General features: G+C 59.7%; 2 protein-coding genes across 5 annotated transcripts in view; both read right to left on the bottom strand.

Annotated features, from left to right (window-relative positions):
* Nucleotides 1–1,081: 1,081 nt before the first annotated feature.
* Nucleotides 1,082–24,109, bottom strand: LDLRAP1 (low density lipoprotein receptor adaptor protein 1). The gene is made up of 9 exons (XM_002715969.5): nt 23,924–24,109; nt 14,197–14,339; nt 13,462–13,574; nt 11,728–11,842; nt 7,362–7,434; nt 6,982–7,065; nt 5,702–5,832; nt 4,260–4,294; nt 1,082–2,597 (listed from the first exon to the last, which is right to left on the bottom strand). Exons 1-9 carry the CDS (start codon nt 24,009–24,011, stop codon nt 2,453–2,455), a joined length of 927 nt encoding a protein of 308 aa, XP_002716015.2. The 5' UTR covers nt 24,012–24,109; the 3' UTR covers nt 1,082–2,452.
* Nucleotides 24,110–57,861: 33,752 nt separating this feature from the next.
* MACO1 (macoilin 1) overlaps nt 57,862–68,978 on the bottom strand; it is a 77,546-nt gene continuing 66,429 nt past the window's right edge. For all 4 annotated transcript variants that reach the window (XM_070079065.1, XM_051856658.2, XM_070079064.1 and 1 more), the window contains 3 exons: nt 67,066–67,186; nt 64,499–64,673; nt 57,862–58,331 (listed from right to left, as the gene is read on the bottom strand). In XM_070079065.1, the coding sequence (XP_069935166.1) occupies nt 58,129–58,331; nt 64,499–64,673; nt 67,066–67,186 (499 nt within the window). In that variant the 3' untranslated portion in view covers nt 57,862–58,128. The remainder of the gene's footprint in view (nt 58,332–64,498; nt 64,674–67,065; nt 67,187–68,978) is intronic.

Raw genomic sequence — 68,978 nt, forward strand, 5'->3', positions numbered from 1 at the left:
CTCTCCAGGCTGTTACAGGAAAGCCCCGGAGAGAACGAACTGGGACGGAATCTCCTGGTGGGAGGCGAGACCCCGATGTGTGTCCTATGTCCGTGAAGCTGAAGGTCGTGAGGAGGTCATGACACAGCGGAAAGGCGGCTCTGTGCTGGGGACCCGGACACCCAGATTCAAACGGAAAGCTGCACTTGCCGGGTGCCTTTGCAGACCAGTGGGGAATTTCTTAGCCCTTCCGTTACCTGCTCCGGATTCAGAGAGACGTCCCAATGGCTGACGTCAGGGGGCGCTGCCTGGGCTCCGGACACTAAATACGGCTTGGAAAGGGAGAGGGGTGTTCCGAGGAGACCCCCACAGCCTGGGGACTCCCTGGCTGGTGGCAGCGGCAGCGGAGGGGAGCTGGAGAGAGCAGCCTGACCCCAGCCAGGGCTCCTGGGAGGCAGGGACAGCAGCTCAGGGCACCAGACTGGGACTTGAAGCGGGTCTGCCTTCCCCCATGAGCCTTGGTGCCCTGGGGAGGCCAGGGAGCTCGCCTGATCCAGGCTCGACACCGCCCGGCGCACAGGCAGGGCTCAGCCAACACCGCTGTCACCGGCTGTGCTTGGTCCGGGCGAGAGGCCTTTGAACCGCCCGAGTGGGGAAACCGCTACACCCTGCTCGCGGTGAGGAAACTGAGGCCCAAAGAAAGATGCGACCGATCCAGTGGCAGAACCACAGCTGGGCTTCGGGCCTCCCCCATCACACTGCGGCCACAAGGCAGGGGTCCATGTTCTGCACAAGGTCAGCAGGATAAACGTCATGGATCGACTCCGGGACGCGATGGAAACTGTCCACCCGGGGCCCCCAGACCTCGGCTTTCCGAGGCTTCTTCAGGGAGGCTGACAGCCGGCTGGCTGACGCGGCCAGGAATGACCTCATCCCACACACAGCCACCCGCAGGGCGGGCCTGCTGGGCCTCGGAGCAGGTGCCGCGTCAGAGCTCGCGGCCCCGCCAGGCCTGGGTCACTGCAGCTCCTGTGTCAGCCAAGGGCGGGAGCCACGGGATGCTGGCCTCCCTCCCACCTGCCCGTCCCCGTCACAGACCGCCTGCGCTTCCAAAGAACATTTATTATTTGGTTTTGTCCTCGTTAGGACTTCCTTTATAGCATGACAAAGTAAAGCCGGAGATGCGCCCGCAGACACGGGGCGGAAGGTCGCCGCATTTCTCAGGCCCCGGGGCCCCCTCGGGCCCAGGACGGCCTGGGTCCCACTGAGCCCTGCTGCCTTCCGGCACACGCAGAGCCGGATCCCGGGAAGGCCACGTGGGAGCCGGGTCTGAGAAGCTGGGGCGCGCCCAGAAGTCGGCCCTGCCCCCGCCCCCCCCCCCCCCCCAGTGCGTTCTGATTCACGGCCTCTAAATAGACACAGTGTTTCCCTGGGGCTGCTGGCACCTGCTCCCACCAGCCAGGCCGCTGGGAGGCGCCCCACGCACGGCTGCGGTCAGAGGGGAGGCCCGGTGGAGGGGTTCCGCGGCCACGGCGCTGGGACAGGGCACAGCCAGGCGCCTCTGGGGGCCGGTTTTGTCCTGCTCTCTGAAGCAGACCCCCCAGCGCTGCAGTCGGCAGCGAGACCGCTTGCGGGGCGCCGAGGCTCCTGCCAGTTCCGAGTGGAAAGGCACCAGATGGTGTGTTATGAAACACGTTTTGGTCAGAAAATAGCTGGGGTTTTTTGGTTCCTCGGAGGACAACAAAGCTAAGGGTGGGGGGAAGGCGGCGGAGGCGGGAAGAGCAGCGCTGGCATCGGCTCTTGGCTCTCCCCCCGACCTCTTCCACGCACACAGCCTCGGCTTCCTCATCTGTGAAATGGGCAGGAAGTCTCTGCATGAGGCTGGGTGTTGGGCTTCACAGCTGCCCCAGGGAGGGACACGGAGACACAGAGGCCACGGCAGTGAGGAGCCCCTTCTCCTGGAGCTGGGCAGGAAGAAGGCAGCCTGGGGCTGTGCGGGCTTTAAAGTGCTGGGCTTTGGTTAGGGGCTGCCCCTCTGTCTCTGAGGGAGGCGAGCGGGGGCCTCAGTCCTCAGTGGAGGCGGTGGGGGCGGGGGGTGGTCCCCCTGGGCCCAGAGGATGATGGGAATCCAACCGCCATGGAAATCCGCGTCTTCACAGAGAGAGAGGGGATGAGAAATGCTTTGGTCGCCGTCCTGAGCTCCTGAACCGGAGCGGCCTGGGCAGGCAGAGGGTGCAGGAGGCCGGTCCGGGCCCCACCCAAGGCCAGCAGCGGCTGCGAGTCACTGAATAAATATTCAAGGCATCTCTCAGTTCTTAGAGAAAGAGCAGGTTAAAAAAAAAAAAAAACAACCTGCTCTTTCCCCGATTTGGCTGGCTGCAGCTTTGATCTGCAGGCTGTGGGAGCCGCCGGCCGGAGCCGGCTCCCCTGCCGCGGGAGGCTTTGGTCCGTCACGTGGTAGGGCCTCGGGCCCTCAGAAGCTGAAGAGGTCTTCCTGCTCGGGGCCACTGCTCTCAGGCTTGTCCCAGTCGACAGGTGACAGGCACTGGGCGTAGTGGATGTCCTGCGCTGTCAGGCCCGTGTCCAGCAGCTGAGGGTTGGTGCGCGACTGGGCCAGCCTGGAAGGCAGAGCCGTGTGAGCCAGGAGCCTGGGCGGCGGGCTGGCCCGGCCACCAGCGGGCATGCGTGGGAAAGCGGCAGGACACAGGGCCGCGGGACTAAGTCCCAGATGCCAAGGGACAGAGAGACTCCCCGAGGGTCCGACGACGCCCATGAGTGGCCAGTGCACCCTCACTGTGCCAGGACTGCATCAGGGAAGGCCCGGGAAAGAGCAGAGGCCTGGGCTGGCAGAGCGCGGGAGGGCAGGCCGCGACCACATACAGCACTGTGCTTTTTAAAGCACAAATCTGAGGGGCGGGCGCTTGGGGCAGGGGTTAAGTCACTGCTTGGGATGCCTGCATCCCGTATCTGAGTGCCTGGCCTTTAAGTCCTGGCCACTCTGCTTCAGATCCAGCTTCCTGCTGATGTGCAGGTGGGAGGGAGGCAGCAGGTGACGGCTCAGGTAGTTGGGTTCCTGCTACCCACATGGGAGACCCACGTAGAGCTCCAGGCTCGTGGCTTTGGTCCGGCCCAGCACCGGCTGTTGTGGGCATTTGGGCAGTGAACCACCAGATAAAAGAGCTCTCTGCCTTTCAAATAAAAAAAAAAAAAAAGAAAGAAAATACATTTTTTAAATTACAAAATGAATCTTAAAAGGGACACACATGTGCAAAAGGAGATCCCATGCCCACGCCCTGGAGGCTGTCGGTCATCGGAAGGGCCGGGGCTGCCGGGTTCCGAGTCTGAGCAGCCAGAGGGCCAGCGCCCGGCACCGCACACGCACAGCGTTGGCTGACCTGAGCCCACGGTCTGGGTGGCGTCAGCGCCTGCTGAATGCTTTGCTGGGTTTTGAGATCGCTAATAAAGGGCACATGGTACATGAATAATCCGGAAAAAACAAACACCAAGGTTTTCTCCAAACCAGGAGGTTGTGGTCAGCCAGGAAGGCAGGGGAGGCGGGAGAAGGTTATCTGTGCCTCCATCGAGGGGTCCCGAGCTAGACCAAGGGGTTTCCACCAGGCTTAGGGGTGGGGGTGGGGGCAGGCAGAGGAGGGAGGGAGAAGGCAAAGGGCAAAGCACCTAGCTCTGCTCCCCCAGAAGGTCCACAATCATTGGTTCCAACCCCAAGCAAAGTCCTGAATGAGAGGGCAGAGGTTGCAGGGGGCGGCGGGGGGTGGGGGGGGCACTGCCGAGGGCCCCAAGGGGAAAAGGGAGACCAGCTGCCCAGGACGCTGGGCTTCCACCCTGAGCTGCCTGGGCCTCTCCTTGGTGGCAGGCAGCCATGGCCACAGGGAGGGGCACGGGACAATGGGGAAATGTCACCAGCCTCCTTCCGGGGCCTCAGGAAGCACCGCCTGCCCCTGCTCATCCCCTGCAGGGCGCAAAGCCTGCAAAAAAGCCAAGGTTCAAGGGCGACACCAAGTGTGGGAAGAGGGGAGCTCAGCTCATCGCGGCAGGGCAGCCACCAGGGTCGTCTTGGCTCAACCGCAGGAGCCTTCTAGAAGCTGGGCCTACCCACCCTTCCCCAGGAGGCAGCTGAGCGGAGGGCCCCAGTGGTGCCAGGCGCTGGAGGATTCGAGCGGCTCAAGTTCTCAGCCGCAGCAAAGGGTCCCAGGAAGAAAGGGCCCCAGCGTGCGGAGGCCAGGGCCCCCGGGCAGCGCGAGGGACCCAGCGGACGTTACCTTGAGAACGCTTCGTCCAGGCCATCGTCCAGTTCCTTGGGGGGAACAAAGCCACAGGTGAGGATTCCGGAGAGGGGAGGTGGCGCTCAGAGCAGGGCCTGCCCCAGCCCCAGCACAAGGAGGCGCTTGGAGGGAACCTGCCCGGCTGTTGCCGCCAGCAGCTGAGCCCGAGGGGCAGCCAGAGCTGGTGGGCCCCGGGTTTCAATCCCCAGCTCTGCCACTGGCTGCCTGCCCCAGGGCCGGGGGCCCGGCCCGGCTCCTCTTGGAGACAGCGTTCCCATGGGGAGCATGAAGGGGTCTTTCAGACTCCAAAAGCAGGCGGCTGCGGGAGGCGGCTCGCCTGCTCTCCCCGACGCTCACGAGGGAGGGGTCCCGGGATACAGCACGGCACAAAGCTCACGGCCAGGAGGAAGAGCGGGGAGGGCGGGCAAGGGGCTCCTCCACAGTTGTTCAGCGGCCACAGGGTCCCAGCGGATGGGACTGTACAGCCTCGGTCCCCCCAGAGACAGGACGAGCCGCCGTGGGAGCTCGCATCCGGGGCTGACCACCGCCCTGCGGCTAGGGGAGACTTGAAAGCTCCAGGATCTGTGTGAAGCACTGTTTTTGTACCACAGTCTGAAGTAACAACCAAGTGAAAAATTAAAATTAGAAAGCAGGGGCCAGCACTGCAGCACAGCAGTTAATGTGAAAGCCACCTCTGCCTGTAGCACTGGTACCCGACGTGGGCGCCAGTTCCTGTCCCGGCTGCTCCACTTCTGATCCAGCTCCCTGCTAATGCACCCGGGAAAGCAGCGGAAGGTGGCCCAGGTGCTTGGCCCCTGAACCCACGTGGGAGACCCAGATAGAGTTTCAGGCTCCTGGCTTTGGCTTGGATCAGATCTGACCATTGTGGCCATTTGGAGAACAAACCAGCGGATGGAAGATCTCTCTCTCCCTCTGCAACTATGCCTTTCAAGTAAATAAACAAATTTTAAAAACAGAACAGAACCAAACCATTCAGGTTCCTCCAAGAGACTGTGCACAGAGGTCACTGCCCTCCCTGAGAACAGGAAAAAGCTGAGGCCGAGGGGTCAGGGCTCGGCCTGAGTCACAGTGAGTGCCGGGAGCCCATGTCCTGGCTCCTCGCTCAGTTGGCTGGGGGGGAGGGGTGCCAGGCGCAAACTCCACCGCACCAGGAACAAGGGAGCCTTTGGCTGGGCCCGGGGTGGCCCAGAGGCCGGGCATTGTGAGGAGACAGCTGTGCTGGGAGCCAGGGCTGCCGGGGACGCAGCCTCGGGCTCAACGGGGACATTGTTCGCCCTCCTCCCTGGGCCTGGGTGCTGCTAGGCTGGGGCCGGTGGTCACAGCACCAGGGACTGGACCTGAGCAGCCTTAGGCTTGTCCAGGAATCCGACCCAGGCCCCCAGGACCCTGTGGGGGTCCCCAGCCATACGGCCACTCACCCAGACAACATTGCTGCTGCCCAAGGCTTGGGACCGTGGTGCCTCATCCATATTAGTGGTGTTGGCGCTGACCGTGGACAGTGGGGCCTTGGCCATCTCTTCCAAGTCCAGCAGGTTCCCGGTGGCGACCTCTACGACAGGGTCCGGTTTAGGGTGTCAGCTGGCAAGGAGCCTCTTTTCTTCAGCCCATCCCCCACTGTGTCCTGGAGCCCCCTGGGCTGTCCTGGTCCTGACTCCCCACTGAGACGTGGCCTTCCCAGGCCCAGCACCCACAGCCCACAGTGATCTCACCCTGGCCCCTTCCCAGCCAGCACCTGGACTGTGGGCCCAGAACCTGTCCCCCCATGTGTTTAAACGGAAGCTCTTCTGTTCACAACAACTTTTAAGTTTGTCAAGACAGGGGTCGGTGTGTTGGGGCCCAGGGGGAACCGCCACCTGTAGCGCCAGCATCCCATACCGGAGCACCAGTTAGAGCCTGGCTGCTCTGCTTCCAATCCAGTTCCCTGCTGGTGCACTTGGAGAGGCAGTGGAGGACGGCCCAAGTGCTTGGGACCCCGTCATCCACCCTGGGCGACCTGGACGGAGTTCTAGGCTCCTGGCTTCAACCCTGGTTGTTACAGACATTTGGGGAGTGGCCAGCAGATAGAATACCTCTGTCTCTCCCTCTGTCATTCTGCCTTTCAAAAAAAAAAAAAAATCTTAAAAAGGTTTATCAAGCAAGCACACCAGTAAGATGTGGCGTGTGGTGATGGACGCAGACACACTGGCTCCCCGTAACCGTGGGCTGCGCATCCGCGGATTCAGCCAGCCTCGGTCAGAGATGCTGGGGGCGCCCCTGCACCTGCACTGGGGCCATGCTGGCTTTCGTCCCCGTCCTCGTTCCCTGACACCGCAGTATCACGTGTCAGAAGCCACTAGAGACGTTGCAGTGCGGAGGGGGCATGGGCGGGCTCGGCGCGCACACCACACACACTGCCCACACCACCCATCCATACCAGGGCCTGAGCCTTCTCCGGGCCGCCAGTCTGCGGGGGTCCTGGAGCCGACCCCCCAGGGACGCTGGGGGCGGCCATATTTATCTGTTTGCACAGGGCGGCAGCTGGAAGAACACACACCCAAATGAGGACTTTCCGCCCGTGTCCATGTTTTCTAATTTATCTACAGTGAATGTATATTATTTACCTGACAACAAAACAAAAACAAAAACCCCAAGTGTGCCCTGGGCTCTCTCCTGGTCCTGCAGCTGAGCCAGAGCCCGCCCGCCCCAACCCTGGACTCACGGTTCTTCAGCGACGGGGCGCTGTCACGGCGGGTCCCCACGGCGTCCCCGCCCTCCTGGCTGGCTTTCTCCCTCTTCTCTTTCTCTGTGGGACCAACGCACAGCACGTGGGAGCCTCGGGCCCCGGCACTCTGTCCCCAGCACTCACTGTCAGAGGCCAGCATCAGCACCCGGCCAGGCAGAAGCCATGAGCCTCCCCAGCCTGGGCTGGGCCACAGCTGCCGCCGCTCTCCAGCGGGGGACACACACTCGGGGGAAGGGCCGAGGGCAGACTCTCGCGCCAGGCCGGGCCGGGCACAGTGCTGGGAGCCAGACCAGGCCTGACTTGGGGCCTCTACCTGTCCCCGACCCCACCCCGCCCAGTCCCTGGGAAACACTCACCTTCCTTGGACACCTGCCAAAACTCGAAGGCGACTCTGAAGGCCTGGGCGACGGTGAGGGTGACAGCCTGCGCCTGCCGACAGGAAGAGGGGCGGGGAGGGGCACGTCTGAACTCCCGCACAGCTGCTCCCGCGGGTTCCACCCCAGGCAGGGCCCCGAGCACCAACGCCACCCCCTGGCGGAGGCAGCAGGGACCCCACCCCACCACCGCTAGGCCGAAGTTCCCTTCACCTCCATCTACCCTCCATCAGATGAACGGGGAGGCTTGCTTCCTCCAAGAAGCCCTCCCTGACTACCTGAGGACTTCATTCACTACCTTAGCCCGTGGAGTTGGAAAACAAAAGAGCCAGGGCTGCAAGGTCAGACCCTGGCCTGGACCGTGCAGGATCAGAGGGGCCGACACTGGGTCTCAGCAAGCGCGAAGGCGGCTTATCAACTTCCCCACGGGAGCCAGGTGTCGGCGAGTGGAGTGTCGGCCCCCAAAACCATCCAGCGCCCCGACCCACCTGCTGGGAGGGGCCACGGCCTGGAGAACCCCCTATCCACCCCTTTATTCCCTGTCACCAGCACTGGGCTCTTCCGGCCCTACCCACCTCCCTCTGGCTTGCAGGTCCGTGTGCTCCCTAAAACCAACATGCCATCTGCATGCTCCAGCACCCCAGGAGCAGGCGCTGGCCAAGGGCAGACCTGTGGGAGCCTCGCTCCGGCCAGGCCCTGTCCCGGCTCGCTCTCACCTCAGCGCTGTCTGTCTCCCCGATCCCAGGGCAGGATGAGCCAGCACCGCTGCCGGGCGCGGGAGCCCTGGAGCTTCCTCCTGAAAGCCCAGCCCAGGGAAGACAGCGCCCAATCCTTCCAAGGGAGCCGGCCCAGGCCCACCCAGGCCCACCTAGGCCCACCCAGGCCCACCCAGGCCCGGCCGGCAGCCCTCCCTCCCCCACTCAACTTAGCTTAATTGAGAAATGAGTCTGTGGCCACTGCCCTGAAAATTCTTTTTCTAAAAAATTTAAGATCCCTAAACAAGCTGACTGATCTGTGCCAATTAAACTTCACGAAGTATAAAATCTCATTTGAATGTCTCCGTCATTTACATTTTTGATGGAAGTACGGGCGCTTTATGGCAAAACTTAAATATGGTAATTAAGTACGAAGCTCTTCACAGCTGTTTACAATTTGAGCTGTCACGTCTGAATCAAGTTTAATAGACCCAGTTACCATTGAGAATCGTCCATGAACTAAAAATACGGGCTAATTACCAGCCCAAGTCAGGCCCTCCGCACCCAGGCGCGGGCTGGTCACTGACGTGGCCAGGACATGGAAACACCCGTACCCCCGCCTACAGGAAACCTGGGGACCCAGGCGCCCACTGTGTTTGCATAAATCCGCCACATCATTTGCATACATCCCCTCCCCTTTGCCCTGGTGTCCCGAGCTGTAAGTTAAACCAAAGATGATCCCAGAGGCTGATACGTGCAGGTGGCCGCAAGCCCAGGCCTGGGAGGGGCTGGGCCTGCTTCCTGGTGTGGCCTCAGGAGACTGGCACTACGGCTGGACCTCTCTCCAAAGCCTGATTAGAAACCGCCCTGTGTCTGGAGTGGGGCTGACCCCGAGTTCCTCCCCTCCACCCCGCATGGCCCTTCCCATGACTGCACACGCCCCCCATCCCCTGCCTCGGCCGAGTCCTCGGGTCTCAGTGCCCAGAACAGGGCTCGGCCCAGGACAGGCGGCCCCACCTCTGGGAGGCCGCTGCTGGCAGGTGGCCGTAGGACCCGAGGCACCCATTTCACCTTACAGGAAACTGCTAGCAAACCTGAGAATCTCGGCTTCCAAATAGGGCCAGCCTGCACTGGGCCAAGGCCCGTGCCACGCCAAGGCCTGTGCCGAGCCAAGGCCTTGGGTGCCGGGCAAAAGATGAGCCATCCCCTGCAGAGAGCAGCACAGAGAAAACCTGGAATCCTACTGCCCGGAAGGAACCGGCGCCCGCTCAGCGCGGCCCTCCTGGCCTTGCCTGCACTCAAGCCTGTCTAAAGGTCTCTGGCCCAGGCCGGGCCTCCCTCTGAACCGCTGAGCCATCTCCTTTCTCTTCCTCCCAGACCCCCAACCCACCCCAGAGGAAGACACTGCCCCCAGAAATGCCCCTCACAGCCAGGGCTCACACTTGGCAGTGCCAGGGCACATGAGCTGGCTGGCCCCACCCCCGCCCTGTGCTCACTCGGGTCTGTAGGGAGGAAGAGACGAACAATGGGGACCTGATGAGCTTGTATTTTAAGTCTGTATGGCCTCCTTAGAGCCACTGTTCGGGGACAAGGCTGTCACGGGAGGAGCCCCTGCGGCTCAGGACCCTGGGGAGTGGCCGGGGACACCATGTCTGCAGGAAACAAGGCAGGAAAAAGAAACCAACATCTTCGGGCAAGCCCGGTGGTCTCTGCCCTCCCGCAGACCAGAAGCGGCCCCCAGGGGAGCAGGCTCTCACCCCAGGTCACACAGCGCATTCAGGCCCTGGCCCGGCCCCACCCGTGACACCTGTGGCAGGGTCGCCACATCCTAACCCGTGCAACCTGTGCAAAGCTGAGCTGACACCTGCACAGCAGGGCTCTCTGCCTTGGTAAGGGAAGGACCTCAGGCAGGGATCATCTTGCCTTACCCTGGGAAGCTAATGTCACCACAGGGAGATGGGGGGGGGGGCGGAGTCCAGAGACAAAGGCTAAGCGAGGGGCCTTGGGGGAGGGGCCGAGGTGGCAGGGAGATGTGGAAAGGAGGAATGAGTCTCCCCAGAGCTTCCGGAAGAAACAGACCCAGGGACCTTGTGACCTGCGTGTGCTGCTGTAGGCCATCCAGTCTGTGGTCATTTCCGGCAGCACCCAGAGAATCCCACGCCAATGGCCGAGTGTGCCCCACAGGCAGAGCTATGAGCAGCAGCTAGCAGAGGCCAGCAGCCCCTGTGCAGGGCACCGTCTCAGAGCTCAGGGGCCTGAGAAGTGAAAGCTTCAGGGGCCGGCGCTGTGGCGTAGTGGGTAAAGATACTGACTGCAGTGCCGGCATCCCACATGGGCGTTGGTTCTAGTCTGGCTGCTCCACTTCCAATCCAGCTCCCTGCTATGGCCTGGGAAAGCAGTGGAAGATGCCCCGAGTCCTTGGGCCCCTGCACCCATGTGGGAGATAGGGAAGAAACTCCTGGCTTTGGATAAGCTCAGCTTTGTCCGTTGTGGCCATCTTGGAGAGTGAACCAGCAGATGGAAGACCTCTCTCTCTCTCTCTCTGCCTTTCTGAAACTCTTTCAAATAAATAAATAAATCTTAAAAGAAAAAAGAAATGACAGCTTCAACAGTGAAGGGGACCCGCTCTGGCTCCTGTGCCCAAGTTCAAGTCAGATGTCCAGGGACCAGCAAGGTCCTCCCACCAGTGATGCAGATCACGGGGTCACTAGAAATCGGATAAAGAGCTCTGGGCCCCTCAGGCATGAAGGGTGGGGAGGAAATGAGGGTGTAAGGCCCACTCAGCCCCACCAGCTGCGTCCCCATTGCCACACTGGGCGCCTGGGAGGCTTATTTCCTCCTAAAAATAATACACTCAACACAGACTGCAACAGCGCTGACCCTGCAGCCTCACCGTGTGGATTAAATGAGATAATACCTGGGGCCGGCGCTGTGGCGCAGCGGGTTAACGCCCAGGCCTAAAGCGCCAGCATCCCATAGGGGCATTGATTCTAGTCCCGGCTGCTCCACTTCTGATCCAGCTCTCTGCTGTGGCCTGGGAAAGCAGTAGAAGATGGCCCAAGTCCTTGGGCCCCTGCACCCACATGGGAGACCTGGAAGAAGCTCCTGGCTCCTGGCTTCGGACTGGTGCAGCTCTGGCCATTGTGGCCATCTGGGGAGTGAACCATCAGATGGAAGATTCTCTCTCTCTCTCTCTCTCTCTGTATAACTCTGATTTTCAAATAAATAAATAAATCTTTTTTAAAAAATGAGGTAATACCTGAGAGCCAGGGGCTGTGAAGGGCTGGGAGCAGGTACCCCAAAGGCCACCTCCCTCCCTGCTCTGGCCCAGCAGGCCTGGCCTCCGGCGGGGGCTCTTGTCTGGGCCCATGCTGGCGACCCCCAGATAACAGCCCACACTACAACGAGGACAGCCTGGGGCCAGTCACCACCCACTGCCCATCCTGACCGTGGCCCTAACTCTGTTCTCAGCATCTACCTGGGGTTCCTGGAGATGGCACCTTTTTAAAAAGGGACTGCCACCTTTGGGTTCCGCCTCTCCCAGTGGACGGGCCCTGCAGACCAGGCTTCCAGGACAAGGCCAGAGCCCAGCCCCAGCCCAGCCCCAGCCCAGCCCCGCCCCAGCCCCGCCCCAGCCCCGCCCTCACACTGACCATTTTGCGCTTGGTGCAGAGGAAGGCGTGGCACTCGAGGTTCTCGCTGTGCTGGCTCTGGACGATGTAGGCAAACACCTTGTCGTGCACCTTGTCGGCCGTGCAGTAGGAGATCCTGGAAGGGAAGCGGGAGGGATGACGCTGGCCCGGCCCCTGGGATGCGCTGTGCCCCAGAGGCTGCCACGCCCCCTCCACCAGGGCGGGCCTCCGGAGAGCCAGCCTTGGTCTCTAGACCAGAATCCCAGGCCGCCTCCTGGGGAGGGACCCAGACCAGGTGGGAGGGACGTGGTGGGAGTGGTTAGACCGGAGGAAGGACAGTGCTCCTCTTCCCCTCCCCCCACACTGGGCTGTATCCCCAAACAGCTGAGCCCTGGGCACCCAGCAGGCAGCGTGCCATGGGTTTTCTAGATATCGCCTCTTTCTAATTCTGCCCTCTGGGATGGGTTCCATAATCATCCCCACTGAAATGGAGGCTAAAGATCTAGGAACACAGAGCCGGTGACGGAGCTGGGGCCTGAGCTCCCCTGTGGGACTCGAGGCTACAGGCCCAGCCAGGCTGCCCCGGGAGGGTCTGTGCCTACTGGCCGCACACAGGACCCCACCCTGTGCTCCCGTGCCCTTCGCCTGGCCGCCCCTGCCCAGGGGTCAGAGGAGACCCGGGCCGTCTCTGCCAGGGTGCCTGGGATTGTTAGCGAGTCCCCCTGGAGGCGTGGAGGAGCTGGGAGTCAGGGTGGGAACGTGTGGGTCAGGGGACACAACAGCCCCTCTACATGGAACACGCTGCCCACCCAATCTCTGTGCACAGCCTGGGCACCCTGAGCCCTCGGGACACCGGTCCCCTCTGCATGCCGCCTCAACCACCCTGGCGGCTCAGAGGCGAGACAGGAGCTGGGCAGGCCCGGCCCCTCTCCCATCACAGGAACCAGCCCCACTTAACCCGGGGCTGGGCAGAGGGAGGAGCGCCAGGTCCAGCCTCCTGCCTAACTACTCCTGGGTCCTTGGCACCAATCAACCAGATCTTGCTACTCTTCAAGGCCCAGAAAAGCGGCAGCACTCCCAGCGAGTGGGAACCACTCTTCTCTACCTCCCTTCACCCCCTCCTTGACCGGAAGCTCCTTGTGGGCAGGGGCTGGGCCACACTTCTCATCCGAGAGAGCTCGTGCCTGGGAATGCTGGCAAGAGGCAGGCGTGCAGGGTCAGGAGGGGAAGAGGAAGACATGAGCTGGACCCCCCCGAGCACTGTGGGTGCCCAGCTCAGCCACCTCCTCACCACACCACCTCAGGCCATCCTCAGCCTCAGCATCTCCACAGGCACAGTGGACCTGGGTTCTCCCTTCCAGTTCTGAAACCCCACAACCAGCCAGGCGGGAGGAGGTGGGGGGCAGCCTGAGGCCCCACCGACTGGGGCCAGGGAGCCACTGTCGAGACAGGGCATCTATCCCCGGCCCAGGCTCCGCCTGAGGCCTCCCCGGGAAGGCAGCCAGCCAGAAGTCCAGGGCTGAGCTGCCGCGTTCACGGCGGAAGGCAGGCCATGACTCGGCAGCCCCCTGCTGCGAGCCTGACTCAGCAGCCTCTGCGGGGCAGGCGGGGTGTGCAGGCCTGGCTCGAGCCTCAGCCACCTGCCACTCCCGGCGACTGCAGGGTGACCGAGAGCTACGGACCCAGCGCCTCCCGCCGCCCCATCCAGCAGCTGCGGGAACTGAAGCGGCGTGGTCCCTAGGGTTGGGGGCGTACCTGTAAATGGACACGTTCTCGATGAGCTGGTCGGTGAGGTTGTCGGTCAGGATGATGCCCCGAGGCGACACCTTGAGGGTCACTTTCTGCAGCTTCTTCCCGCTGGCCTTGGCCTTGGGGCAGACAGGGGTCAGAGGCGCCTCCCCTGGGGCCCACCCTGGTGGCCACACCCAGCCCTCCTGGGTCTCAGCACAGGAGGCCAGCAGGAAGACCACCCTCTGTGCCGAGCAGTGCCCACCGCCTGCGAGCACTGCACCTTGAGCAAGGCAGGCAGCAGGAAATGGACTCAGAGGCTCAGGGACTTGCCTGGGGACACACGCTGGAGGGGGCCCAGACTCAGGGCTGAGAGGGCTGTGAACCCACAGGACTCTGCTCCACCCATGCCTCACCCAGGGCCAGGCAGAGGGCAATCTGGTCTCTCGGAGCTGGAGGGGGGGTTACGTAATCTCTCAGGCCACTGGGAAAATAACTGAGTGACAGCAACCCCCCCCCCCCCACCTGTCACCAGGGCTTAGGCAGGGAGCCTGTGCCGGGGGAGGGGAGGCTGGAAGGGAACGGGGCCATAGTGGCTGGAGTGGATGATGCTGGCCCCTCCCCCCCAAGACTGGACCCACGGGGACTGGAGGGCAGGACCAGGCTCAGACATGCTTCATGAGTCACAAGCTGGGGACGAGGGCTCTGGGCAGCAGCTGGCCGGGGCTCGTGGCTCCCATCCCACCCGACCTGGGGGCTCACCGTGGCCACGATCCTCTTCACGGCGGCGGCCGACAGCTCCTCGCCCTTGGGCTGCTCCACCAGCGTCATGCCCAGGTACTTGAGGCTGAACAGCATGCCTTCCAGCAGCGTCTCCCGGGTGTCCGTCCAGTTCTCGGGCAGCTCTGGGCGGGATGCAACAGGACAGGCGCTCAGCCCTGCTGGGCATGCCCCCCCCCCCCAGCCCAGCTCTCGCCAGCCCTTCTAGGAGAACCCAGCAAGGGGCGCCAGGGTCCTCTCGCCCACCATAACTATGACTTTTAATAAAGGCGTAACATTTTCCAGAACATTCCACGTGCCTTGGTAGGAAATTTCCCATACAATCTTCCCATCCACCCTCACAGGGACCCGGGAGGCACTTTTAACCAACCCCCACCCCATCCCAGCCGACGGATGCTGGGGCCCAGGAGGCCCAAGTTCACAGCCCAAATCGGTGCCACGTGCCCCAGTTCTGAACTTCAACACTGACCCTGGTCACGGGCAAACCTTGATGAACCTGGAGTGTGATCTGGGAGGTGGGCATTCGCCCTGTTTCTCAGGCTGAGAGAGGAGGTTCTAAGACCAGGGCCACACAGGTCACCTGGGCGGCTGTCACGGCCCCAGCTCCATTGCCTCAGGCCATCTGCACGGGGGGGGGGGGGGGGGGGGGCTCTTTCCAGTGGCACCACCCACGTGATACAAATCCCAGCTGTGCTCCCGGCCCCTGTGAGAGGGACCACACCCACCCATGGGCCTTGGCTGTGGCACACGGCGGACTACTTGGCAGCTGGGGGTGGTCTTTGAACCCTTTGCTGCTGCCAGAGTCAGGCAGGCTGGGAGAGCAGGAGTCAGCCCCGCCCTGCCCCACCCACGGCGGCAGGGGTGTGAGGGACACAGTCCCCACGGGGGTCCAGACGGCCCACAGCACCCGTCACTCAGCCAGGAGCAAGGAGGCAGCACGGAAGGACGCTCCCTGGGCCCCTAGTGGCCCCATCCCCAGGAAGAATGGATGCCCACGCTGCTGCCTCCTCCTGGGGCTTCGTCCCTGGCTCTGATGGACAAGCCACAGGAACAGGGCTCAGGGCCTTGGGCTTCCTGCACTGTCAGGAGGGAAACCTGGACTCAGGGGTACCATGCCCAGTCGGAGCCCCTGCAGCTTCTCCCAGCTCCTGTCCCAGAGCCCTAGGCCTCTGGGGGGCTCTGCCTCCCTCCACCACGGCCAGGGGCAGCCTGCACAACCCAACACACACACGCACGTCTCTGGATTTGACTGTCCCTCTCTGAGCCCACTTCCGCAAGTGAAGTGAGAGCGTGCATGAGGAGGAGGGGTCAGACAGAAACTGCCAGCTGCACCCGCCCCCTCCCCACCCGCTCAGAGCTGCGTGCGCCGCCGGACGGCTGGGCCTCAGAACCTGGCTTGCAGCTGCTGCTCAGGATTGCTGAGTGGGGGGCCAAGGACAACCCCGCCCCTCCTCCGGCCCCCGCCCGAGGCCTCTTCCGGACACGAGATGACCCCAGGGCCCTAGGCGGCCCCCTCCTCTATCCCATCCACAAGCCTGCCCCACGGGATTTACACAAAGAACCAGCAGGTCCCTGAGGTGCACCCAGTCCTGAGCTGGGTGGTGGAGACCCTGGTGCTCTCAAAGAAATCGAGCCCAACACATCCCCAGGGTCCACCCAGTACACGGCAACGACCGCAATGGCTGTGCCCATTACCTCGGACACACGCAGATACCCTGCAAGCTGGCACCGTCACTCCCATTCTACAGATGAGGGGACGGGCTCAAAGGACCCGGGCTTTAAAGCTCAAGTCTTGACAATCAGACCACACAATAGCTTAATTCTGGCCAAAGGCCAGGAAGAGGTTCTTGGAGCAGGAGATACTCCTATTCCCACCTGGAATTAGGTGCACTTAGTGCCTCCCTTTCTCCCTGCAGGCCAAGATACGCAGACCAGCACTCTCACTCTGAAACTCATCTAAGCTGGGATGGCAAGAGGTGCTGACGTGCCCGTCGCCTGTGCCCTTGGCAGACATGGTTAATCGATTGCAGCTCTGATTGCTTCTCAACGCAAGGCCCCCTGCGGGTGATACCAATCGATGGGGGGTGGCCTTGCTCATCTCATTACCCATTCCTGCCCTATAGCAAACAACCTTCCTCCCCCCATTGTCACGTCCCCCCTCTCCCATTTCCTCCTGCTCAGCCCTCTCCTGGCCCCCTTCCAAAGCCACTTCCGCTGCCTCCATTCCAAACGGCCAAAACTTCCAAGGTCACTAGTGATCTCTCTGCTGTCAAAACAGTCCCCAGTGCTCTTGACCTCCAAGATGCCTGGCATTTTTCTGCACTTCCTCCTGCCCTGGGCTGACCCTCCTCTGTCCTACCCCCTCCCTGGATGCTGTCAGCCCCTGCCAGCCTCAGAAACCCTCTGCCCAAACCCCTCACGATGGGGTTACGAGGGAGATCAGAAAGGACGGGAGCTGGGCTAGGTCGTGCGGCAAGTCTTGAGGACCTGACCGCCAGCTCTGCCCGTTACTGGCACTCCCCGCGGGGCCTGCGTCCCCGCCCCCCCAGCAGCTCCACGCAGAACAAGCCTCGCGAGGTGGCACTCACTCTTCCACTCCAGGCTCCAGTGGCTCCTTCTATGCAAAACACCCTTCTGCTTGGCACGTGACCAGGGCCCCACACCTCCAGCCTCTCCCGGGAGGCCTTCTCCGAGGCAGTGTGGCCCAGTGGTTAGGAGCCAGGGCCTGGATCCGGCATCCCAGGGCTGTCTCATGGCTGCGTGATCCTGAGTCAGTTAATCACCTCCCCTTAGCCGGCGCCGTGGCTCAATAGGCTAATCCTCCACCTTGCGGCGCCGGCACACCGGGTTCTAGTCCCGGTTGGGGCGCCGGATTCTGTCCCGGTTGCCCCTCTTCCAGGCCAGCTCTCTGCTATGGCCAGGGAGTGCAGTGGAGGATGGCCCAGGTGCTTGGGCCCTGCACCCCATGGGAGACCAGGAAAAGCACCTGGCTCCTGGCTCCTGCCAGGATCAGCGCGGTGCGCCGGCTGCAGCGGCGGCCATTGGAGGGTGAACCAGCGGCAAAAGGAAGACCTTTCTCTCTCTGTCTCTCTCTCTCACTGTCCACTCTGCCTGTCAAAAAAAAAAAAAAAAAAAAAAAAAAAAAAAAAAAAAAAAAAAAAAAATCACCTCCCCCGAGCCGGCTTTCAACAGTCCCTAGTTCACAGGGCTGAGAGCCCTGGGTATAACAAGTGGGATAATGAGATGAAAGAACACACGAAGGGCGGGGCTGTGGCAGGCACTCCCTGAGCCTTCCATGGGGCTGTGCCAGGACAAAGCCAGGAGCTCAAAACTTCATCTGGGTCTCCTATGTGAGTGACAGGGGCCCAAGTGCTTGGACCATCAAGAGCCACGTTCCCAGGGCATGAGTAGGGAGCTGGATCCAAAGTGGAGCAGCTGAGGCCTGACCCCATGCTGACGGCAGCGGCTTAACCTGCAGCACCAGAGCCTCACCCTGTGCACCGTTCTGGAGCGGAAGCCTGCCTCCAGTTCTCTTGCAGCCTCATTGCCCACCAGCCCACCCTCACCGACCTGCCATTTGCATTTGTCCCCAGGGCTCAGAGGAGAAGGGGTCCCTGCCAGTCTCCTCCTCCTCCTCCCTGCCCCATCTCCACACGGTCACCTGGTTCCCCCCACCCCCGGCCCAGCAGGATGCTCCTTTCTTCCAGGGAACCCTGTCCCCCGTACTGCACGTCTGGGCACGTGACACCCCCCTTCCCGGGGCCTCTTGGAGCCACATTCTCCCTACAGAAGCCAGCACTGGGGCCTTCAGCCCAGACGTACACGCAGAGCTTCCTGCCCCACCTGGACAGGACGCAGGGCAGCGCTGCAGCCGCCCGGCTGGGGCCACGCGCTCCCCCCACCCCCCGCCCAGGCACATACAGGCCCGCGTCCGCAGCCCCATTTCAGTCCCAGTTATTTCTGGCCCTGTGGTGGGGGAATGACTGCGCTATTTTCACTTAGCACTTTTACAGATGACCTGCTGCTGGCGTTAGCCGGGGACAGACCATATGTCCAGGCTGACCGACAGCAGGGAATCGCTTGCTTCTTCCGTGAAGGCCTCCCACCAGGAGCCAGGGCCGGGCAGGATGCCTCGTGTCCCTTCTGCTGCCCCCGCAGACCCGGCGGATGGTGCCCGGAACATCAGCGCCGCCCGGGCCCTGGCTCCGGCTGCCTCCAGCCTGGAGGGGCAATGGCTTCAGAAGCCGACAACATCTCGGGGTGGCGGGGGGGACCTCAGCTCCACCCTGCTGGAGCAGGCCACGGGCCGGCTGCCTCCTTAGCTGACAAACAGGACCGACACCAGAAGCACCATTGGCCGGAGGCTCTGGGAGCGGAAGTGCTTGGCAAATCCCAGAAGTTAAAGCTGTTGAGACTGTTTCGGAAGCTGCACAGGAGAAACGGGCCCCAGAGTCCAGAGCCCAGCGGGGGCAGTCAGCCGTGTCTTCCCTTTGAAATAGGGACCGGGGCCAGCGCTGGGCTACAGCAGGTTAAGCTGCCTCTTACAAGGCCAGCACCCCATATGGGAGCGCTGGTTCAAGTTCCGGCTGCTCCACTTCTGATCCAGGTCCCCGCTAATGCACCTGGGAAAGCAGTGGAGGAGGGCCCAAGCACTTTGGCCCCCGCACCCATGTGGGAGCCCCTGGGGGGCTGCTGTAGCCATCTGGGGTGTGAATCAACAGATTGAAGATCTCTGTCTCTCCCTCCCTCCATCATTCTACCTCTCAAATAAACAAAATAAATCTTAAAAAAGAAACAGGGACCGTAACAGCGTCCACCTCTTGGGGCAGCTGCGAGGATGAAGCGAGGCCCCACAGGGTGGGCCTGCAGCCTTGTCCTGCGCCCAAGCATGAGTGCCGGTCATTACCAAGGGCCCGGTACGCTGTTTTTAATGTGCACACGCCCTCTTACAGCGCTTCTGGAGAAGGCTCAAGGCTCCATCGGCATTCCCATTTCACAAGCAGACAAACTCAGCGTCATGGCTCCTGGCTCAGCACGGGGACACGAGTCCCACCCCCACTCCTGCAGCCCACCACACCCTGCACCAAGGCAGGGGTCAGGCTGAGCTCTGCTCTCAAACACCCCAGGAGAGGCTGCCCAAAAGAAGCATCTGGCGCTCAGCGGGCAGTGGGGGACCTGTGCCTCCTGGAGGCCACGTGGGTGTCCCTCCCTACCAGAGCTGCCAGAGGCAGAGCTCCAGCCTCTGGTTAAGTGTCCCCTGCACCTGCTGTCCCCTCTGGCCAGCTCGCTCTGCCCAGATCCTTCTCTCCACAGATTCACCTGTGCCTCCCAAGTGTCCTTCCCCCAGAGGCTCACTGAGCAGCCCCAGCCACCCTCATGTCCTCTGTGCCACTGACCGCCAGGCTGCCTGTGGGCGTCTCTGGCTGTGGAGACGCGGCAGCCAGCATGGCCTGGGGAATTCAGATGGCCGGGCACAGCATCCTGCACCCACTGCTGCCAGGAGCCGCCCCTCCCAGGGCACGGCCACCCGGCCTCCCAGAGCACTGCAGTGGCCACAGGCTTCACAGTGCCCTCTCCCGAGTCCCCTTTCTCCTTGTCCTGACGACAGCTCCCAGGACCTCTTCCCAAGTACACGGTTGGCACTCAGATCTGCATCCACCCCTAGAATAACCCGACAAAGACCCCACCCCATCTAAAGCAGCAGTCCCCGTAGGTTCCTCAGCCGCTTTATAGTGGGTCGTAGCATTGCCACCATCACCAGCCCTGCTACCTCTTGGCATCCCTGTCACTTTGTCGACTCTTTCGCCAGGCTGATCAGAAGAGGGGCCGGCTTTGTAGCTGGTTAAGCTGTCTCCTGCAGCGCCAGCATCCCATATGGGCAGTGGTTTGAGCCCCAGCTGCTCCACTTCCAATCCAGCTCCTTGCGAATACACCTGGGAAAGCAGCGGAGGATGGCCCGAGTGCTTGTTCCTGTACCCACATTGGAGATCCAGAAGAAACTCCTGGCTCCTGGCTTCGGATCGGCCCAGCTCCAGCCGTTGCAGCCATTTGGGGAGTGAATGAGTGAATGGACCATCTCTCTCTCTTCCCCTCCCCTCCCCCTGTAATCGTCCCTTTCAAATAAATAAATCTAAAAAAAAATTATCAGAAGCAACACAACTCAGTCCCACAGACTCCGCAGTCAGTGCCCACCTGCCCAGAGCTCAGCAAATGGAGCGGTTTGGGGGGCGTTGAATATTTACACGGGGCGGGCGTTCAGTATAGCAGCTTAGATGCCCACAACCACCATAGGAGCACCTGGGTTCAATTCCGGGCTCCTGACTCGGGCTTCTTGTCAATGCAGACCCTGGGAGGCAGCGACAGTGGCTCAAGTGATTGGGTTCCTGCCACGCACGTGGGAAATCAGGATCAAGTTCCCAATTCCTGGCTTTGAGCTGGCCCAGTGCCAGCCATTACGGGCATTTGGAGAATGAACCAATGGCTGCGAGTTCACTCTCTCTCAAATACCTCTTTAAATACTTATTTATACTCCTACAACAAATATTATAAATCAATATGAATAGATCCTTCCCCCCACTTACCAACATAAACTAACATAAACTAACTTTGCTGGAACCTGCACCCCATGTCCTTTTTTTTTTTTTTTTTTTTACAGGCAGAGTGGACAATGAGAGAGAGAGACAGAGAGAAAGGTCTTCCTTTGCCGTTGGTTCACCTTCCAACGGCTGCCGCGGCCAGCGCGCTGCGGCCGGTGCACCATGCTGATCCGAAGCCAGGAGCCAGGTGCTTCTCCTGGTCTCCCATGGGGTGCAGGGCCCAAGCACCTGGGCCATCCTCCACTGCACTCCCTGGCCACAGCAGAGGGCTGGCCTGGAAGAGGGGCAACCAGGACAGAATCCGGCGCCCCGACCGGGACTAGAACCCGGTGTGCCGGCGCCGCAAGGCGGAGGATTAGCCTAGTGAGCCGCGGCGCCAGCCTCCCATGTCCTCTTTAAAGATTTACTTATTTATTTGAATGGCAGAGTGACAGAGAGAGAGAGAGAGAGAGAGAGAGAGAGAGAGAGATCAATCTTCCATCTGCTGGTTCACTCCACAGAAGGCCACAACAGCAGGGGCTGGTCCAGGTCGAAGCCAAGAACTCAGTGGGTCTCCCATGTGCACGGCAGGGGCTTGGGCCTCACCCACTCCTTTCCCAGGTGCACAGCAGGGAGCTGGATTGGGAGCAGAGCGGCCGGGACTTGAACGAGGTGCTCCGAAGCGGGATGCTGGCATCACAAGCAGCGAAGTGACCTCCTGCACCACAGTGGCGGCCCCTGAACCCCATTTTTCACCCCTTCTCTTTGAGTTCTCTGACAGGTTGGCACATCCCCCAAAGGGGTCTGAGGGTCAGAGTGACCCCGGAACCTTTGGAAAGAAAGGTACTAAGGGACCAAGGTGAGCCACCCTTCTGGGCACTGGGAAGAAAGGAGAATCCTTGGATAGGGAGTGAGGTGAAACATTTACGGTTCCCCGAGAGATGGGAAAAAGCCCTTGTGGGAGAGGGAGCCAGGAGGCCTCGGGCCCAGGGTGGAAGCCTGGGGCGCTGGCTTTGCTGTGTGACCTCAGGCGAGCTGCAGCCACCTCTGGGCTTCTTCCTCCACCAGGAGGAATTAAACAATATTCGCGCTAATCCTAGGTGAGAACCTTGAGGGTGAGGAGCAGGTCACAGGTGGCGGCAGGAGTCAAGTCTACCCCAAACTCAAACCCGAGGCCATAGCCAAGACCTGGCTGGTTCACAGCCCGGAGCAAGGCTGCGCCCGCACCCCAGCACAGGTGCCCCCTCGGCTTCCCTCTGGCAGTCGTGGCCACCGCTGTCTTCAGGGGCTGCCTTCTGCTGCTGCCAGGGCGACAGTCCCCCGGGGCACCGCTGAGACCCCTGCCTCAGCTCCGCCTCTGGGAAGCTCACTTTACTGGGCCTCGTTCCGCTGTCTCTGAATCCCCTGCTCGGGTCCCTCCACAGGAGCATGTGAAATCACGCAAACAAAAACACTGGTCAGACAGCGACAGAGGCCGTGGTCACCGGTCACCGTGGTGACCACTGGCTGAGCTCTTCCTCCATGCGCCAAAGGCCATCTCACTCAACCTGGCACGGTGGGCAGGAAGCAGGCACCACCTCCCTTCCAGTCTGCAGGTGAGGGAAACGAGACGTAAGAAGGGCAGCTGGGACTCTGGCCCTGGGCTCACAGGGGCCTGGGGGAGGGAGACCCACTCTGCTCGTCTTTTCCCTGGAGGTGCAGCCCGGCTGTGGCCTGCCCCAGCACAGCTCCCACCATGTGAGGGTCCACACCGCCCCAGGAGGGAGTGGGAGAGTCCACACAGCAGCCAGGAGAGCTGGGATTATCCGGGCTCTGCTTCCCAGCCCCGCCAGCCCGGGAGCTGTGTCCACTTTGCAGATGAGGAAGGCAGGGGTCAGAGAGGGCAGGGACTTGCTCAAGGGTTGGACAGGCAACAGAAACCCTCCCAGCACCCCATGGCTGCCTCTTCCCCTTCCCCAGAGTGAAGGCACTCCTGGGCCTCCCTCCCGGGGGCTGTGGCACCCACCATCTCCCCTACACCCCTGGACGTCCCGGCGGGGTTCTGCCACCCTGCAACAGCCGGGCATTCCCAGCAGTCCTGGTCAAATCCCACGCATTTTTTTTAAAAGGGCTATTTTGGGAGTAAGTGTGGGAGATGGCACATCCCTGGCCTGCGGCCCCAGCGGGTCGGTGACCCCACCCTCCGCAGCAGGCACCAGCCGCTCCCAAGGCCAGTCTGGGCTAGGAGGCCGGCGCAGCTGCCACCGCAGAGGGGGCAAGAGGCGGGCAGGGCGGGCTCCCAGGCCCAGACACGCTGGCGCGCCCGGGACCAGCGAGGGCGGAGCCCCCGGAGGCCCCGCGGGAATGGAGGGCAGGGCGCACACAGCCCCGGAGCTGCTTCCAGGTGGGGTGAGGGCGGCGGCCCCAGGTGGGCGGCACCGCCAGGAGTGCGGGGCTCGGCTGCACCCCAGCCACAAGGGCCCGTGCGACTGACCCCGCGAAGGAGAAGCGGCCTGGGCTCGGTTTCCCGGGCCGCCGCGGAAGGCGCCAGGTGATGAGTTTCCCGAGCGGAACCTGAGACGGGGCCAGGTGAGGCTCCTCCCAGCCGCGCGGGGAGAAGGGGCGCCCGGGGACCTGGGAGGAGGGGAGGTGCGAGGGCAGGCCGCCGCGGGTCTCGCCACCGGGACCCTCCCGCTGCCAACAGGTGGGTACCTGCCACCTCCTCAGGCTCACACCTGGGCGGCCGGGAGGCGGGGCCGGCGGCGTTCGAGGGGGCGACACCTTCCCCAGCCCGGGCACCGCCGCCGAGCTCCCGCCGCCACCTGGCTGCCCCGAGCGGCGAGGTGGGGAGGTGCGCGCGCGGGGTGGGGGGGTCGCACAGCTCTGTCCTCCGGACTTGCAAGACCACCCCTCGCTGCACCTAGGGACCCCGCCCTCGGCCCCCTCCCCAATCCTGCCCCCACCCCGGCTGCACAGGTAGGGAGCGGCGTGACCCGGGCGACCCCCGAGCCCTGCACGCCGGGCAAGGGCCGCTCCGGGCCGCGAGCGCGGGTCAGGCCCCGCCTCTGCCCCGACTTGGCCGAACTCCGGGCTCCCGCGGGAGGCCAGCGCCTCGGCCCGGCCCGGCCCGGCCCGGCCAGCGCGCACACACTCACTGCGATGCCGGCCGCCGCCCCCCCAGCTCTGCTTGGCCAGGCTGGGGCTCCGGATCAGTGCCCGCCCCGCGGACTTGAGCGCGTCCATGGCCCGTTCCGGCCACCGCCGCCGCCGCCGCCGCCGCCGCCGCCGCCAAAACTCCGCCAGGAAAACTTTGCGCCCGGCCAGGCGGCGGCGGGCTGCGCGCTCCTCCCCGCCCCTCCCCTCCCCTCCCGCGCCGGCTCGCGGCTACGTCCGGGGGCGGGGCGAAGGCCGCAGGGCACGCCCCGGACACGCCCCCGCGCCCGCCCGCCCCGCGCGCCCCGCCCCGCCCCGCCCCTGCTCATGGTCCCGAGGACGGTGCTCCCCCAGGCTGCCCGACAAAGGCGCCGGCTCTTTCCGGGCTCCCCGCCGCCGTCCCCACCCAGTAGGGACCTGGGAATCCGAGAGACCTTGTCAAACCCTCCCCCTCCCCGCCACACACGCACCTCTGGTTCCTAGAGAGCCAGGCCATTGTAGAGATGGGAAGATTGAGGGTCACAGCAGTGGAGGGGGTAGGAGGGGCCGCAGGAGTGCAGGCCGAACCTTGCAGGACACTGGGCAGCAGTAGAAATAAAAGCCTGCCCTTGGTGAGACCAGCTCTGCACTTGAGCTGACCGCCCAGCGCCACGGCTCCCTGGCCCCTCCTGGTAGCCTCGGGGACCGGGCAGCCTCTGGCGCTGCCCACTGAGGTGTTTGGGAGGAGACCGTGGCCCTTGACCCTGAGTTGCTGATGCTTCCCCCCGCCTGGGTCTTGTTCTTTAAGTATTTGAAATTTAAATATTTATTTTAAGGGAAGAGAGACTAAGAGGCAGAGATCTTCTATCCGATGGTTCACTCCTGAAGTGGCCACAGCTGCCAGGACTGGGCCAGGTCAAAGCCAGGCCAAAACCCGGAACTTCATCTGGTTCTCCCACGTGGGACCCTTCAGAAAATGCCCACCCGGGTCCAGCTGTGATGTGGCCGGAGCTGTGGTATAGGGAGTAAAGCCTCCGCCTGGTGCCGACATCCCGTGTGGGCAACTGGCTCGAGTCCCAGCTGCTCCACCTCTGATCTAGCTCCCTGCTATGGCCTGGGAAAAGCAGTGGAAGATGGGCCAAGTGCTTGAGCCCCTGCACCCTCGTGGGAGACCTGGAAGAAGCTCCAGGCTCCTGGCTTTGGATCGGCCCAGCTCCGGCTGTTGCAGCCATTTGGGGAGTGAACCAGCAGACAGAAGAGTGATCTTTCTTTCTCTATCTTTCTCTCTAACTCTGCCTTTCAAATAAATAATTAAAAACCAGAATCCAGCTGTGATCTCTCTGGGACCCTAATGCCCTTCTAGGAGGCTCCTCCCGCACAGTCTGGGCTCTGGGGTTCTTCACGCACCTGCAGAGTCTAGGCCTTCCCATCATGCTGAGCCCGAGGGAAGCAAAGAGCCAGCCCACGTGTGCGTCCTTCCAAAAGTTCACGGAAAATGGGATTAGCAGCGAAGTTTATTTTGATGCCAAACATTGAGAAATCCCCGCAGAGAGGAGTCTGCGGTAAGTTTGCAGGGGGTGCGTGTTAAGACAGAAACTATGCATGGGTTCCGAAATGTTTTTGCACCAACATAAACTTGCCTTTTAGTTCCATTTTTCCATGAAGCTGATGTACCCAAGCCAGAGCCTGGTTTATTCCAGGTGGCAGAGCCTCAGCAGGGCCAGCTTCTGCCCGTGTGACGAGGCTGGACATAGAGGCCTGCGGGCCTGCCTCTGCAGGGAGGGGGCGGGGCTGGCCTCCCTGTAGGGCTCCCTCTCTTCTCTGTGTAGCTGAAGCACTTTGTCAGCCATTCTGTCCTTCGTTCCTCCCAGACACTGGGAGCCAGTGATAGAGCGCCCGTGTAGACACTGCGGCCGGCGGTGGACCGCCTGTGTAGACACTGCGGCCGGTGGTGCACCGCCTGTGTAGACGAGAGCCCTGGGCCAGCCCCTATGAGGCCTCCAGGGCCCAGGGGCTGAGATCAGACTCGAGCCCCTGGGCCGCAGGTCCAGTACACTGCCAGGAGCGCACACAGCCATCCGTCCTGTGGGTGTGTACACGCCTTTCGGAGCCTCATCTGTAAAAGGGCCAACAATGCCTGACCCACAGAGCTGTCCCTAAGGATTGAAAGACGGGGTTGGGAAGGCCGCGTCCTGCTCTTGAGAGCCTTCCTTTCAAGTTGTGTCCTCCAGGAAGTCTTCCCTGACTGCCACCTGTGGAGTAGGTTTCTTCCTGTGGTCTCTCACAGTCCTGAACACGTAGCATCGCAAGTGTTCTGCTACCTGTTCCCTCTCTTCTCAACTAGAATATGTGTTTGTTTGTTTTTTTAAGATTTATCTTATTTATTTGAAAGGCAGAGTAACAAAGAAGGAGAGAGAGGTCTTCCATCTGCTGGGTCACTCCCTAAATGGCCACAATGGCTAGAGCTGGGCTGGTCTGAAGCCAGGAGCCAGAAGCTTCTTCCGTATCTCACACATGGGTGCAGGGGCCCAGGGACTTGGACTATCATACACAGCTTGCCTGGCTGCATTAGCAGGGAGCTGGATCAGAAGCAGAGCAGCCGGGACTCGAACTGGCAGCTTTACCACTGCGTCACAACGCCAGCGCCGACACTTGTGTCTTTGAAGGGCAGCAAGGGTTCCTGACTCATCTCTGAATCCCACCAGCTCGGTGAGGCGCCGAAGGGGGCTGCAACTCATTCAGTGCCCCTCAATCCTTCCCCGCCCCCATCTCTCCCTCCCTCAATCCTCCCCCGCCCCCATCTCTCCCTCCCTCAATCCTTCCCCGCCCCCATCTCTCCCTCCCTCAATCCTCCCCCGCCCCCATCTCTCCCTCCCTCCACCTCTCCCTCTCTCCATCTCTCCCTCCCTCCATCTCTCCTTCTCTCTAGCTTTTCCCCACAAAGGACGGTGGCAATGGGTTGATGGGTCCTCAGAGCTGAGCTAGCTGGGTCCTGGGAGAGTGGAAAGAACATTCTGGAGCCTGGAGCAAAGCAGTCACGAGGCCTGGCTGCTCAGAGCGGCTGGTGGTGTCCGGCTGGCAGGGGGCACCATATGGGCCTGGGAAGCAGGCAGGCCTGGGAACGCTGAGCCTGCGATGGAGACTGCAGCCTGCCCCCCCCCTCCCGGAGGCGCCGTGCTGGGAGCTGTCAGCCGTGCGGCCCCTGCTGAGGGGCGGCCTGCTAGTGCCCCTCTGCCAAGCACACGGACAGAAGGGCAGCGCTGTGAGGGGCCTCCTCAGAGGTCACCGTGTCCAGACGCTCATTGCGCAGGTGGGGAGGCCTGAGGTCCACGAAGGGTCGGGGACTTGGCCAAGGTCACGCAGCCGGCCAGGACCAGGCGCCGGATCTGCCGGCCTCCCGCTCGCTCCGGCTGCCTACGCAAGGCAGCGAGGCGGACGTGGGAGCGCACCAAATTGCAGACGAGGTTTTGAGACGATTTTTCTGATTTGTTTTTCTGTGTTTCTTCTTGGGTGCGTTCTGGAGCATCTGATCTGACTTCGTGCATCTCCCTACGGGGAGAGAGAACACAGCGGGTAGGGAGGGGATCCTGCTGGGATCTTTTGGGATCCTGCAGGTTTCACTGGCTTTCCTTTAGTGAGATGGCATCAGAGTGGCAACTGCACTGTTTTCTGCTGCTGTGGGCCTGCGTGGGCCCCCGGTGGGATGGCAGGTGCCCAGGAGCTGCGCGAGCTCTCAGCCCCTCTCCAGTGGCCTAGGCTGACCCCAGAGGCCCCGCTTTCTCCCCGCCAAGTCAGTCCCCTCGCCTGTTCATCTGTGAGTGAGAGGCAGCAGGAGAGAGAACAGCACCCAGGGGTCAGGCTTGTGGGTGCTGGTGCCTGCCACCCAGGCCGCACGGCTTCTTTACCTCCTGGCCTGGGGCAAGTCCTTCAAATACCATGGTCAGTGCCACGGACTAAATCCCTGTGACCCCCCCATGCCCCAAATTCATATGTACTGGGGCCCAGTGAAGCAGGTTAAGCTGCTGTTTGCAACACCAACATCCCATTTGGGAGTGCTGGTTCGAGTCCCGGCTGCTCCACTTCCGATCCAGCTCCCTAATAATGCACCTTGGAAGGCAGTGGAAGACGGTACAAGTGCTTGGGCCCCTACACCCACATGGGAGACCTGGATGGAGTTTCAGGCTGCTGTCTCAGCCTGGCCCAGCCCTGGCTGTTGTGGCCATTGGGAGTGAACCAGCTAATGGAAGTTCTTCCTCTGTTACTCTGACTTTCAAATAAATAAAGATCTTAAAAAAAATCCAGGGGTTGGCACTGTGGGGTAGTGGGTAAAGATGCCGCCTACAGTGCCAGCATCCCATATGGGTGCCAGTTCGAGTCCCAGCTGCTCCACTTCTGATCCAGCTCTCTGCTATGACCTGGGAAAGCAGTAGAGGATGGCTCAAGCCCTTGGGCCTCTACACATGTGTGGGAAGACACAGAGGAAGCTCCTGGCTCCTGGCTTCGGATAGGCGCAGCTCTGGTTGTTGCGGCCAATTAGGGAGTGAACCAGCAAGTAGAAGACCTCTCTCTCTCTCTCTCTCTCTCTCTCTCTCTCTCTCTCTCCCCTTCTCTGTGTAACTCTGCCTTTCAAATAAATAAATAAACCTTAAAAAAAAAAAAAACAGTCCCACATGTTCCAGTCCCCAGGAGGCCGCATTGGGGGTGATTATGAGCCCAGAGCCCTCATGACTGGGGTCGGAGAGACCCCAGAGAACTCCCAGCCCATGCTGCCCTGTGCGGTTCCAGTGGGAAGCCGGCCCCCGAGGAGCCAGGAAGGGCCCTCACCAGACAGCGCATCTGCCGGCACCTTGCACTTCCCGGCCCCCAGAGGTGCGGCAAAGAAAGGGCTGTGGCCCCTGCGTGCTCCCTGTGGAGACCCAGTGATTTGTGCAGTGCCCCAGGGTGCACCCCCAGCACCCAGGAAGTGCGTGTGGGGTTGCTCTTTTCCTGAAACTAAAATCACTTTCCACACCTTGATCGTCATCGCCATTCTCAGCTGGTCCCGGGGAGGGGAGCGCTTCCAGTCTGAGCCGGGGCGGGGGGTACTCCTGCCTCAGCCCTCAGCACCCCCCCAAACACAAGCCCAGGTCTGAGGCTGCCTCTTCCAGGGAGCCCCGGGGAGCCTGGGTTGCTGGGGAGCCAGGAGCCCCTGTTACTCCTGCTGTGCTCGGCTCTGACCTTGTACCCACTGCCGGGCCTTTCCTGCCTGCTGTGCCCACCCACCCACGCGACAGCCCCACCATCGCCTCCGGGCCCCGCCTCAGACCCTTCCCACGCTGCTTCCTCTTCTAGAATCATCCAGCCAGAGTGCCTTCTCCACTCTCCCAGCCTCCCCACCTTTCCCCAAAACATCTACTCAGCCTCCTCCCCCACACTCACAAGCACAGCTGCCAGCACACACTCCTAAACAACCATCTGTCCACACAGCTGGACTCTGAAACGGAACCCTCCAAGCCTCAGTGTCCTCATCTGTGCAATGGGCACAATGCCCACCTTAAAAGGCTCTGTGAAGCTTCTGTGGGATACTGTGTGGGCAATGACTAGCCTGGCTCCTGGCAAGTGGCAAGGAGACAGTCTCTCTGGTCACCACTGATTTTCTGCTTGCTGGTCAACCTGTTTGCCTCTCCCAGCACCTGAGTGTGCCTGAAGCTTGGGAGGCCTGGCCAGGGTCCCAGGGAGGAGCTGCCTAATGCCTGGCCCAGATGAGTGTCTTACTGATACACACCCCAGGATGTGGTTTGGTCCTGACTCTCAGAGTGTGAGCAGAGCCAGGGCAGCGCCCGCTGGGGCTGGGGGAGGCACTGCTGGAACAGTCCGCCCTGCCCCGTGGGACTAGAGGCCGTGTTCTCCCAGTCAGGGCATCCTGTGGAGTGGCCGAGCTAATTAGGAATGACCCAGCACCCACGAGTGCCCTGCCTCCTCCTGCCCCTCCTCCCCTGGCCCTCCCTGGCGCTGCGTGGCCTGGAGGCCACCAAGTAGAGGCGGCGGAGGCGGGCAGACTGGTGACTGAGCACAGGCTGGGGCCAGGAGACCTGGAGGCCGGCCGCCTCCACCCCTTCTTGCAGCGGGGCCCTGGGCAAGGAAGTTCCCTCTTTAAATCAGCCCCATTTCTCCTTCCTCATCTGCGGGGCTCCTGGTCTTGTGTTGAGATGGGGAGCAGGGGCCCGGCAGGGGGCTCTGCGGGGGGCCGGGCTGCACCTGCCCCGCTGGGCAGCACAAGGCAGACTGTGCAGGGCTGAGTCCCAGCCCCAGCACTCGCCAGCCATGGACCCTGGGCAGCCGCCCTAGTAGCCTTCCCCGAGCAGTGGCTTCCGCAGCTCTGAAATGCCGTGTGTTGGGGCGGGCATTGGGGTGCAGCGGGCGAAGCTGCCACTCGAAACACCCGCACCCCGTGTCAGTTCACATCCCATGCACTCCGCTTCCGATGGAGCTCCCTGCCAGTGCTCCTGGGAGGCAGCAGATGATGGCCCCTGCCCCCTACGCAGGAGATCCGGATGGAGTTCCAGGCTCCTGGCTTCAGCCTGGCCCAGCCCTGGCTGCTTGGGGAGTGAAGATCCCTCTCCCTCTCTTTTCCCTCTCCCTCGCCTCCCCCTCCCCTTCGCCCTCTCCCTCCCCCTTGCCCTGGGCCTTTCCTTCTTTTCTGTCACCTACCTTTCAAATAAATAAATGCATCTTTAAAAAAAATACAGGATTTGTTGGAGAGCACTTACTGCTGCCGCGGACAACTTGTATTCGTCCTAATCCACCTGTGACCGAGACCCCTGGACAAGCCCACCCTGGCAGAATGAGTGTAGACGGTAAGGACTTGGAGAGCCATTTGATAGAGTGACTTCATGTCTATTGATTTCAAATAAAACAACTCAGACTTGGCGTTGTGATTTGGTTTGTTCTTGGTCTTGTGTCCGAGCGTGTCATCAAAGCTCGGGTCTGTAACCGACTAGGAAGTTCTTCCAAAGCTCCCCTTCTCCACAGGTGGCTTGAGAGCACTACCTCGGGGGCTGCATAAAACAGGTGCGTGGCCCTGGCTGCAGGATCCACAGCGCTCCGGGCCGGGTTCCAGGAAGTTTAAACTTGTGCGAAGCCAGCAGGACGAAGCCCACAAGACGGAGGCTGCGCTGTCTGGACCATTCTCCCTGAGAGCCCTGCCTGCTTCCCCCGCTCACTCCCACACTGCCCTGCCTCACTGGGCTCCCGGGCACGCCTTTCCCCAGCCTGCCATCCACCTGACCCTCCAGGTGAGCCTTCAAGGCCCAGACCCAACGTCACGCCCCCGGGAGGCTTTCCCAGTGCTGTGACCGAACTGCCCTCCTTCCTACACCCCGCGCGTGTGTGGGGGAGGGGCGTGCAGGCACCAGGGTCAGTGTGGGTTTTGGACCTGACTTTGCCAGGAGTGTCAGTCCTGGGCAGGTGATTTTTTTTTTTGTTTGTTTTTGAAGATTTGTTGCTTTGAAGGTTACAATTACAGGGGATGGGGGGAGACCTTCCATCTGCTGGTTCATTCCTCAGATGGCTGCAAAGGCCAGGGCTGGGCCAGGCTGAAACCAGGAGCCAGGAGTTTCATCTGGGTCTCCCACGCGGGTGGCAGGGGCACAAGCACTTGGGTCATCTTCTTCTGCATTCCCAGGTGCATTAGCAAGAGAGCTGGATCAGAAGCAGAGCAGCCGGGACTGGAACCGGCACCCATAGGGGATGCCAGCGATGCGGGTGGTGGCTTTATCTGCTGTGCCCCAGCACAGGGCAGGGCAGCTGGCTTTCTGTGGCTGAGCCTCAGAGCGGGTCTGGAGATGGTGCGGGCAACGTTTCCAGTGGGCAGCACACAGCAGAGGCTGCAGCCACTGGCCCACAGCTTCCAGTCTCCCTGTGGCTGAGAGCAGGGGCGGGGACAGTGTCTGATGTGCCTGGATGTTTCCTGAGCCCAGCCCGGGGTTTGCACAGACATGATGTTGGCTGGGGGCCCCCGCTGCCCCCTGCTCTGGGACGCTGGTGCCTGTTAGGGTCGACCGCCTGAAAAACGTCACCAAGAGACACTCTCTTATGCAAACAGCAAGGGGAAGCTTTATTGATTATCCAGCATGCTGGGGCTGTCTGATCATACATGAACAGAGCAGCCCCGAGTAACCAAAGGTTAGGGTTTATAAAGGCAAAAACCGCAAAACCGGGAAGGGGAAGAGAATACACGGTTGCTAAGCGGTTGCTAAAGTCTTACAATCAGCAATTATGATTTTTTTTTTTTTTTGACAGGCAGAGTGGACAGTGAGAGAGAGAGAGAGACAGAGAGAAAGGTCTTCCTTTTGCCGTTGGTTCACTCTCCAATGGCCGCCGCGGCCGGCGCGCTGCGGCCGGCGCACTGCGCTGATCCGATGGCAGGAGCCAGGAGCCAGGTGCTTCTCCTGGTCTCCCATGGGGTGCAGGGCCCAAGCACCTGGGCCATCCTCCACTGCACTCCCTGGCCACAGCAGAGGGCTGGCCTGGAAGAGGGGCAACCGGGACAGAATCCGGCGCCCCGACTGGGACTAGAACCCAGTGTGCCGGCGCCGCTAGGCGGAGGATTAGTCTAGTGAGCCGCGGCGCCGGCGCAATTATGATCTTAAGACATAGACAAATCACATCTTCATTATTAGCCCAGGTAACCCAGGTGCAACCTTTCTACTTTTAAGTTTGAGCAATCATGCTAGGGGGTTTTGTGCGTTGCCAAGGGTGATGTAGTGCACTGCTATTGTCCGACTATTTGAGATCATAGTTTCAGACCAGAGTCTCACGGTGGTGGTGGTGGTGGGGGGTGTTGCTTTCCCAGAATACAGTCTCAAGTGCTCCAAAATGGAGTCCCTACTGTCAAGGTGCTACTTCACTCTGTCTTATTTTCACAGCTGCACCAGGAAGGTTTAAACCTGTAAGCTTAAGCTTAACTTTTTACACCCGCACATATACAATTTTAACTCTTCAGTGTCCACCCTCAGTCACCTGCTGTCTCTAAGGAGAAACAGCCGCACTCAGACGTGTGGTGTTGGCCAATCCCCATGGTGTAAACGCGCGCACCATGGCTGATTTCAAGTTGCTGAAAGTTGAACAATCAGCTTGCAAAATTCCAGAATATTCACCAGTCTGCCGCCTCCCCCACCCCTGTGGTGCAACCAGAGCTGGCCTGGGCCCCGTTTGAGAGACAGGCTGCCCCATACCCAGCCAGCATGCTGAGGGCCACCCAACAAGGGCCACCAAGAGGTCACCACCCATCTCCCTCCGCTGGCGGCCACCAGGTTGTCCCATGGGATAAGAGCCTGAGACATTGTCCTCAACCGAGGCAGGGAGGAGGCACGGCGCTGGGCTGACCGGCCTGGCAGTTCCATGCACCCCTGACTCCCGGGGGCTGGGCAAGGGGCCTACCCTTGCAGCCAGCAGGGGCCGATGTGCAGAAACCCTGCCCTCCGCTGCTGCAGGCTCCTCAGGCCACACCTGGTCAGGGTGTCGCTGGGTCACAGCAGGGATCTCAGGAGGCTCGGGCACAGCCCCTCTCTCCCCCTCTCCCTGCCTTCTCCTCCCCAACCTGGGCGTTTCGTGCTCGGCCATTCTTAGCAGGTGCATCTTTGGGTTTGTGAGTCACGTGATGGGACAAGGGCGTGTCCATTGGGGGTGGCGCCTCAGTGTGGGCATGTCCCAGCTCCCTGCTCCCACTCCACAGCTGTGGCCATGTGGCAGGATGCAGGGCATGGTCTGGGGTCAGGTGCACGCTGCCTCTGACCTCTTGGGCAGGGCATGGCAGTGGCTGCCTGCCCACCCTGGGGTCACAGCACCAGGCATGTCCGGTGGGTGGCTGTTTGGAGGCCACATCCCCCTGGGGGTGAGACTCAGGATCCAGGCGTGAAGCCCGCCCTGCATGGAGACTTAAAGACCCTGGAGGGAGGCATCTGTCACCCCTGGGGAGAGACCGCTCACATCCGGGTAGCAAGCAGCCTCCCAGTACCTGGATGGAGGGGAGAGCTCACAGCTGCCAGGTTGCAGACAGGGGGGTGCCCCCGTCACGGCGTGGGGCCCTGGAAGGTGTCCCTGTGCCCAGAAGGACTCCCTGTGCCGGAGGTGGGGGCGGCGATCTCCTCCTCCTGGCAGCCTTCCTGGGTTTGGCTCACGTTTACCTCTTTTTGCTAGCTTGCGGCACCTGCAGAGATAAGCCGTGAAATAGGATCGATGCGGTGTCTGCGACTGCACGACCGAGTTACATGCTCTGGATTTGCATCGGGAGCTGGTGTTGGCACGATGTAGAGATGAATGGGAAAACTCACGCTAGTAATTTACACGTTTAATTTTCCTGTACTTAGAGCGACATTAATACGGAACACAGTGACAAGCAAGTGGGGGGGCTGCAGCAGGACGGTGAGCCCTGCCCGTGAGCGCATGGCCCTTCCTCTCTGCTCTCTGGACGGCGCCCCCACCTCTGCATTTCACCTGTGCCAACCGAGGTGCCGCCGGCCTCGCCCCAGTCACTCCGGGCCCTTTTAGCCAGCAATGACCCAGGTCTAGTCGCGCCCATCTGTCCATCCTGGCTGTCAGCGGAGCTCACTAGCCCATGGCTACTGTCCGGGCTCTCCCCTCGCCCCCACTAGAATGTGGGGGTCTCGTCTGTGTGGCTCACAGAGGGGCCCAGTAGGCGGCAGGCTCTCAGCAGGCATCCAGGGAGCATGACGGGCACGGATCCGGGACTGCGGGGGCGTGGGGCTGCCCGGCCTTCTCCCACCTGGCCCCGGGGACTCGGTGGCTCCGGCAATTCCTTTGCAGACCTGAGTGACTCAGCCCTTCCATTTCCTGCCAGCCCCAGGCCCCTGGGTGTGAATGGCGACCCCGCAGGACCCCGGCTGCCTCTGCCCGGGATTCCTTAGGTCACTTCCATCCATTGTCCGGGCTGCGGCTCCCCGGGTTAATCTCCCACTGATGACCGCTGGCATCTGCTTCCAGCTTCAAGTCCGTGTCAGCTGCAGATCCTCTCGGGGTTTCCTCGGCCCCTTCCGCCTGTAACTGCCACGTGGCCTCGGAGGCCCTTGTGAAATGGGGGGTGGCGGGGCCAGCCCTGCCCTCCCCCTAGGCCAGGGGCGGAGCCCTCCAGAAGAACAAGGCCCAGGGGTCTCTTGTGCCCCTCTGATGCCCCAGGACCCCCCTCCACCCCCCTCTTCCAGTCACTTCACAACAACTGTGACCTGACCCCCGTGGCCACTCATTCATCGTGCAAACGCGGAGGGCCTGGGCTCTGCCGTCCTCTCTCCCACAGAGAACTCTGTCGCTTCTCCCCTTCCCTGCACTGAAATCTGGGAGAGGCCAAGAGATCCCCAAACAACGCAGCCTAGAGAACAGAGTGCCTTTCTCTCCCAGGGAGCAGTTCTGCACGCCCATCACTCAGACACCCGGCTCCCTCCAGGACGGGGCTCTGCCACCCGGGGAGGCTGTGTCGCCATCCCCAGGGGTTGTCGCTCAGCCAGCGAGGAGGTGCAGCTGCGATCCACTGGCTGCCACGGATCTGGGAGGGGAGCCAGCGAAGGCGCAGCACCTGCCGTCGCTCCAAGGGGAGCCTGGCTTTGAGACAACCAGGTTTCCAGAACCAAGAGACTGGCTAGCAGGGCCTGACCGGGAGAAGTGAGTGGACAGGGAGGGAAGAAGAAAGAGCAGCAGAGAGAAACGGCTGAGCTTGGAAGCTGGGGTGATGGTCTCAGTCTTGTTGAATGTCCCGCCCGAGATATGTGGGTCACACACCAACAGTGCACCCCACACTCTGCCCTGGTATGCTCCTCTCCTTCTGTGCCCCAGCCGTACACTGGTGCCTGCCCTGCTGTAGAACCCAAGGTTAGGAGGATGTTCTCGGGCCAAAGGGGTTCTGTGCCATTCTCACATCAGTGACTCCTACTGGCAAGACTGCTGCCTAGACACAGCTGCCTGGGTTGTGCACTGCACAAGGGCACAGAGCCAGCAGGAAAGGGCAGTGGAAATCTAGTCTGTGCCCAAGGTAGGTATCTGAGGATGGGGGAAGGGGCCTGGCCGGGCACTGATTCTGGACTGCACAGCTACGGTCGCTGCCCTGAAGGACTTAGCAGTCCAGTGGGGAAGACAGATGGGAGACTGGAGGCACTTCTGTCCACACCGCAGAGAGGCCTCCAGGACGGAATTAACTCAGCCCTGGCTGGGCAAGGGAGGAGTAGACACAGCCTGGAAGAGACCTCACATTATAGACCCCCCTCCGCCTGTGGGGGGCTCTCAGCTCCCTGTTGTACACAGCGGGAGCACCGTATGCCGCGGGAGCACCGGTTCAAGTCCCGGCTGCTCCACTTTGATCCAGCTCCCTGTTAATGCGCCTGGGAAAGCAGCGGAAGACGCCCCAAGTGCTTGGGCCCCTGCACCCGTGTGGGAGACCCGGATGGAGTTCCAGGCTCCTGGCTTCAGCCTGGCCCAGCCCTTGCTCTTGTGGCCATTAGGAGAGTGAACCAGCAACCAGCAGGGGGAAGATCTCTCGCGTCTCTCGTCTCTCCCTCTCTGTCACTCTGCCTTTCAAAGGAAAAAGAGAAGGACAAGGAGGGAACCAGTAAGCAACGTGGGTCCTGGTCCTGGCGCCGCGCATCCTCCTGACCTCAGGTTGCGCGCGCTGCTCCCGTGCCCCTAGCACGTCTGGTGGCCTGGGCAGAAGCGCGGAAGGTGAGCTGTGGGCCAAACACGAAATGCAGCCAGTGCCCTGCTGTGCTGGCAGCCCTTAGAACGGCTCGGACTGCAGTGGCCCCCAGGACCCCCCTCTCACCTTGGGTTCCTCAGCAAGGCAGGGAGCCCACGTGGCACAGGGCATGGGGAAGGACGGGGAGGGGTGCTGCGCTAGAGGCCGCCGCAGCACCCAGGCCAGCAGCACGCGGACGGCACAGCCGGTGCTCAGGGCCATCAGCCTTCACCCCGCAGCCAGGTTCAGGGCCACGGGCGCCTTCCCCCGGAGCTGCTTGGAGACTGGGAGCCTGACACCCCCGGCCCCGAGACAAGGACTCAGACTGCCTGTGGGTCACTCACTGCTCTCCAGGCCGGCTGGAAACCAGGATGGACTTGGTCACTTCCCTGGCTCCAGGAGCCCTGGGCCGCGCGTCCAAACTTCTGGCCTCCAAAGCCACTTCCACTTTTGTCTGTCCAGATTGTTTTTGGTGTTTTCTGAAGAATCAACTCATGTTGACTTAGATCATTTATTCTCAAGGGAAACGACGTGAGTGGAAAACAACGTGGGTGCCACAAATGTTGCTAAGCGAGCTGGCGTCACCGGAGCGAGCTGGGCGTTACATTCCAGGCTGGCTCCAGGGCCGGTCTCTGTGCACAGGGGAGGGCCGCAGAGGCCAGCAGGTGTCTACGGCCCCCCGGGGAGCCTCCCTCCATCAGTGTGCTGCCTGCGCCCACCTGCCGCCTCCCAGGAGCTCGCCTGCCTCTCGGGAACAGGCTGCCCCTGTGTCAAGGCTCTCGGCCCAGCGGGGTCAGCGGGGTCTCCGAGCACCGCGGCCCCGGCCACCCGCAGTTGCGAGGCTGTCCCACGGACACCATCTGAACGCGGCACCTGCAGGTTCCCCCGAGCCAGCGCCTGCCACATCCTCTGCCGGCCATGGGACCCGGGGTGAGGCCCAGGGCCCTGTCCTCGAGCCTGGCTGGGGCGGGCAGCCCTGTGAGGACCAGAGGCGAGCTGAGTCCCTGGCGGGGAGCCCCTGCCCGTGCCCGCAGGCAAGGCCCACCCAGGCTCCTGCTGCTCTCTCCCTGTCACCTCCACCCTGCAGACAAGGACAGTCATGTCACCACTCAGGGTCCTGGGGGCCGGGGAGCAGGAGTGAGGGCAGCGCCCCTCCCACTGCAGCTGAGGAGGGCCCCTTCCCCATCCCCCACCCCCGCAGTGGGCAGGGAAGCTTCCGGCGCCTCTCGGTCCTGGCTCCCTCCAACTTCCTCAGCTGCTTCTGCTGTCCACTGGGTCTGTGGGACACACACATGCCCCACAATACACACAACACAGCCCCACAAAACAGCACATGTACACAACACACATACGTGCAACACAGTGCACACCCCACAACATACATCGCACACAGCATTTACAACACACGACATACACATGTAACACACACAATACATGAGCCCAACATACACAGGTACCCGGTGCATAACACACAGCATACACACACACAGCACACACAACAAACACCCCACAAAGCATAACACACGTGCGCAACGCAATGCAACACACACAACATACAACACACCCCACAGAACACACGTGTGCACAACATACACACACACATAGTGCAATGCACGATTTGTTATGTGCACACACGCGCACCACAAAACATTCACGTATACACATGCCACACATATTGTGACCCACAGTATACACACAACACACATAACAGACAAGACACAAATGTACGCACCATGCACCACACATATGCACAGGCACCACACAGCGCACAATGCCCACTGGCCTCCGTTCCTGGCGCCACCCTCTGCCTTCGGGCCTCCCTCTTCAGAGAAACCCCGACCCGCCAGCCAGAGCCGCCCACTCAGGCTCCTGGGTGCCCACCCCGCCATGCGGGCTGTACAGGGCAGGGCCCGTGTCGGTTTTCCAATCATAGTTGGTGCTCAATAAGTGCACAACAGCAGAGCCCTTGGGAGATGGGAAGTGTCGCTAGCTGCTGGGGTGGCTGGGGGGGGGGGGCTGCTTCATCCCGGGTCGGCCCCTGCCTGCCGTGGGGCCCCGAGGGGTTGGAAGCGCTGGGCGGGCGCAGGCGGAGGAAAGCACGTGGGGCTGCGGTTTTATGCTAGCGACGGTCTGCGTCTCCCACGTCTGGGGCAGTGATCAAAACAGGAAGTGTAGAAAGGGCAGCGGCGGGGGCCTCCCCCGCCCGGAGCCTGCCCAACCCCACAGCCAGGCCCGAATCATGCCCACGAGGGCGCCGGGAGCTGCAGCTACGGGACAGACACAGCCCGCGCCGCGCCGTGCCCTGGAACGCCCGGCCACGCGGGGACAGAGCAGTGCACAGGAAGTGACACACAGACTAAACGGGGCTCCCGGGCCTGGCGGGGGCGAGCAGCTCTGTGGGGCGCAGGAGGCTCACCCACCAGGGGCTTATTTATGAGTGTTTTTCCTTATTGAGTCACAATCCGGGAAATGCAAACCTCACAGCCTCAAGGTGTACAAAGCCCAGCCCCGCCCTCCGTCCCGCCCTGCAGCCCCGCCCTCCTCCCGCCCCTGCAGCCCCACCCCCTGCAGCCCCCCCTCCACTCTGGGTCTCAGTGGTTTCACCTGCTCTGTGCCCTGCACCTTTCATTGAGTGCGTGTTCAGGTTGTGTCCATCTGGCTTTTCCTCTCTTTTTTTCAGAGATTTATTTACTTGTTCGAAAGGCAGAGCATCAGGCCAGCACCGCGGCTCACTAGGCTAATCCTCCACCTGCGGTGCGGGCACACTGGGTTCTAGCCCTGGTTGGGGCGCTGGATTCTGTCCCGGTTGCCCCTCTTCCATGCCAGCTCTCTGCTGTGGCCCGCGAGTGCGGTGGAGGATGACCCAAGTGCTTGGGCCCTGCACCGGCATGGGAGACCAGGAGGAAGCACCTGGCTCCTGGCTTCAGATCAGTGCGGTGCGCCGGCTGTAGCGGCCATTTGATGGGTGAACCAATGGAAAAGGAAGACCTTTCTCTCTTTCTCTCTCACTGTCCACTCTGCCTGTCAAAAAAAGAAAAGAAAAAAAGAAAGGCAGAGCCGGATCAGACATGGAGCAGCCGGGCCAGCGACGGCCCCAGCACTTCATCCCTCTCTAGGCGGAATGGTATTCCACTGCCAGCTGGGCCACGTTTTGTGGATCCATTTATCACGGGATGGACACTGGGTTGCTTCCCAATCTGGGGCTGTTAGGATCTGCCATGTCTTCCATCCTTTTCTTTTTTTTAATTAATCAATTTAACAGGTAGAGAGAACAGTGAGAGAGAGAAAGGTCTTCCTTCTGTTGGTTCACCCCCCAAATGGCCGCTACGGCCGGAGCTGCACCGATCCGAAGCCAGGAGCCAGGTGCCTCCTCCCTTTCTCCCATGTGGGTGCAGGTCCCAAGCACTTGGGCCATCCTCCACTGCCTTCCCAGGCCACAGCAGAGAGCTGGACTCTGGAAGAGAAGCAGCCGGGACTAGAACCCGGCACCCATATGGGATGCCGGTGCTGCAGCAGAGGATTAACCAAGTGAGCCTCCGCGCCGGCCCCTCTTCCATCCTTTTCTGCAGGCTTCCGGGCCCAAGGCCCGTCAGCCCCTCACACCCCTCACACCCCTCCTGCGAGGTAGACACAGCTCCAGTGCCTCAGGGACAGAGAGGGCACAAGGAGGACTCCGGGATGGGCCTCCGGGAGGTGGTGTCTGCATTAGGACTAACGAGGATGGGCACCCTCCGGGGGTGGGGCCCGCCCTGCATTGCCAGGGCCTCCTTCCCTGGGCCACCAAGACCTCAGTGCTGGAGCCGGTGGCTGCTCCTGCACACGCAGGGCCCAGTGGGGGCCCAAGGGCACAGGGAAGGACTAGGGAGAGGTCTCCATTGTTCGGAGCTGAGGGGCGGGGGCAGCAGGTTGCTGTAGCACAGCCAGTCCCCCCAGGGCTGGGACCACGATGCCTCTGTACTCAGGGGCAAGTCCAGGCTGGCATGCACATGGGTGCAACTTGGGGTGTTTTTAAAACAACTGATGGGGCCGGCGCTGTGATGTAGTGGGTAAAGCCACCGCCTGCAGTGCTGGCATCCCATATGGGCACCATTTTGTGTCCTGGCTGCTTCTCTTCCAGTCCAGCTCTTTGCTATGGCCTGGGAAAGCAGTAGAAGATGGCGCAAGTCCTTGGGCCCCTGCACCTGTGTGGGAGACCCAGAGGAAGCTCCTGGCTCCTGGCTTCGGATTGGTGCAGCTCTGGCCGTTCTGGTCAATTGGGGAGTGAACCAGTGGATGGAAGACCTCTCTCTCTCTCTGCCTTTCCTTCTTTCTGTGTATCTCTAACTTTGAAGTAAATAAATAAATCTTTTTTTAAAAATTGATGATATGCCAAATTGGGTAAAAATTGAGAGCAAGCTGTGCACTTGGGTTTCCAAGGGACTGGAAGCTTATTTTCACCGCTGCCGCCACCACCATCATCATTACCATCTATCCGCTGAAACTTTGCCAGACGCAGCTCCCTGCTGCCACAGCCTCGTCCCTGAGGGTGGCTCCAGGTGCACGCCCGCTCCGGGAGAACAACCGTCCACTTGGCAGGTGGCCAGAACCAAGGCCGCTGGCCGAGGAGTTTCCAGAAAGTGTGCCGAGCACCGTGGGTGTGTTTTACCTGCCTCAGGGTCCTCAGGGTAGGTGCTGTTGTCTGCATTTTCCAGGTGAGGACTCTGAGGCCCAGAGACGGGGAAAGCCTCCCCCCAAGATCCCACAACGGTGGGAGGAAGAGGAAGCGTGCACTCTGCCCCCACGTGCTCCAGGCGGCATCTCAGAGCCCCGACGCCGCCCACCTGTCCTGCAACCCAGCGGGAGTGCACAGCGAGAGCCAAGGGCTGGCAGCTGGGACAGGTGTGACCTGTTTGCTTCCTGGGGGGGGGGGGGGGAGAAATCCAGTCTGATTGGCACCAAGGCTTCTGAGGAAGACTTGAGACCAAAGGTGGCCCCACCGGTGGGTGCCGGAGCCGCCTCACCCCAGACAGGAGAGGCATCACCTTGGCAGCTTGCGACGAACTGCCTGGGAGCGTCCACACCATGGCCATCGGCAAACCCTCCCACTCAGGGCTCTCCTGGTGGGTGCCACCCACAGGAGGATAATTCCTGCCTGTCTGGAAGACCAAAGACCCTGGGGCCGTTTCTGATCCTTGTCCCGCCCTCTCCAAGTCTGTGGCCTCAGACTTCTCATCTGTTAAATGGGGCTGCTGACAGCCCCTCGCTGGTGCGAGGATGAGTGAGATGATGTCCGTGAATCCCTGCCTTCGTCCCCTCCACGCTGTGTGCCTGTGACCCGCTGAGGGCTTTCGCTGGCCCCAGGGCGGGGCCAGCCCCCTCGCAGAGAAGGTTGGCAAGACCAGGAAGCCGTAGCAAGGCGTCCTGACCCACCCTCCCTCCCTGGAGCAGGACCCTCCTGCTCCAGGCGGCAGTGAGAGGAGGAGCAAGGTCACAGTGACCTGAAGAGCAGGCCTCTGCTTGGGGCTCCCTGCCTCTGCTGTCCCCATCACCCCCAGCCCTGGGAGTCTGCCCCCACCAAGTTCCCACGCCCCAGGAGACAGGGGTCAGGGCAAGCCAGTGGCTGTGGCTTGAAAGCTGGGGGTAGCACAGGGGTCCGCCAGTGAATGCGCCTCGACAGTGAGCCACACGGTGCGGAAGGCGCTCGCCACACGTCTCTCACATCCTCGGCCACCCCCCCCGGGTGGTTAGGGGCCTCAGCTCACCCACTGATCACTCAGGGCCGGCGCTGCGGCTCAGCGGGTTAAGCTGCTGCCTGCGATGCTGACATCTCATGTGGGGTTCGCTTCATGCTCTGGCTGCTCCACATCCAATCCAGCTCCCTCCCAATGTGCCTGGGAAAGCAGTGGAAGACGGCCCAAGTCCCAGGGCCCTGCACCCTCACGGGAGGCCTGCATGAAGCTTCTAGCTCCTGGCTTCAGATCAGGCCATCTGGGGAGTGAACCAGCAGATGGAAGCTGGGTTTCTCCCTGTCTCTCCCTCTCTCTGTAACTCTGTCTTTCAAATTAAAATAAAATAAAATAAAAAACATTGAGGCCGGCGCCGTGGCTCAATAGGCTAATCCTCCACCTTGCGGCGCCGGCACACCGGGTTCTAGTCCCGGTCGGGGCACCGGATTCTGTCCCGGTTGCCCCTCTTCCAGGCCAGCTCTCTGCTATGGCCAGGGAGTGCAGTGGAGGATGGCCCAGGTGCTTGGGCCCTGCACCCCATGGGAGACCAGGAAAAAGCACCTGGATCCTGGCTCCTGCCATCAGATCAGCGCGGTGCGCCGGCTGCAGCGGCGGCCATTGGAGGGTGAACCAACGGCAAAAAGGAAGACCTTTCTCTCTCTGTCTCTCTCTCTCACTGTCCACTCTGCCTGTCAAAAAAAAAAAAAAAAAAAAAAAACAACATTGAGAGATTCCTCAGGGTGGGAGATGTCATTTCCAGCTCGGCTCTGGACCCCATCCCACGCCCTCACCCCCAGGCTTCTCCGTCTGAGCCCATTTCTTTCCTCTTCCACCGAGAAGTAACCTGCCTGGAACAGTTCTGCTCATAAAGGACGTGGGCACGCTGCAGGTGCGGGTTACCATGGTGACCTCACTTCGCACTTGCTTCCCGCGCGGGGTGGGGGGGCGCTGGAAACCATGAATCCAGCTCTTATCACCTCTGGCTGCCCTCAGCAGGTGTGGGGACCACTTACCCAGGGGACTGCCATGCCTCCTCCCCCCAGCAGGGTCCCAGGGCTTTCCAGGGGGCTGAGGGAGGGGCGAGGACCTGCTGACCTCCCCGCCCTTTTAGTAACTGAGCTCCTCTTCACAGTGGGGAATTCAAGGCTCCAGGGGGAGCCAGTGACTCGTCCAGGGCCGCAGAAGCTGCAGATGGGGAGGCCTGGCTCCTCCGCTTAAGGACAGGGCCCTGGCGGCTGCGGGCCGGGTGGGGTGGGTGGGGAGGCTTCTCCTCTGCCCTGTGCCTGCAACGCCCGCACCACCTCTCCCACCTCTCAGGGGCACACAAGGGCGCTGACCAAGGCCTCTCTGGGAGGATTTCCCAGGGCAGGGCCCTGCGGCAGGGGGAGGGGGTTAAGTCTTTGCCCAGTCATTGCCCCTTTGTGCTGAGTGGCTGATGAGACGATCCCAGGCCCTGAGGAAGTTGGGAAGAGGGGACTGGGCAGGAGCTGTCAAGCACCTGCAGGCAGGGCCGGGCCTTGGCTGTGTCTGGCTGGCGAGGGGCCGCCAGGAGCGGGAAGGGCGATGGAGGGGAGTCTGCCCCTCCTGCCCTCTCCGCTTCATTTGCTGGTCTCCACCCACTCCAGCTCTTGTACAAAAAGGAGCAGGAAGACGAGACGTGTGGGAGAAAGAACAAGAAACCTCTGAGTCCCGACTCAGCCCATTTCTCAGCAGAGAGGCCCGGAGACCACAGCCAGTGTGAGGTCAGCAGGGATGTGAACTCATGCCAGCCTGAGCAGCCACAGCTTTATGTTAAGAAGTTCATAAAAACTAAGTTTATTTTGGTGCAAAACTGTTTTGAAATTTATGCAGTTTTTTCCATAATATTCATTTCCATAAACTTTTTGAAGTCCTCACCTTCAAAATGTTTTTGCACCAAAGTAAACTCTTTTTTTTTTTTTTCGACAGTTAGACAGTGAGAGAGAGAAAGAGAGAAAGGTCTTCCTTCCGTTGGTTCACCCCACAAGTGGCCACTACCGCCAGCACAGTGAACCGAAGGCAGGAGCCAGGTGCTTCTTCCTGGACTCCCATGGGGTGCAGGGCCCAAGCACTTGGGCCATCCTCCACTGCCTTCCCTGGCCACAGCAGAGAGCTGGACTGGAAGAGGAGCAACCGGGACAGAATCCAGCACCCAAACCGGGACTAGAACCCGGGGTGCTGGCACCGCAGGCAGAGGATTAGCCTAGTGAGCCGCGGCGCCGGCCCCAAAGTAAACTCTTATATTTTTTAAAAGATTTGTTTATTTATTAGAAAGGCAGAGTTAAAGAGAGGCAGAGGCAGAGAGAGAGAGAGAGAGATCTTCCATCCACTGGTTCACTCCCCAGATGGCTGCAATGGCCAGAGCTGTACCAATCCGAAGCCAGGAGGCAGGAGCTTCTTCCAGGTCTCCCACGAGGGTGCACTTGAGTCACTGCTTTCCCAGGCCATAGCAGAGAGCTGGATCAGAAGAGGAGCAACCGGGACTTGAACTGGCGCCCATATGGGATGCCGGCACTGCAGGCAGTGGCTTTACCCGCTATGCCACAGCTCTGGTCCCATAAACTTATCTCTTAATTCCATTTTCCACAAACTTGTTGCGGTGCCCTCATACTTTCTGCCTGTTAGCCATTACCCCAGGACAGGGGACCCTCACTGCCCTCGGGGGCTGGCGGAGGGCTTGGGAGGGGTGAGCACCGAGGCAGAGCTGCACCGGGAAGGGCAGGCAACAGGAGGACCAGGTTGGTGCATCTGCTAGAACTGGAGCAGGTGCAGCTTGGGCAAAACTCCGGAACGTGGGAGCTGCAGCGATGGAGGATGTTCTAGCAGAAGGGTGGGAAGAAGGAGAAAGGGGCATTGGCTGTGGTATCTGCTCAGGTGGGAAAATTCAACTTGTACTGTTTCTTCCCCAGGTGAACCTAAACTTTAGTGTGCTGCCACCAGGTGGCAGTGTAACATGGTTATTCATATTAGAGATGAACTTTTATTAAAATAAAACTCCCTCATTTGTCAAGAAGATAAGAGTCCTTAAACAATTAGACATGGGGCTGGCATTGTGGCACCGCAGGTTAAGCCGCCGCCTGCAGTGCTGGCATTGCATAATGGTGCTGGTTCGTGTCCCAGCTGCTCCACTTCCAATCCCGCTCCCTGCTAATGCACCTGGAAAAAGCAGTGAATGATGGAGACCTGGAAGAAGCTCCTGGCTCCCGGCTTCAGCCTGGCCCAGCCGAAGCTCCAGCCCTTGCAGCAGATGGAAGACCTGTCTCTCTCTCTCTGTCTCTCCTTCTCTCTCTGTAACTCTGCTGTTCAAATAAATAAACAAATCTTTAGAGAAAAAAGAATTAGATGTACGCATTATTTTACCTGGTTTTTAAAAATTAAGATGACTTTTTTGGTTCTTTCTTCCTTAACCCTTCACTTTTATCTCCATACCCTACATCCTGGGCTTCCATTTTCTGGGGCAACTCGCCCACCCAACGCACACACACAAGCCATTTTCATGCCACCTTGACCTTCAGGGGACACAGGGTCAGCTCCCACCCCTCACCTCAACTACCCCCACCCTGCAGGAGCCGTCACCTGCCCAGCACAGCCCATTTCTGCACAGGAGATGTCCCACCCACCGTGGCTCTCCTCCCACCGGCTTTTACCTCCTGATGCCTGCCAAGTCACCATGTTGGTCCCCCAAGGCAGAGACCCTGGCTCACTCAAGTCTGGAGCTGTCCTAGGTCCTCAGCATAGTGCCTGGCACACGGAGGACGATCAGTTTGTTGACTGAGTACGTGTGCAGCCATTTCACAGATGAGAAGACTGAGGCTTGTGGAGGAAAGTGAACCTGGTGCTGCTAGTGGGTCTTTGTGAAGCACCTTCTGTGTGCCAGACACAGGGACTTGCGGGAGGTGAATGCTATTAGTATGCCCATTACCGAGGCTTGGAGACATTTGGGCTGGGGGGACACCCAAGGAGGCAGGACAAGTCCAATCCCTAGCTCATTTGGGTTGGGGGGAGGTGTTGGGCACGGGCAGCATTCACCCCATGAAAGGTGTCTTCAGCTGGGCGCCCCGTATTGATGAGGTTCCTAGTCCTTGCTAGGCATATGGCGGGGGAGCAAGTTCGCCTATGGAGGGGACAAGTGCCCACCTGCTCACCCTCTTCCTCTGGCCAGATGCCAGGCAGCCTGAGGCCAAGCTGTTGCCTTCTGTGCAAGAGCTGCCACCCAACAGTGACCCAGCCGCTGTCCCTGCAAGGACCCAGAAATGGCTCCCACCACCTTCAACTTAGCACCCTCGAGTCTCGCGGCCCCCCGCCAGAGGGAGCGTCTGGGTCTTTTTCTGGGTGGAGACAGTGGAAGCCCCCCCTTCAAGGGCGGGCGGGGCGTGTTTCCTCCATCTCATTGGCTCTCATCGGGTGGAGTGCCTGGCCCAGAACCAATCAGGGCAGCGTGAGGCGGCCTCGGTGGGTAAACTGCGCCCCTGCCCAGGTTGGGTGTTGGTTCCAGCCACAGCCCCAGGGGAAGAAGGCAAGGCAGGGGTCGGCTGGAAGAAGTGCGAGGTGGCCGCGTGTGCCTCCTCCTTGTGCCCAAGGCTGGTAAATCCTCAAGTGAGCTGCTGGCCGTGACAAGGCCAGAGCTGGGTCCAGGAGACCTGAGCTTGGGCTGGCCCTGTCTCCTCACCGGCCGCGGGCTGTGGCGTGGCCGGACAGAGGCGCGACACAGGAGGCACCTGCTCGCCGCGGCCCCTCCGGAATGGGTAGGAGCGCCCAGCCGTTGCTTTGCCTGCCAGGCATCTAAAGGCGATTGTCCCCCAGTTTTCTCCTGGGCTGTTGAGCAACTACTGCCAATCAACTCGTCACCCTTCGGTGATTGGCTCGGGGGCGGGTCCAAGGTCTGGCAGAACCAATCAGAGTGGCTCTTTTGAGTTTTACTATTGGAGGGAAACCTGGGTGGATGTAGAACCTGGGGCTGCCACGAATCTGCCACCACGAGGGGATTGGCAATGAGGCCCACCCTCCGAGAGCAGAGCTGAGGCAGGAGGCTGGGAGGAACGGGGTCCGACGGCGCCAGCTGCTCCCCAAGCCTGCTCTCCCTGTGGGGTTCCAGCGACAGGGGCCGACGCTGTCCTCTTTGCTTAAGCCGGTTTTGTCACCTGCACCAGAAGAGCCCTTGGTGATTCCCCTGAGCTTGGGATATGGAGGAGGTGAAGAGGGGACAGGAGAAGCTGGGATTCGGTCTCTTCCCGGCCAGGGCACAGAGCTGGACAGAGGCCCCTGCCTCCGGGGGGAGAGTGCCAGCCACAAAAGTCCCTGGCATAGCAGAGCCTCATGGCTGAGAGCAAGTCCCAGAGTGGCCCCTGAGCCTTGGCCACGGCAGCAGCAGGTGGTCCCGACCCAGGCCTGGGGATCTGCAGGGCCATCTGGTGGTTAAAATGCCCAGTCAAGGATCCGGTGGGGCCACTGGGTTTAAATCCCAGCGTCTCCACTGCCTGCCTGTGAGCACTTGGGCTGGGTCCCCTGTCTCTCTGAGCCTCCGGTTCTTCACCTGCGAGACCGAGAGAACGTCACCAACCCCCAGGATGGGTGCGGCTGGACGCGGGCCCGGTCCTGGGCAGGCGGCCTTCCCCCAGGATGGGTGCGGCTGGACGCGGGCCCGGTCCTGGGCAGGCGGCCTTCCCCCAGGATGGGTGCGGCTGGACGCGGGCCCGGTCCTGGGGAGGCGGCCTTGGGGACCGGGTGCAGGATGGCCCTGGGGAGGTGGCCTTGGGGACCAGGTGCAGGATGCTGACAGTCGCGGTCCAGAGCTTGCAGTCAGATCTGTTCTGGAGCTCCTTCTTCCATGTGACCAGGCACGGTTCCAAGGGCCGGGGACTCGGCAATGAACGAAGTCCCTGCCCGTGTGGGGCTGCCGTTCGTCAGGGTAAAGAGGGAAAGACAGAAATAAAAAACAGACAGTGATAATAAATAGTATATGTACATTCATTACTCGAAAATAGGCTGGCTGGTGATCCGTGCTGAGAATACAGCAGACAGGGGGCTGAGACCATGCGGTCAGCTGCTCGGAGGGGCTCCCCGGGAAAGTAGCGCCCGGTGAAGACATTGATGGATTCGAGGGATGCGTCAGGTGTTCTAGAAGGGCCACGGGGACCCGGAAGAGTGGCGACCATGAAGTGTCACTCAGGCTCCTGGCTGGGACCCTGGGGCAGAAGAAGGACGTGATGCAAACTCAGGGAATCCAGCTTACACGCCGGCTTTCGTCCCTCTGAACGCATCGATGTCGGCTCATTTATTGTAACAAACACCACCTCGTGTAAGATGTTAATAACAGGAAACCAGGAATGAGGTTTGCAGGAAGCCTCTGGACTATCGATTTTTCTGTACATTTAAAATCAAACTTTGGGGCCGGCACTGTGGCATAGCACAGACAGTGCTGCCTATGACGCTGGCATCCCATGTGGGTGCCGGTTTGAGTCCCGGCTTCTCCACTTCTGATCTGGCGCCCTGCTAATGTGCCTGGCAAAGCAGCAGAAGACGGCCCAAGTTCTTGGGCCCCTACTATCCTCATGGGAGACCCAGATGAAGCTCCTGGCTTTGCCCAGGCCCAGCCCTGGCCAGTGCGGCCATCTGGGGACTGAGCCAGCGGATGGAAGACCTCTCGTTCACTTGCTCGCTGTGTCTGTAACTCTGACTTTCAAATAAATAAATAAATAAATAAATCTTGGAAAAATAACATCTTTTACCAAAAACTGAAAGGACTCAGCGAGTACAAAAAAAGCAGAGGTGGTGCCTGGTGGGGTCGGTAAGGCGGCAGCGCTCGGGGGAGCGTGGGAGGGAGGTGGGGGAAGAATCGGCTCTGGCCTTTGCTCTGAGATTTCTTGGGGGTAGGGGCACAGGGGTGACACAGCCTGACCTGTGTTCTAACTGGATCTCTCTGACTGCTTTGTGGAAACAGCAGGGAGACAGGGTGGGAGCAGTGGGGGCGGCGAGAACTGGTGAGAGAGAGGAGTCGCAGAGGACAGGGGTAGCCCGAGCACCCGGAAGGGTGGCGCTGCCATCAGACGAGATGGGGGCATGGGTCTGCATAGAGATAAGACGCCTGGTGGGAACTCAACCCGCGTAGCCCAGGGGCTCTCCAGGAAGAAGAATCAAGAGGCGTCTAGGATTCCAGCCTCGAGTTGGGGAGAGGTCGAAGCCGGAGATGACGAACCTGTGAGTCAGCGGCAAAGAAACTGACAACCCTGGCAGCCGGGGAGGGAGATCATTGCAGGGTGGGGAGTGTGAATGCAGACAGAGGACAGACGGACAGACAGACAGACACGGCTCGTGGAGGTCATGTGCTCAGCTGATTGCATCGTTGCCGCAAGCTCTTGGCCCACTGCTTCCATGCACTGCTCCTTCCTAGGCAGCCCTGGGGCTCAGTGAGCAGCGGGTGAAGCAAGCACAGACCGGCCCGGGGCCTGGCAGGTGCCCACCCACTGCTTCCTCATGGGGACCCTGGGACCGCCAGAGGTCGCTCCCCCATGTGTCAGGCCTAGGAGGTTAGGAGATGCGTCCCAGCTCTGTCCCACTGGGCAGGTCGTATCACTCCACCTCTGCCCTCACAAGGAGTTCGGCTTTAGTCAAAGTCAGGGCCAGGGAGCTGGTAACGTGCCATAGTGGGTAAAGCTGCCTGTAACACCGGCATCCCATATGGGCGCCAGTTCGAGTCCTGGCTGCTCCACTTCCGATCCAGCTCTCTGCTAGGACCTGGGAAAAGCAGCAGTAGCTGGCCCAAGTGCTTGGGCCCTTGCACTCATGTGGGAGACCAGGAAGGAGCTCCTGGCTTCAGCCTGGCCCAGCCCTGGCTACTGGGGAGTGAACCAGTGAGTAGAAGATTCTCTCCCCCCACCACCCTCCTGTAATGCTGACTTTCAAGATAAATAACTCTTTTTAAAAAACAAGCCAGGGCTAGTCGGGAGCACAGCCTTGTGCCTGGGATCTGTCGCTCCGGCCATGATACCCGAGATGCCCCACGGAGACAGTTCTGTTGCCCTTGGTTTATTTATTGAGAGGCAGAGAGAGAGAAGGGTGAGAGCACTCAGTCCACTGGTTTCCTCTCCGAATGCCCACAAGAGCCATGGCCCGGCAGAGCCAAGGGCGGGAGCCAGGGACTCCACCGGGGTGGGGGGGGTGGGGGCTCCGGTGTGGGCGGCGGGCGGCGGGGCCCCAGCGACTGCGAGCAGCCAGCAGGCAGCTGGTGTCCGGCCGGAGGCAGACGCCACGTGGAGGCGCTCTGAGGTGGGACGTGGGTGTGAAGACCCCGCCCTCTGGTGCCTGTGCGGACGCCTTGGGCTCTGGTGTCAGCTTCCGAAATGAGCATGTGAACGTGTCAGTTCCCGCCCAAGGAGCCCGATGGCCAGGGGCCTGGGGAGGCGGTCACGCGCACGCCCAGAGCAATTCCTCGTATTTCCGAAAGCCGGAGTCCCACACGGGGACGGGAAGGTCGCTTTTCCACTCCAGTGCAGCGGCCATCAGAAGTCGCGCGAGCGGCGCGCCCGGGCTCCTGCAGCGCCGGCAGGCAGTCACGCGTGCGGGTGGTTTCTCTGAGCCCGGGAGGTGACGAGAGCGGCCCCGGCAGCAGAGACGGGGAGAGGATGCGGGGGCACCACAGCGCCCAACCCCTGGTTTCTTTTTCATAAAAAGTGTATGGTTGTGGCATTGGAGGGGCCGCCAGCCGTGTCCTTCCACGAAGCCAGGGAGCTTGGCATGGTCCACGCAGGCCACTGTAACAAATGCCGCACTCGGGGTGGGGCGGGGGGGTCTCCCAGCTCCGGGGCAGGCAGGCTGAGACGGAGGCGTCTGCAGAGTGTGCGTCTCCTGGGAGAGGCCTCACTGGAGGAAGGGGCACAGCGGCTCCACCCCCCGACCTGATCGCCTCCAAAGGCCCCTCCCCCCGGCACCATCACCAGGGGTGCAGAGCTGCCCAGCACCCCAGGTGGGCACCAACATTCAAACCTCAGCAAGGCCCTGAGTGTCCTGCCCGGGGCTCAGCCGGGGTGGGGGCGGGGCAGAGGACTCAAACCCGAGCCTTCTCGCTGTTATCTGACGTCGGGTTTTGCTGCAGCGCTCACACCAGGATGTGCACGTGCGCTGGTGACGCGTGCACACCAGCAGCATTCACACCAGTGTTACGTATGTACGCCAGCCACACGCATGTACGCTGCCGGTATGTAGGTGCTCGAGTAACATGGGTGTGCGTTGGTAGCATCCGGGTACGCCTGAGCCACGTGTCCGTGCCACAACTTGTACACTTTGCTCCCAGGCCTGGGGGCTGCCTTGGCCTCAGCTCACTTCGCACCGGGTGTGGCCCTGCCTGGGGAGGGCTGCTGTCCCGCGGCGAAGCCCCTCTGTGTGCTGAGAGCGCCTGTCCCACGGGGTGTCCACGGCCACAGCAGGTCACCTGCCGGCTCTGACACCGAGGGGACGTCTCTGTCCTTTCAGCAGGGAGGGAGAGGACGTCGGGACGGGGCTGCCTCGGCCAGAACCCCCGCCCCGTCCCAGGGCCGGCCCGGAGGTGTGTGCCCCATCCCCTCCACTCTGTTGCCCTTCGGGCTGATACTGGCCACACACAGCTTCTCTGGCTTTTAAGGAAAACCCTCCATTCAGAGGACAACCACAGATAAGAAGGCAGTTACCACACACAGAGGTGAGGCCAGCAGTGTCTCTTTGGAGCTCGGAGGGCCACCCACTCCCGTGGTAGACATCAGCGTGGTCGGCGTGGTTCTCGCGGGCAGTCTGGGGCCAGTGCGCTCACGTCTCACCGCGGCCCCGGCTCCAGGCCCCGGCACAGAGCATCCTCGGAGGTCCTCGGCCGCAGCCAGGGCAGAGGTGTCCTCTCCTTACCTCTGTGCAGCAGAACCCTCCGAGGAATTCCAACCAGCCAGCCCAGGGTCCCCAGCTCAGGCTCGGGGAGGGCGTTGGCCCTGGACAGGGGCCATTATGAGAGCACCCAGGGCTGAGCACGGCCCGGCTGCCCCTCACCCTGCGGTGTGCAGAGAGCGAGCCGGCCCTGAGCCACCAGAGCTTCTGCCTTTTCAACAGGAAACCAAAGAATCGAGATATGAAATCTCCCAGGTGTTCACTGTGAGTTCAAACGCAGTCCATGCGCGGGTGGAACACCGCGTCTGCGGGCCGCCGAACAGGACCCAAGGCTGCAGTCTCAGGTGCTAACCTTGCTGCTGCCCTCCCCCCAGGGCCTGCAAGAACAGCCCCCCAGGTCGCACTCGGGTGGGAGCTGCCCCAACCCACACATGCCAGCCACATGAGCCCCGCGACAGGTGTGCGACAGGTGTGCAACAGCCCTGTCCTCGCAGGTGCCGTGCGTTCCTTGTCCCAGCACTTGGCCCGCCCTCCCCGCCACCCCCCAGGCAGATACCCAAGCAGAACCAACAATGGGGGCTTTCTCCCTCCCCCACGCTGCCACCCTCTTTCCCCTTGTTTTTTTTTTTTTTTTTTCCTTAGAGTTGTTTTGGCTTTAATCATAAAAGTAATGTCTATTGTGGAACATTTAAATGTATAGAGTATCCTTTCGTCTTAAGTGCCTTTTGGATTTTGAATGCAGATTCTAGGGTGCTCTGAAAAGTCATTCCCAGGCCAGCGTGGGAAGCCCCCAGAGAGCTCCTGGGGGGTCGCTGGCCGCTCCTCCTGAGGGCCAGGCCACTGGGCACCACCACGAGGCGGAGGCACCTGACCTGGCCTCTGCTGCCTGTCCAGGCGGGCTCCGAGGTCCCCCTTGCCACCCAGCAGCCAGGCTTACTATGACACGTCTGGGGCAGAGCCTCGGCTGTGCTGCGCCCTCTGGTGGCAGCAGGGAGAGACGGCTTCAGCGGCACAAGCCACTGTTCCTTCTGAGAAGGGCGGCCGCTCAGGCCCTAGCCCAGAGGGCGAGTCAGGAGCTGGGTAGGGGGGGCCTCGGGAAGCTGTCTCACACACAGAGGTGATTGTTTAACAGGCTGCTTCCGGCGGCTGTGAGGACACCTGTCGTTTGACCACGGTGGTCCTGAGTATGGCTGAGTGTCCCAGCAGCACACCATGTCCATCGAGAGCTCCAGGCAGTCAGGGGAGGGCTGTGCCCAGTCGAACACACCTGGGGAGCACCCCTGCCACCCCTCAGCTGGGCAGGGAGGCAGAATGGGTCATCTCCCAGAGTAACCGATCCAGGGCTTCCTGGTGGTGGTGGTGGGGGGGGTCAAAGGCCCCCTCGGGGTGTGCAGCTCAGCCTAGAACCCTCGGGAGCCCATCCTGAGGGTCTGCTGGGCTGGGACCCAGGCAAAGGCAGAGGAGCTGAACGCAAGCCCTGAGAGAGGAATCGAGCAGAGATGCTCCGAGCCAGCCGGAGGAGAGAGGGAGAGAGGCAGCGTGGCACCCACCCCCAGAGCCCTCCTGGTGGACGTCTTATACGATCTGCTGGCTGACCGCTGACTTGCATTGCTGGGCGCTGGGTCTAGGGCTGTGTGGGCTGCAGGCTCCCTGCAGCGAGGTCTCTCTCTCACTCTACCTCTCAAATAAATAACTAAAATCTTTTAAAAAAAAAAGAACAAACAAAACACGCTCTCAGTAGAAGCCAGAGATGAGCAGGTGGAAGACGCCACAGTGAACACGCTGCCTGGGCTGTTTCCACGTGTCATTCCTGCAGCCCTCGCGGTCGCAGACCCGCGATTTGACTTTGACTTTGACACGCCTCAGCCTCGCTGCTCAGGAAGCTTCCTTCCCTTGGCGAGCATTTGCGGAGCCTGGTCGTCGTCTGGGTTCCAGGGTCAGGAGCAGACATCCTGACGGCCGTTTCTGTCCCCCTAAAGCTGACGCTCTAAGGTGTCCCAAGGGAAAGGGACGAGATGCAGAGTTCTCCGCCTCCCGCGTGGCGGCCCTCGCAAGCTCTTTCTTCCAAAGTCTGTTTTTTTTTTTTTTTTTTTTAAGATTTTATTTTATTTATTTGAAAGAGAGTTACAGAGGGAGGTAGAGACAGAGAGAGAGGTCTTCCACCCGCTGGATCACTCCCCAGATGGCTGCAATGGCCGGAGCTGTGCTGATCTGAAGCCAGGAGCCACGAGCTTCTTCCAGGTCTCCCACGTGGGACCCAATTCTGCTGCTTTCCCAGGCCATAGCAGAGAGCTGGGTCAAAAGAGGAGCAACCGGGACAGGACTCAAACTGGCGCCCATGTGGGATGGCGGCACTGCAGGCCAGGGCTTTCACCCGCTGCGCCACAGCACCAGCCCCTCGGCGTTCTTTCTGCACGAGGTTAAGAAAGTCAGCTCAGGACGGGACTTCTAGAACAACCTGCGACCCCATCACCAGGAGGTCTTGTTAAAACGCAGTCAGGTGGGGGCGGGGCCCACACAGTGGGGCAGTGCAGGGCAAGCGGCCCAGGGGCGGAGCCCGGAGCCAGGGCCCCGCCTTCACCAGGAGTTCTAACTCCCGCCTGGGAGGCCCCGGGGAGTTTCCAACCTGCTCTTTTGCTTCCTGTCTCTTTCAGGCGGGCTGCAAGGGACCTTCCTGAAAACCGGGGAGGAAATGCCCTGGCCCCCGAGGTGAGGGGAGGCCCCGAGCTAAGGGTGGCGAAACCGGGAGCTGCCTCCCATCCCTGTCTGAGGGCCCTGCTGTGCTCCAGGGCCCCGCAGGAAGCCGAGCAGAGGCGGCCAGTGCAGCTGGGCTGCGGGAACCCGGCACTCACAGGTCTGGCGGGGGGCCTCCCCTTCCAGGCCCTGCTGCCAACAGTTTCTGGGGTCCGACTTCACTGACCTGCTCCGAGGCAGGTTTCTGCTGTCCCTCTCTAGGGGTCTCCGTGCAGTATGGATGGCACGGTTGGGGAACGGTTGGGTGGGGCTGGGACATGGCATAGGAGCAGGCCCGCTCCCTCCCTGCCGGCTGGGGGAGTCACAGGAAAGCGTTCACTCCCGCTTTATGGGATCTCTTGGCGAAGATGATTCCAGGGACACTTCCTTATGCACACTTGGCAGATGTCAACAGAGATGTCAGAACACTCGGCCCGCCCTTCCTGTGAGCCGTAACCATCCAGCAGGCCAACCGATGCTTCCTGGCATGCGGTCAATTACAATGCACTGAGACGTGGAGCCACTGTGGGATGCGCATAAAATAACAAAGACAACTGGAGACTTCCTGGGTGGAAAGGAGAGAGACTTCCTGGGTGGAAAGGAGAGAGCCGTAGGCAGACAGCCCTGCAGGGAGAGCGGCACCCCGGCTGGCCTCGGTGTTTCCCCTGGGGGATTCCCTTCACGGTACTGAGTGTGCTGTGTCTGCAAGTGGCTTAATAGCCCAGCCTCTGGAAGACTACCCAGGGGTCAGGACGCAGGGTGAGGTGCCAGCAGCAGAGTTTTCCAAAACTCCAGCCAAGATCAGTTGCAACAATGGCCAAAAACGGCCGCTGGCTCCTCGGAGGCGAGCACAGAGCCTCCGCGGACCAGGATGACACAAGCGGTGGCCTTGGAGCGCAGCTCCGGATCTGAGCAGGTAGCAGGCCCAGCAGGGTACCGGTCACTCTGCAGCCAAACAAGATTCCAGAAATTCGGAGCACAGGCATGGGTGAAGGAAACTTGCTTGCAAGATTTGCTCATTGACACTCCCCACCCCTGACCCTAACTTGCTTTTTTAGGAAAGGAGGGTGGTACTGGAAAACAAGTTGGCCTTGGCTGGAATCAAATGCCAGAGCGGGGAGGGTGGGAGGGAGAGAGAGAGGAGGGAATGAGGAGAGAGGGGCAGAGGGGGAGAGAGAGAGGGGAAAGAGAGGGAGAGATGGGGAGAGAGAGGGGCAGAGGTGGAGAGAGATGGGGAGAGAGGGGCAGAGGGAGAGAGAAGGAGGGGCAGGGACAGAGAGAGAGAGGACAAATGCGAGTGTTTACATGTTGGAGAACAGCAATCAAATTCACATGCACCCTGGCCCTTGGCGGGGCTCCTCTGGGTCGGTGCCTGCTCCCGGCCCGCTGACACTGATGGCAGATGGGCGGAGAGAAGGAGGGACCAAGACAGTGAGCGCGAAGCCCTGCTCAGTCTACCTTGCTGTGCCCTCCTGAACAGTTAAAAAGGCAAAAACCAAAACCAAAACCAAAAAAAAAAACAAAAAAAAACAAAAAAAAAACTAGTTTTAGCCATAAGAAAATGTTTATTCTTTTGAACCCCACAAGGAAAAAAAGAATGCAGCCAAGACCAAGTATTAACGAAAAGTGTCCCAAAAGGCAGCAAAATGGGGGCTCCCTCAACACGATTCTCCACGTTGTTGCACAGAGATGGAGAGAGCTATGACAATTCTAAGTAACACTTTCGTGGCAACAGTTACACAAGAGGATTCCAAAAATGCAAATGGCAGCAACATGCACACCTGGCTAAAGCTAGAAGCTTTTTTTTTCTTAATCCCAAAATAAGATCTGTGATTGAAGGATGGTTCTTTTTAATGCTTCTATTTTACTGACTTGCTTGTCCTACTTAGATTGCTTTAAATAAGACATACATGCCAATTAACTAGAGGGACCATGTCCTTCCAGAACCCATGGCAAGCAAGCAAGACCAGCCTATTTGGTTTCTTAATTTTTCCTAGTTTCCAAATATAATTTACTTGTCCCACTCTCCCAATCCCTCCCCCTCCTTCCTGTTTCTTAAACACTTCCAAAAGTTGCCTTGCAAACTCTTTTCTATCCACGTATAATACACGCGTGAAACTTGTACTTTGTGCAGTTTTGAATTTAAAAGTCTTAAAAAAGAAAAAGCCCTCCTTGGCACAAGAGCTGGGGAATAGTCAAGCTTCTTTTAAATGGTCAAACACAAGATGATGAGAAGTGGAGAAAACAGTTAAATGAAATGGAAGGGGAAAAAACCCCTAGACCTTAGCTTTTATTAGCCGCCGTCAGAGTCTCGCACGCATGCACGCACGCACACCGCCCGGCTCCCGGGCCGGCTGCTTTACCAGGGACGAGCACACAGCACACGGCGCCTTCCGGGGAGAGGAACGCAAGATGCAGCGGCCGCGGCCATGCCGAGCCCAGCTGCCCACCAGCATTACGGCAGGACCCACGTGAGTGTGACGGAGAAGACAGGGATGGCATGGGGGGGGGGGTGAGGACGACGCGTTTGCTCTGGACGCCTTTCCCAAGGCACTGAGGAAGGCTGCTGCCGGCCATCTCCTCGGCCTGAACACACCAGGGGTACCAGGACTTCCCACGCAACCGTGCACACACGCCAGGGCAAAGCCCCGGCCCCCGCTTACGTCACGCGCCTGGAATCTGAGGGGCTGGAGGGGCAACCGATTTGTTTCCTGTAACATCAGGAATCTTCTTTAATGTGGCTGGGGAATCAAGGCTGTCGGCTTACTTCACTTCTACTCTAAAAACTAACTTTCCATTATCAACCCGTGTGAATCCAATGTGCAGTTTTTGCTTTTTTTCTTTTTTTAAGAACAAAACAAAGGGTGGAAAAGCAAAAACTCTGCTTTTTTTTTTCCTTCAAGAGGGAACTATGTAAGAATACATAAAAGGCAAAATTGGCTACTTGAAATCCAAGAATGGTTTTAATGTGTTGGCCGAAAAAAATAAACTGCAAAGTTCTGTGAGGTCTTCTAAAAATTTACAAGAAAAACTGATGGGCAGTTCTGATCGGACCTGGTGTTAACTCCCCCCCGGTTTGAAAAATGACAACATACAGAGTCCCACAAAATACAATAGAAACTTTTTTTTTTTTTTTATCTTGACTGCCAGATACACTCCCTTGTGATGCCTTCTGGTAACCAAATGGGGCAAAACACACGGCTGGTCTTCATTTCTTCAGGGGCTGGTAAACAGAGGCGTTGGGGTCCAGTCCAGAGGGGCTGGTCTCCACAAATTTGGAAGAGTAGTGGGGGGACACGGGGCTCAGGGGGCTGGTGGCGGCGCTGTACGTGATGCTGGGCATGACGGCCATGACCTCCGCTATCTTCTGCTTCAGGTCCTTGATTTCCTGGTCTTTCTGAAGGATTTGTCCTGGAAAATCAAAGACCCAGCGTCAGTGAGGAGGCGGGCTCAGTGGGCCGACCCCGCCAGCTCGGGCACAGCGGACGCGCCTCCAGGCTCGGCAGCCTAAGGGCGGACAAGCTTTTCCTCAAAGGGCCCCAGCAGATGTGCTGGGCACCGGTGGGCCACGCGCTGCCTCCCCCGTTTGCCTCCCAAGCCCCCAGCTACGGAGAAAGGTAACCGCCAGTCTTGGCTCAGGAACGCTGGGAGAGTGTGAGGCCAGGACTGGCCTGTGGGCCACAGTTCAGTGATCCCTGGCTCAGAGGGAAGAAGCAACTCTGCTCACGTGGGTGTGACCGAAGGAGTCAGTGCCCAGGGGCCACGTTTTACACATGGCAGTCACCTCTGACCACTTCAGAGGGGTGTGGATTTTGACCTATGGCTCTAACATTTTCTGACGTTTTTTCTGGAAGGATGGACCATCTCTGAGACACAGAACAGTCAAGGCCACAGAACTGGTCACAATACACTTCTGCCTCCAGGTTTTCTTACAGAAAACAGACGCGTTTCTGTGCCTGCTGCCGGGGGGGTGGGGTGGGGGCCGGATTCAGGCGTGACCTAGATTGCTTGCCCATGCCTCGGACCAACCGCCCAGGCTAGATTCTGCTGGTGGCTTCGGCGTCATTACTCTGGTCAGCTTGGGCACAGCCCCTCACTATGCTTGCTTCTTGACCCTATCAGCTCCTGCCTGCTTCAGTCACTTCCTTCCGCAATTAAAAAAAAAAGTTTGCTTATTTATTTTCATTTTATGTGAAAGGTAGACAAAGAAAGACAGCGAAAAATATCTTCTATCTGCTGGCTCAGTTTCCAAATGCCTACAACAGCAGGCTAAGCCAGGAGCCCAGAACTCAGCCAAGGTCTCCCGTGTAGGTAGAGCAGGGACCCACGCACTTGAGCCATCATCTGCTGTCTCCCAGGACGAGCATTAGCAGGAAGCTGGATCAGAAGCAGAGACGACACAGTGGGTTAAGTTGCTACCTGTGACGTCAGCATCCCATCAGAGTGCCAGTTCGAGTCCTGGCTGCTCTACTTCTGATCCAGCTCCCTGGTAATGCGCCTGGGAAAGCAATGGAAGATGGCCCAAGTGCCTTGGCCCCTGCCACCCACGTGGGAGACCTGGATGGAGTTCCGGGTTCCTGGCTTTGGCCTGGCCCAGCCCTGGCTATTGTGGCCATTGGGCAGTGAACCAGCAGATGGAAGATCTCTCTCTCTCTTTCTCTGAGTAATTCTTTCATATACAATCAACAAAACTTAAACAAAACTGCTGGAACTCGAGCCAGGCACTCCGACGCGGGATGCGGTGTCCAGCACCAAGCCCCTGCCCACGTCCCCTCCCGTGCTCTCCTGCCCTCTGCACCACTAACTCTTGGTGCGGGTTCTCTTTGCACTTCCTTGGAAGAGCTTTCCCGGTCCTCCTACCTAAACCAGCGCCCCACCTCCCAGGTCCTCAACACACTCTGAACTTCTTCCTCGCTCATTCTTTGCACCAGTGATGAGAAGGACGGTCACCAGCTTCCCACAGTGATGAGAAGGACGGTCACCTGGGGCTTCCCACGTGCCAGGCTCCCATCAGCCCTAGCAGGTGGCGATTACCATCATCATCGTTCACAGAGGAGGGACCAAGGCAGGGAGGAGCTGAGAGCTGCTCAAGGGCGCCGCCAGGATTCACGTCCAGGCGGGACTCCAGCCCGACACCCTGCTCCAGCCCGACACCCCGCTCCCGCCCGGCACCCTGCTCCAGCCCGACACCCTGCTCCAGCCCGACACCCTGCTCCCGCCCGGCACCCCGCTCCAGCCCGACACCCTGCTCCCGCCTGGCACCCCGCTCCAGCCCGACACCCCGCTCCAGCCCGACACCCTGCTCCAGCCCCGCACCCTGCTCCAGCCCGACACCCCGCTCCCGCCCGGCACCCTGCTCCAGCCCGACACCCCGCTCCAGCCCGACACCCCGCTCCCGCCCGGCACCCTGCTCCAGCCCGACACCCTGCTCCAGCCCGACACCCCGCTCCTGCCCGGCACCCTGCTCCAGCCCGGCACCCTGCTCCAGCCCCGCACCCTGCTCCAGCCCCGCACCCTGCTCCAGCCCGGCACCCCGCTCCAGCCCGACACCCTGCTCCAGCCCGGCACCCTGCTCCAGCCCCGCACCCTGCTCCAGCCAGGCACCAGCCCGGCACCCTGCTCCAGCCCGACACCCTGCTCCCGCCCAACACCCTGCTCCAGCCCGACACCCTGCTCCAGCCCGACACCCTGCTCCAGCCCGACACCCTGCTCCCGCCCAACACCCTGCTCCAGCCCGACACCCTGCTCCAGCCCGGCACCCTGCTCCTGCCCGACACCCTGCTCCAGCCCTTGCGGCTGCTCCCTGGTGCCCCTGGTGCCCTCTCTGCTCCTCTGGGGCAGAGACTACTTTCCCTCCAGCGCCTCATCCTGGGGCCCCACCCAGTGGCAAGCCGGGGCCCTGCAAGCTGGGTCTCTTCCTCAATGTCATTTCCTTGGGAGACAACTAAACCGGACCTCTCGGTCTCCAAGCCTACGCAGTGTCCACCGTGCTCTGTGGCTCCCTGGTCTACCAGAACACTCAGAAGCAGCCTTTCAGAAATGTAAACGCTCTAAAAACAACTCGCGTGTGAGTTTTCCCACGGCCTAACAGAAAACCTGGTAATGTATCTGGAACGTGAGAGAGCTCGGTGGCGTACGCTGTAAAAGGACGTAGAGATGAAAGCCATTTCAGAACCAGGATGAATCAAATGATACAGAAAGTAGGGAGAAGAAAAACAACAGGGCTCTGGTTTTGATGACAAAGTTGCGTTTTTACGAGAAGATCCCAGCACCCAGTGGAGGGGGGAGGAAGGCAAGGCAACCACTGCTCCCTCTCCCTCCCTGCAGGTCCCCCGAGCGCCCAGTCGGCACACATCCCCTGCTCTTTGAACAAAATGAGGCTCAGATGAACGCCTGACACAGGACCCGCACTGTCTTTCCATGCAGATCTACACCGCATTTCTGTCAGCAGCACCACGCAAACCCCTCAGCGCACTGGGGAAGACGGGGCTCCCGGGCCGGCGCGGGCGCCATCTCTGCTGGGAGGCCACGCTCTCCTCTCCGTGGCTGTTCTGAAACCAGGTGCTACCCTGCGCAGGGAGACTTTTTTTCAAGTTTGCAACCCAAGGGAACAGGGAGTGAAGCCAGGCAAAAAAGTCAGTGTAGGGACAGAATCAGGACTCCTAGGCTGCTCTCTAATTTTTGCCCCCTTTTTTAAATTTTGAGAGAGAGACACAAAGAGATGTGTCCCATCCACAGGTTCATTCACTAAACAGCCATGGCTGGGGTCAGGCTGAAGCCAGGAGACAGAACCCAGTGCAGGTATCCCTCATGGGCGCAGGGACACAGTACTTGAGCCGTCAGCTGCCTCCCAGGGCGTGCAGAGCTGGGACCTGAGGAATCTCCTGCCTTTCCCCGAGGCCAGAGTAACGTTGCTGGGCTCTCCACCCACCTTCCCGCTCGGTCACCCCTCCTTGGTTCCAGCAGCCCGTGCTCCCGGGTCTCAGGCATCTCCATGCCCCTTCACTCCCCTGTCAGCACCACCCTTCCCCCACAGCCACCACCTGTGTAGCCAGAAGACAGTGAGAGTTTCCTAACTGGCCTCTGCCTCCACTCACTCTCACCCCCAGCCTGCTGTTGGGAGATTTCTGGAGATAATGGCTGGAGCCTGTCACCACTTCCTCCAGAAGCCTAGGGAAGGTATTTTTTAGCACAGCTCCATTCACAGAGCACCGAGTCACTCACTCTTTTCTTCCACGTCCCCCAGCTGGAGCTGCTGGACCACTCACCCGGACAGCCCAGGCTCAGGTAAAGTGTTCTTCCCTAACATTCTCTGCTCTTAAAATTCGTACTTCAGGAGCCGGTGTTGCGGTGTAGGGGGTAAAGCCGTGCCTGTATCCCACATGGGCGCCGGTTCATGTTCCGGCTGCTCCACTTCTGATCCAGCTCTCTGCTATGGCCTGGAAAAAGCAGCAGAAGATGCCCAAATGTCTGGGCCCCTGCTATACCCACGTGGGAAACCTGGAAGAAGCTCCTGGCTCCTGGCTATGGCCTGGATCCACCTTGGCCATTGAGGCCACGTGGGGAGTGAACCAGTGGATGGGAGACCTCTCTGGCTCTCCCTCTCTGTTAACTCTGACATTCAAATAAATAAGTCAATCTTAAAAAAATTCATACTTCAAAGCTCAACGAATATGCCTCCTTCAAGGCCTCCCTGATCTCGCCTCTGGTCTTCCTGGCCCTCTGCTGCTCCCTGACGGCAGCAGGCCTCTCCGTGAGCGCAGGAACCACCCTCAACACGGCCGAGCGTCTACCTCTGTCAGGAGTGGAAACAGAGTCTTCCGTAAGCAACGTCAACTGCAGAACCAGGGCAGGACGATCCAATAGAGATGAGACTCCAACAGGCTTCTTAGGCTAGATCAGAGACTTGCTAATGTCAAACAATGCCACTTTTCTCATATTTTTTAGGAAAAGTCATTTTTCAGAAATGTATGTTATTTATGTTGACATGTACCATGTTTATAATTTTAAAATGGAGTCCTAAATAAATGCTCTAGGTTTGAATTAGGCCCAGTAACTACTGTTAGATGTATCTACTTAGAAAAACCTCTTTGTGATGCGCCAACCATTTCAACCGAATGAAGGGGTCCCCAAGCAGTTGGCACACCACTGCCAGGGGGTGCCCCGGCCCTGCCGTGTGCAGCCTCCTCTCTCCTGGGCATCCAGACAACGCGGCTACTCTCTCTCTTTCAAAATGTTCTGCAGCACTCAAATAAGCCCTCTCACTGATCAGGCGGCTCATCACTCTCTCCCACAAAATCCACATGTGCCTCCTCCAGCTCCCGCATGCCTTAGTAGCCCTGCAGAGTAGGGCAGAGCTCACTCAGGTAGAGCTCCAGCTCCTCCGTGGCCTCCAGTCCGGTGTGGCCGCCACCCCTGCCCCTGGCCCTCCCCCACTCTCCTGCCAGGCGGGGCAGCCCCCTGCGGGGCTCTGCTCTCATGCGGCATCCGGTGGAAGGGCTGCCCCCAGCTACTGAGGCTCGGCCTCTGCCCCACTCTGCCTGTCCAGGGCTCTTCTGTGAGCACCGGGTCAAGAGAGCAGATGCACTCACCTGCTTCCACATCTTCATTCTCACCATCGCACCTACTGCCGTCTGACACATTCCCTGCCGGCTTGCTCGTGTCTGTCCCGGCCAGGGCCACAGCCCCGCACCCTCAGGGGCACACAGTAAGTCTCAGTATCCACCACATGGAGGGGCTGCCCTCCAAGTCTCCCACCACCGCACCAGCCAAGCAGAGCCAGCTGCCCAAAGAATATCAGGCCCCACCTGGTCTGCGAGTCCTTAGCTGGCCTGTTTCCTCTGCACAGATTGCCACTCTTCACGGGGTCAACCCCTTCTCATCGTTCAAGCCCCAGGTCAGACACCAGCTCCTTGGGAAACGGCCCTCTCCATTTCTCCACACTGGTTTGGTCCCTGCCTCTCTGAGCCCCTCCTCTGCCAGCACCCTCTGATCACGCTACCGTTCTCTTCTTTAACACCGTGAGCTCCCAGACGTAGAAACTCCTCTGTACACCCTGCACCTGACTTTTCACATTTCAAAATATGACTGAAGATGGAATTAGCGTGGGATTCCAACGTCTCTTTTTTAAAATCAACTTTCTTTTTTTGCTTTTAAAATTTTTATTTGCTTGAGAGACAGATAGGGACAGGGAGAGAGAGGGAGTGAATATGAATTCCCATGTGTCAGCTTACTCCCTAAAATGCCTGCAGTAGTGGCCAGGACTGGGCCAGACCGAGCTGGGAGCCAGGAACTTGATCCAGGTCTCCAATTTGGGCAGTGGGGACTCAACCATCTGCTTCCCAGAGAGCGCACTGGCAGGAAGCTGGGATTGGGAGCAGAGCTGGGCCGCGATCCCAGGCACTGTGAGATGCCCACCCATAGGGAGCCCGACGTTTGCATGTCAGGCACTAACCAAACCACTTCAGAAGAACCCGAGATGCCCTTTGGTTCAGCGCCCTAGGAGGAGGTGCGCTCTCCGCGTCCGCGCGTCCCGCACAGTCTGCACGCCCCCCCCCCCAGGGGCCCCGCCCTCCTACCCTGCGCGATCTCGAGCTGCCGCTTGGCGTCCCCCAGCGCCGAGAAGAGGTCCAGCTTGATGCGCGTCTCCGCGCTGAGGCTGTTCTCCAGGTGCTGGGTCTTGTCCTGCATGGCGGACAGGGCGGACATGAGCACCTCGGTGTCCTTCTCGTTCTCCTTGTACTTCCGCAGCTCCTGTCGAAACCACCAACATCAACACCGTCAGAGCGCAAGGCTGCAAGGTAGCTGAGGCACAGGCTTCTGTCAGTGAGCCGGAAATCACAAATCCCATCCTACTGTTCTTGATCTGGCCATGAGGACTCCGCCCTGGCACGCCCGGAGTCAGAGCTCACGACTCAGAAAGGTGCCGAATGTTCCCACACGGTGACGTGCACAGACGCCGCCACCTAGCAAACAACCACTGGACTGCAGGGGCCTGTGCCCAGGTCAAATGGACTCTGCCTTTAGTCAAACCGTTTTCATGCAAGCCTAATTCAGAACCAGAGAATGGTTTCCGTGCTGGCCACTTGCAAATGTTGCAAATGTTGCAAATGTTGTAGTCAAATTTGGCAAAACTTCTCCTGTCAACCTGCACTAAAAGCTGTGTACATTATTTTGACAGGGCAAACTGCAGAATAAGCCCACTTCAAATACTTGGTAATATATCCAAGAAATATGAGGAGACCTGATTTTCTGCATTTTTAAAGACAGAAATCTAAACTAATCGCAGAATATTTAGAAATACAGAGAAACTAAAAAATAAAATGAAAACTCATCATAATCCCATCACTAAAAATTCTGATACATTTTTAGTCCTTTTTATACACATGTATACCTCTTGACATAACAGAAATAATCCCTATCATGTGAAGGGTTTTATAAATAGTCTTTAAAAAATGTAACCTCACCTATTCTATCAAAGTAACATTTTTAATGGCGATATGATATTCTTGCATGGTTACATACCACAATTTAAATCAATCTCTAAGATTAAGAATCTTTTTTTATAATATTTGTCACTGTCATGACCATCCTTGTACACTTAACACTGGTGAGGTTTGTTTGTTTGTTTGTTTGTTTTTTGACAGGCAGAGTTGACAGTGAGAGAGAGAGACAGAGAGAAAGGTCTTCCTTTGCCGTTGGTTCACCTTCCAATGGCCGCCACGGCCAGCGTGCTGCGGCCGGCGCACCGCGCTGATCCGATGGCAGGAGCCAGGTGCTTTTCCTGGTCTCCCATGGGGTGCAGGGCCCAAGGACTTAGGCCATCCTCCACTGCACTCCCGGGCCACAGCAGAGAGCTGTCCTGGAAGAGGGGCAACTGGGACAGAATCCGGCACCCCGACTGGGACTAGAACCCGGTGTGCCGGCGCCGCAAGGCGGAGGATTAGCCTAGTGAGCCGCGGCGCTGGCCAACACTGGTGAGGTTTTAAAACACTTGCCCGAGGCTGGATCTCTACAGTGGGAAACACTGACAAAGTGCACGCTCCCTCACGGGAAGCTACATCCCCACAAGCCACGAATGAGGCCCATTCTGCAACATCTGCACCAAGATGGATATCTTACTTAGAAATTCTTTGCTAATTTCACAGGAGAAAAATGATACCTAATTTTAATCTACATGTCTTCATGATTGATGAGGATATATTCTTCGTGTTCTTATCATTTACATTTTTTCTGTGAATTATCTGTTTACGTCCTTTGCCTACTTCTCTGCCTATCTGCGCCTTCCCTATCAATTTAATGAGCTATTATGTATTAAAAGTATTACTTCCTCATTTATATTTATTGTAATATCTGTACCTTCCCCAATCGATCTTCATTTGTTTCACTTTGTGATTTTGTCCATTGCTTTTTTCATTTACAAAGTCTTTCCCTATTCCATAAGAAAATAAATTCAACTATTTTTGCCTGGTTTTAAAAATGTGTTTTTTCTCCTCTATCTGGAATGTCTTCTTGTCTGGTACGAGATGAGCTCCTAGTGTTGTGGTTCTCTCCGCTCTTCAGTGCTCCAAAGCCTTTCTCTGACTGATCCTCGGCTCCCGGCCCTCCGGGGCGACCTCCGCGGTGCGTTGAGGCTTTGTCTCAGGTCATCTACTGCAGCCCGCTGGCTCGCCAGCGCCGTCACAGGGTGCACCCTGCCGCGAGGCATCTCACATACGACCTTAGTCGCAGATGTGCCTTTGAGGAGCTGATGCCAAATCCTGGCAAGGCTACAGAGAGCCCCCCAGAGTGGCCATTGATCACGCGCAGCTCAGGACCACAATCTGCAAGGCTCAGGGTCATTCAGGAGGGTCAATGCCCCGGCAGTGGACACAGGGTCAGGACTAGGAAGAGACACGTCAATTCCTAAGGTCACCGACCTGGGTCTAGAACCCGGAAAAGTTCAGTGAATCTACAGGAAGGCAAACCCGGGTGCAGCACACGCTAAGGGAACATCGCCTTTCAGGCTTGCATCAGAACCTGGTTTTGCTGACCAGGACCGGAGAGGAGCTGGCCTGGAGCCTCGCGTCTCTCACGTGGAGATCCCCAGACGCCCGGGTCACCGGCACGAGCTCCACACCACGGTGGAGAGCAGAGCGCACGTTACCTGGACTTTGAGCTCCAGTTCTCGGATCTGGTCTTCCTTCACCTTCATGTCCATTGTGAGCTTCTTGCCCTCTGCTTCGAGTTCTCGGATCCGATTCCGTAAGGTTTCGGTGCACTCTCCCCTTTTGAAAAAGAGAAGGAAATAGAGGGGTTTCAAAAAACTACAGGTTTACGGTTGTCCCTCAGAATCACGTAGGGAACTGGCTCCAGGATCCCCCTACAGATACCAGATACCATGATCTATGGATGCTCAAGTCCCTTTTATAAAAAGGCACAGTATTAGCATATAACCCATGTCCATCCTCCTGCATGCTTTAAATCAACTCCAGAATGCCTGCAGATCCAAGTCCATGTAAATATCGTATAAATAGTTGTTAGACTGTACAGTTTAGGGAATGACAAGAAAAGTCTGTACATATGCAATTTTTCCCCAAAGATGATCTGTGGATGGGTAAATCCACAGCTGCAGAACCCATGGATGTAGAGGGCCAAGTGCACTTACAGTGCAGAGCCGTTATTTCTCTGATACTCCAGGGCCTGTCAAGTTTTAGCTTCTGTTCAAGAGATTCATTCACTCTATTATTTGATAATTTCAACAGTGACCTAAAATTATTATTATCTACAGGAGCCAACAACTAACTTCTTCAATCCTTACATCAACATGGGATATACTCCCATTTCTCAGATGAGAAAACTGAAGCTACATAGACATCATTTTACTTCAAAGTCACTGAGGCTTGTTGGTAACAGAACTGCAATAAGAACAGGTTTTCAGGGCTGGCACTGTGGTACAGTAGGTTAAGCTGCCTGCAATGCCAGTATCCCATCTGGGCACTGGTTTGAGTCCCAGCTGCTCCACTTCTGATCCAGCTCCCTGCTGATGACCTGGGAAAGCAGCAGAGGATGGCCTAAGTGCTTAGGCCTCTGCACCCACTTGGGTGATTTGGATGAAGATCCTGGCTCCTGGCTTCGGTCTGGCCCAGTCCCAGCTGTTGTGGCCATTTGGAGAGTGAACCAGCGGAAGGAAGATCATTCTCTCTGTGTTCCTCCCTCTCTCTACCTTTCTGCCTTTTAAAACAATCAGCTAATCTTTAAGAACAAAACAACCCCAGAGGGTTTCCAGCTTCCCCATCAGCACACTTGCCCCCAGGCCGTGGTGACACGACACTGGGCACACAGGGCTGAGAGACAGAACGGAACACGTCATCTCCAGCAGGGCAGCGAGCTAGGGAGCAGCTCTTCCCTCTATGTTGAGAGGCCACACGTGGGGATTTCACCGTTGCTGAGTCACAGAGTCCAGAGCGCAAGAAGGGAGCAGCACTGGCTGCCTCCCAGGGTTATGGCAAGAACAAGTTAGAGAGATGATGGCACTGAGCAGGCACTGTTAGTGTTAGGAGCAGAAACGGCACGATGACTAGGCGTCCTCTGCCTACCAAAGAGGGAAGGGCAAAGACCGCTTCAGACTAAAAACGGCTCTAAGGATGGAAAGGGTGGCAGCGGGGGCCAGCCAGGGGCAGGAGCAAAACCAATATGCCTAACTAGAAGCAGAAGGCTCTAGAGAAGACACAAACACCCAGGGACGGACTCTCAGGCCTGGAGACAATAAACAATACGGCTAAGGGAGCTGTGTGTCCTCGGGGGAATTGCTCAAGAAGGGCAGGTGCTAGGTGAATTAAGCAGAGTACTGGCCACACTAGATTTCTGTTCAGGAAAATCTTCAAGCACAGGCGCAAACCACCCCACATCCCAGGCAGGCTGGTCAAGCAAGGGTCTCTGGAGTCTGTCCGGCCACTGGGGCCCAGTGGGCTCGGCCATCTGCAGGCAGAGTCCTGGGGCAGGCAGGGCCACACAGGACGGGTATTCTCACTCACCATTACTTTCCGAAAGTGAAGTGATGACTCACCAGCTACTCTG

The sequence above is a fragment of the Oryctolagus cuniculus genome, chromosome 7, assembly GCF_964237555.1.
Source record: "Oryctolagus cuniculus chromosome 7, mOryCun1.1, whole genome shotgun sequence".
NCBI classification, from domain to species: domain Eukaryota; kingdom Metazoa; phylum Chordata; class Mammalia; order Lagomorpha; family Leporidae; genus Oryctolagus; species Oryctolagus cuniculus.

What these genes read in the sequence shown, in the direction of transcription:
- LDLRAP1 (XM_002715969.5), bottom strand. Translation starts at nt 24,011, where the DNA reads ATGGACGCGCTCAAGTCCGCGGGGCGGGCACTGATCCGGAGCCCCAGC. An exon ending in CGCCCCGTCGCTGAAGAACC is followed by an intron (nt 5,833 to 6,981) that starts GTGAGTCCAGGG and finishes ACCCTGTCGTAG; the next exon opens with AGGTCGCCACCGGGAACCTG. An exon ending in CTGGACGAAGCGTTCTCAAG is followed by an intron (nt 2,598 to 4,259) that starts GTAACGTCCGCT and finishes TCTGCCTTCCAG; the next exon opens with GCTGGCCCAGTCGCGCACCA.